The 56616-nt window shown below is 35.9% G+C and overlaps 2 protein-coding genes across 4 annotated transcripts; both read left to right on the top strand.

Moving 5' to 3' along the window:
- Positions 1-3641: 3641 nt before the first annotated feature.
- Positions 3642-14561, top strand: LOC125683621 (Ig-like V-type domain-containing protein FAM187A). The gene is made up of 2 exons (XM_048925011.2): positions 3642-4642; positions 14114-14561. The coding sequence occupies exons 1-2, from the start codon at positions 3642-3644 to the stop codon at positions 14526-14528; spliced, it is 1416 nt and encodes a 471-aa protein (XP_048780968.1). The 3' UTR covers positions 14529-14561.
- Positions 14562-24031: 9470 nt separating this feature from the next.
- LOC125649682 (protein rhomboid-like) lies at positions 24032-45778 on the top strand. 3 transcript variants are annotated; one of them, XM_048877393.2, is made up of 7 exons: positions 24032-24374; positions 36200-36424; positions 39361-39503; positions 40945-41057; positions 41539-41639; positions 41857-41911; positions 45447-45778. In XM_048877393.2, the coding sequence occupies exons 1-7, from the start codon at positions 24300-24302 to the stop codon at positions 45677-45679; spliced, it is 945 nt and encodes a 314-aa protein (XP_048733350.1). In that variant the 5' UTR covers positions 24032-24299; the 3' UTR covers positions 45680-45778. The 3 variants fall into 3 exon arrangements, with proteins under 3 accessions (XP_048733350.1, XP_056017282.1, XP_048733353.1); XM_056161307.1 differs by lacking the exon at positions 24032-24374 and adding an exon at positions 30525-30628; XM_048877396.1 differs by lacking the exon at positions 24032-24374 and adding an exon at positions 30542-30632.
- The last annotated feature ends 10838 nt before the right edge of the window (positions 45779-56616 follow it).

The raw sequence follows: 56616 nt of genomic DNA, 5'->3' as shown, positions 1-56616 counted from the left end.
CACATGTTTGGATTATCGATAAATATGTACACATGTATTATGTGAAAGTACTCAGATTGAAGGTAAAATGAATTGAAAAGCTGATCTTTTTCTCGGAAACGGGAAAAAAAAACCCAAACAAATCATGAATATTCCAACGCCTGCTACATCCTCACTGAAGTCCTTCTACGGTGGAGCCTTCATCAGAACACGCACCCTCAACTGGTTTCTAGATCGGAATGAAATATACATGTAGTTTCGTTCAATCCCCATATATAATAAAAATGTATACAATATTATTTTTCAAAGGACAAAACATTTGAATGAGTATATTTGACATGTATATTTCATTCTGATATAGAAAACAGTTCGGAGTTTGTGTGTGCTTTGATCATTAAAGTTTGTTTTTATCATTATGGAATTGGATTTAACAGATTCGTGCGTGTTATTTTTGCTCGAAATGTTAATAAGAAGACGAAAGCTGACAGTGACAGGACCGTCGGGGAGACGCAGCTGAAATTATTATTCGTTTATTCTAGATTAATTTTCTTATAATAAGAAAATAAAATAAAAATTTTTAAATATAAACCTGTTCAAAAATATTAAAGATTGAAAATACATGGGGGCTTGAATTGCGACACTATACGCCACCTCACTCCGTGAGGCGTGTTAGCTTGGCGTGAAGGCGTTGCTGTTCATATCCTCATGTATTTTCAAAAATGAAATTTATCTTTTATATCTACATTTTAGTCGGAATTCCCAACCGTTAAAAGAGTCGTACTATATTCATCAAGATTCAAACGCACATTGTTCACATTCATGAGGAAATGGCTATCATTTTAATTGGTAAAGAAATCTAAGGCAAAAACATGAAATGTAAATATTCTAGAATATTACCATTAATCCACGTGCTCGCTTTTAAACATCCATGAAATCTTTATTTCAGTTTTTCTTTCAAATAATTCCCATGGCCCTAAGGTAGCCTACCTAGAAATATTGGTGTAAAGCTACATTCTATTAAATTTCACGTAAATTGTAAATCGAATAATAGCATTATATATGTATATGGGGTTACCCATATCCCATTCTTATTCAAAGTGAAAATTAATCCATTCCGCCATATTTACCCTGGTAGACAATGTTTTAGCTGTCATAATCAATATAAAGTCTAGAATTACAGAATACAGTTGATTGTTAGAAGTATGGATGATGCTTTGATAAAATGTCCTTTTCATGAAAATGTTTGCAAATGATAGTCATGCGGATTATTGAACATTTTAAATTTATCGGTATAGCAATACAAATTTTTCGTGTCAGAATCTTGTGTTCAAATTATCTACAGTGGTGATTGAAACCCAAATCTTATCTATCATTTCTAGAACAAACCTATACCTTGTACGATTAATGTCATTTTTGTAAGTAGTCGATTGTTGTACAGAGTATCATACAAGTACCTTGATAGACTGCTTATACTTTATATTGGGGAGTGGACACAGGTGAAAGAGAGAAAGAAGTATCGAGGGATGAAAGGGGGAACGGGCGGGACAAAGCAAAAGGGCGGGGCTGGATCTACCCCCCTCCCCCCCCCCCCCCCCCCCATTATTCTCACATGAAGTGTTCGTTGTAACCATTATTATCAGCAACAAAAATAAAAGGAGAAAATGAAATGACGGATTTGCTCAACGGGACGAATCTATGAAATCTGACCGGTTTTGAAAGCAATCTTCTCACATTATATTATGCACACAATCTGATTAAAACCAGATCTTCAATCCGCTCCTCTATTGGCCATGGCGCGTCATAGCGACATGACCAATAGAGAAGCGGATTGAAGATCTGGTTTTAATCAGATCAGATTGATTATTCACAGTGCGGATATTGTCGCAAACTGTTGGTCATTTGATATGGGGAAGCGGACAGGGTAAAAAGGGGGGAGGTAGAGGGAAAGAAAGATCCAAGGATGAAAAAAAAGAAGGGAGAAAGAAGAGGAACGAAGAGAGAAAGAGAGAGATGGGGTATATTTTTACTCTGTTTGCTCTCTCATACAAAGTTTTAGCAATCTATCACACGACTTGAATATTGTGGACGACCGTCAACTTTTTAAATGTTAATGATCTTAATCATATAAAATGTGTATTCGCTCTAGAAATAGAGATATGAAGTTTTATTGGATAGAAAGAGAGAGAGAGGTTTTGACATACGAAATAATATATATGAAATATCTTATTTTAGTTACCTGTATATCAATATCGCAGGTATGATGGTCGCCTTTGAATTCATATCAATAAATTTATTTCTTCTAGGTTTTTAAACACTGGCCGAAAAAAAGACTGACAAGATCGGTAATTACTAATTACTTATTTTGTTTAAAATAAATGAAATTCGATAAATATTGTCAGTATTAAATGGTAGATAAATTAATATTCATACATAAAATAAAATTATAAGATCTTTACTTTCAATAAAAAGAATTTACCTGTATATCTAAAAGAAACTGGCATGATAAAGGTATAAAATACCTAAAAATAGTGTTGATGAAAATTGTTTTAAACAAATAACACAAAGGTGCATATGCTTCGTCAATACTTTATTTGAAGGTATTCCAGAATCATTTTAATTTCGATGGAGATATTTTATGAAAATATGTATAAATCATAAAGGACAGAAAATTCAGATCGACTCAACTATTAGTTTCAGAAGAGAAAATATAGGGCAAACCATAGTATACTAAAAAGTTGTTCAAGGATTTTAACATCAAAGAGAAACTGATTTGAAATATGTACTGGTATCACATTATCTCGGCAAATGGAAATCTTTTCTCAAGAAAAAGTCCGAACTATAAAACATTTGATGAATCGCATCAATATTGTATTGTTCCAAAAAAAGTATAATGTACATAAAATTAATATAGATGAAATTGTAAAATTTGACATGTCACGAGAAACATATTGTTCAATAATATGCTATACCATGTAGCATAATGGAAAATGACGTTGTTGTGTGAACGCAACATGTTGTAGTCGTGTTAAATTGTGTATAATTGTGTTATAAAAATCCTAGAATCCTCAAAGATAGTAAATCCGACATAAAAGTGTTTTGAAAGTCTGCTGAAAATTGTAAATTGGAATAAATGATATAGATACCGTTATATTGATTGCTAAAAGAGAAGCCTTTTCACCACTTGAATAGTTGAATTAGTTAACCCCAGTGTAACGTGTCATACCAACGTTGATTGGGCATATAATATATCACGGATTTGTCATTATTGATAACTAATTTTTGAAAAAAAAAATAGCAAACTATAAATTCGTTTTACTGATATAAATTTTAAAGTTGTATAGTACAAGTAAAATGGTGTAGAGGTCATGCGAATTAGACTTTTTAAAGTAATGTTGATTATTTTTTCGAGTCAAAAATTCATATGGGGAATGTTTTGTGACATTATTGGGGGAGAGGGGGGGGGGGAGAGGGGGGGGGGGGGCACGTAGAAATATGTGTACACAGTGTATGTACATCACTGAAAACTGTAATAAATGATGTGATGTGTTTCTAAATACGTACTTATATTGTATTCGAGTGAATATTACCAAACCGAACGAGCTCAAGCTTGATGACGTAACAAATGATATGACGTCATTTTTATGAGCAGATGATGGGCAGTGATGAAGCTCTATGACTACGAGTACACACATTTCTTGATAATTCTGTGTTTATTTACAAACACACATTCCCTTGTACAGAGCGATTTTTCAGAATCAGGTTTGGAAGAGCTTCTGAGAAAAATAAATGGAGTGAACAATGTTCCAGGACATTCTAGAGTGAAGAGAAAATCATTTCTTAACTTTAACCGGAAATCACACAAGCAAGCTGTTGATGAGGAATTCAAAGAGTATGAGAAATGTTTAAAGAAGCGCGAGGAAGAGAGAAAAGCTGGTAAGAATATCATTCGTGGATTGCTAGCGTTAGAGGGACAAACAGTCAGACTTAGCTGCAACCTTTGTCCGCGACCTGATCAAGACTTCGCCAAGTTAGAGATAATTGACTGGCAACAGCTTCGACGCCAAGACTCTGAATTTGTATTTGTTAATCATAACAGAGGGCGCGTGAAAATAGACAGTGGTACACGCGATCTTATCTTTGACCCAGTAGATGTACTTGATGCAGGTCAATACTTTTGTATAAATACTTACTACAGGGAATATGAGGAAATATATCAATTGGATGTGTTATTCAGGGAAAGACTCAAGACGACAAAATATGAGGATATTGAGCAGCAAAAAGACAAGTTTTTAGGAGATTATTTGCTAAGGGAATTCAACATTATGACCTTCACAGCTTGGTCTGATTGGACAGATTGTCAGGACTGTAACCAAAAAAGTGTCAAACGAAGGGTGGGCTTATGCATGGTCAACAAAATAGATAAAGAACTTCCGGTTCTACCATTTGACCTACCAACCATTAACCTTTACCCTGATGGCGTCCCATGTCGTTCAACCGTATTGTCTAAAGAACTGGCATCAATTAATCGTATCAAAATGAGGCGGAGCGAAGTGTGTTTGGCGGAATGTTATAAAGATTGTCCTACAACACCAGGGTTTGTTCTCATTACAGACAAATCCGGAAAAGTCGTGGAGACAGTAGAGGCTGGATTTTACTCTCTAAAGTAATTATCTATTGAAACATGCTCACCCTGGAAAATGTCAATTTATTTGAAAGTACCCGGATAGAAAGTAATGCTGTCCAGTATTCATAAGATACTCGATGGATACTTTTTCTGATTTCTAGCGCAACAATCATTTAGCAGTCATCATCACGAATTTCCAAAGAGCAATGTCTCATTTCATGAATCGAAAATATTCTCAAAGTCATAAGCAAGTCTCAAACGTAGATTTAATAGGGGACTCTTGCCCCCTCTCCCTAAATTGACCTAAGTGTAGGTATTTGAAATAATTGTACTGAATTAGAATGTAAAACGATTTGAATTAGGTAAAATCATAGTATATATATATAGAAAACATCAAATGTGGCATTTGGGTTTTCTCGTGTTCTGTGCACAGTAAATCCAATAGATTTAGAAAATTTCAAAAGTCACTGGTGAAGAATTCAACTCTGATTTTATTGCACAGAATATGAACGATTAGCAATCGCAACTTCTCGCGTCTTTCCGGCTTACTCGGGTAAAAACACACCCAGTGTATCAAATTTGTACAAAATGGATGCTTACAACCACTGTGTACGTCACTAATTAGTAATTATCAACATATTTCAAACTTTCAGTGGGAACATCTTATCGTTTCTGGTAAGTATTTACTGCAAAAAGACAATATCTGAAGTTGCATTGGGAAGTTTCTAGTATATTGGTCCCCAATAGCACGCGACTGTGCATGAGCAGTTATTCCCCTTAATTGCCGTTGCTAAGTGGATTGTAAATACGCCGCCACTTGCCTTTTGCCTCGGATGCTGAGACGTGAAACTCGCCAATATTTCGGGTAATAAGATTGATTAGAAAGCCCAGCGGCGTTTGAGCGTATTAATACGCAAGATCGTAAATACCGAGTTAGCGGAACTCTCTTGTAAAGAAGTCCGGAAAAGCATGTCGATCTTGGGCATTTTTTGTTTATTCAAAACATGGTATCGGAAGACGATTTAACCTCCATGTGCTTTCCACAATTAAAAGCATTTTTAAATGAAAGGTGTGCAAAAACGTCTGGATACAGGAAAAATGAACTTCTGAATTGAGCTCGCGAAGCTATATATTTTGACGCAAGCTCTTCTCAGCTTTGGGAATTTCCTGGCTGACAGCAGTGGGGAAAAATCCACCACATTTCCATTAAAATCTATCATTTGTGGATATTTCTGCGTATTATGTTTCTTTCTTGAATCATTACTGGTCTAATGCAATGCAATATGATAGTACACCATTGTTTAAATCGGGTGAATCGATCACGACAAAAGTTGCACAACTGGTATTATTTACCAACATGCCCAAATTCTCGCATACTCTGGGTCTCGCGAGACTTTAAAAGGGGAAAGTAAAATTTAAAACCAAGACGGAAAAAGTAGTCGCGATCTTGCGTATTACGTATTAATTTGAATGGGGCTTGGGGGCTGCAGTCCCCAATAAGTGAGTCTATCATATAGATTAAAAAAAAATTAAGCAAGGATGTTGGGGCTGCCCTAGCTGCAGAACTGTAGCTCTCTGAAAAAATATTTTGACGGAACAGAGAGCTACAGTTCCACCCCTAATAAAAACCTTCGATTTACGGCGCACAAAAAGCTGCGCACGGTTGAGACCCGATATCGTTGTATTCTTGTGTTGCTGTTTCATAAATTTAATATAAAAAAATTCTAAACATATTTTCCTACTATAGTTGTGTCCAAACATACCTTCAAATATTCATTAAAGCCCCATACGACCCGAAAACTCCCAGCTTCAAATAATTTCGTTTGTTGACTTAGCCATGTTAGGTAGCCGGTCAATTCGAACCCTGTTGTTGGTATATATTCATAAAATTCGTTATAAGTTATATGTTCGCTCTTCATTTATTATCAACACGAATAATTTATTAAGGAATGACTTTAATTCTGGGGCAAGTTATACGAGTATAACCTGGTTTGGGTCAGTTTACGCTTTATAATCCGCAAAGCGGAATATAAAAAAGCGTAAACTGACCCAAACCAGGTTATACTCGTATAACTTGCCCCAGAATTAAAGTCATTCCTTATAATTTAATGCAAGAGACAAAGATGCTAACCTTCGTTTATCAAAATGTACATAAACTCGGAAAAATACAAGTCAACCAAGCCGCGCAATGATTTACTTAGCAACAGCGACTCGAAGCGTCTAGCTGCGAAACCAAAGGTCGCCATCTTTAATCTTAGTTCTACGGAGCCTAGCCATTTATCAAAATATTGTATCGAAAGTGAAGTTAATCATGATGGAAAATATGTGTAGACTATCCATGTAATGCGTATTTCGCTGCCCTTTAGAGATAGAGATCGACTTTGAAGTCGCTCATCTCCGACAGATTGAGAAAATACGGGAAATTGCATTGTGTAGGCCTACCCAAAATAAATCTTCGAATATCAGAAAATGCAATGATTTACGGCTTTCAACTCTGTGAAAACTTCTACTAAACGAAAACTTACCCTTGTATGCAATGTTGTCGCTAATAGTAAATCCGACACAAGAAAATATGTAAGCAAGTAACAAATAGCGATCCACATGTCAATGTGTCTGACGTCATGTGATAAAATGTGACGTATGAATTTTTGTTTGCTTTGTTGAAAGACGGATCAAGGAATGAACCAACGCACCCCCGCCCTCCTTTTCTCCAGTGAGAAATGTATTTCAAAATGAACAGGATAATGCTTACTTGGCAAATCATTAATTCGAATATAATATCTTTGTTTTAATCTATTAATAGTATTATTCAACCATACATACAGAGAAAGATGCTTTACAAAAGTGATTTGCGTACAAGTATAGGCCTAGATGCTAATATTGACAACGAGAAAACAACATGTGCATCAAACCGAAGTATCTTATTGTGCACGTTGACTTTCTATTCCCTAGAAGGCTGAAAACAGTGCTGCGATGCAAATATTTAGAGAGAGAGAAAAAAAATAGTTCCGACATCTGGTTGTCAAGGGGGTGTGTCCCCATACCAAACCAGGTTATACAAAATCAAATCAAAGATAAGAATACAACAAGAATTAAATTATTAGAAATTAAAAAATAAAATTTTTCTAAAGGTAAAATAAGCTCTTGATTAATGATAATGCTACAAAAGTCCTTAACACTCGTGTGAAAGGGATGGAGACCGGACCAGAGTAATGAAAACCGCATTGCCGTGAGTTTAGCTATTTGAATAATTATTATTTAAAGGAACTGGAATGATATATATTATTTAAAATATTTAGCTAAAATATTTGTGGGGATATTAGATCACATCTAGACGTTATTGTGCAAGTATGGAAATGAACCGGGGTTCGAATTGACCCGGTTACCTAACATGGTTACGTCAACACACGAATTCATTTGAAGCTGGGAGTTTTCGGGTCGTATGGGGCTTTAATGAATATTTGAAGGTATGTTTGGACACAACTATCGTAGGAAAATATGTTAAGAATTTTTTGATATTAAATTTATGAGACAGCAACACAAGAATACAACGATATCAGGTCTCAACCGTGCGCAGCTTTTTGTGCGCCGTAAATCGAAGGTTTTTATTAGGGGTGGAATTGTAACTCTCTGTTCCGTCAAAATATTTTTTCAGAGAGCTACAGTTCTGCAGTTAGGGCTGCTCAGGCTCCTTTTCGAAAATGTCTTTGGGCTAAAATGTCGATGATAACGTTATTTAAAGTCCCCCCCCCCCCCCCCCCCCCCCCCCCAATGTCGTACTTACTAAAATATTTTTCGTAAAATAGGAAAAATCGATATCATATCCTTTCTCAATACCAGATGAAATTCAGTTTGCTTACATCAACATCAGTGACGAGAATATTTAGGAGAATTACGTAAGACTACGCATATACGTAACGATTTCCTAAACAACGGATTCTATTTTGGAACATAAACTAGACGTCTTTTTGTATTCAATTTTGATTTTGAATTTTAAAAACTGTGTTTAAGAACCCGTTAATTCTCAAAGTTTAACATGTATTGACTTTCAAACTCAAATGTTCATAGTAGAAGTTCATGTCGTATACCACATCATGCAGACAGAGAGCAAAAATACGCGGGAAATTGTTATATCATTCCCTTTGATTAATTTCTCGGTAACGAATGTTACATCATGAATGTTACATCTTGACACGTTTGTCAAATTTCAGACCAACCAATGACTTCTGCAAAAGAAATGTTTATATTTTCATTCTCTGTACACTACGAGATTTTCATAAAAGGGGTAACATTTGCTCTGCAAATACGTGTTCATAAAAAGTTTATTGTATCATATGTTACATTTCTAAAATCGAAATGCAAAATTTTGAGAATAATGATAACTTCTTCTCAATGCCACATGTAAATATCGCTTGATGAATATTTTCCCAAAGTTTTTGAATATTTTAGCGCCAAAATAGATCAAAAACATAAAATAATACGAAATCTTTGTCCATACATTGGGTGTTTAATTGACCCTATGATCACACAATATAATCTGGCGACATGGAGTAATATATACACCACTGCTTAAAATCATACGCAAAAGGTGTTAAACTTTTATTGAATGAAAATTTAGGAAATACAAATGATATTATTATACTTTCATGTAAAATACTCGAACCTGATTGGTCGAGAAGCATTTGAAAAAACATATTATTATACTTTCATGTAAAATACTCGAACCTGATTGGTCGAGAAGCATTTGAAAAAACATATTGTTACCCTCTGAAAACAGAAAACACGCGACCCAGGGTGATAGTATCTAGCAACGGGTAACAGTACTTGACAACGGGTGATATTATAAAAAATTATCACATGCGTCAAATTTATGCGCGTACGGTTCGCCGTAGATTGCTAGACGACGTCGTTTGAGCGTTTGTAATAAACGCGAGTACCCGCATCGAAATACGAAATATCGCACGACAGTGATTGATCAAATGTCAACAGACGTAAGTTTTTCTGCTTTCCAGTTTACATAACATTCAGTATAATAAAACAAATATTGCATGTATTTGAGGGTAACATTGAAATTTTCACCCCTCGAGAAACCATTGTCAACCTCGGCTACGCCTCGGTTGACAATGGTTTTCTCGGGGTGAAAATTTTCAATGTTACCCTCAAATACATGCAGTATTTATATATTAACGCAAAGAAAATTAAAAAACACGCTCTCAGATTTTTATATTTGCTTGTTCAATTTTAAAAATTGAGTCGACGACAGGTACGTATGTTACAAAATTAGGGTATCTACGCTTCCTACCAAGTTTATAAGTAAAGGGGAAATAAAAAGTATACCATGCCTAGGAAGGCTATGGGTCCATGAATGTATAGCACACAAAATATATGATTTGATATATTTTATTTTCTAATAAAGTGCAGGCGACATCGATTGCACGCTTTTATTGACTTTGAGTGTAAGTTGTTGAAACAGTACAATGCCATTGTGACAGCTTTTAAAATCATTTATCTTTTTTTATTATTATTTACGACACCCGGAGAAATAAAAAGAAAAAGCTAGTTGTTATGCTATATACCCCCTCCTGTTTTATTACTCTCAGACTCCAAACAAAGCAGCAAATATTTTAAGAAATTAATGATAATTTCTTAAATTAATTAAATGACAATACGAATTTTAGGTTATTCATTTAAGTCATGTAACATTCTTAAAATCATTGATACATGACTCCCGACGAATGTAAGGAGAAGGGGGAAGGGTAATCAGACGGTTTTAAAACTTGCATCATACCTAGTTTCTTCAACCATGTTAACCATTTCATCATGTTAATTGATGGTACGCCAAGACTTTTCACATTTCTTTCATTCATGTCGTTCATCATATTCAAAACATTTTATGTATTTTTTGTTGTTGTAAAAATAAGCGATATATAACATTACAGTCTTTAACGATGAACAGCACCCATAAACAGCTATTTATGGATGCATGTGCCATATCATAAAATAGAACTATCAAAAGGCCTTTTATTACAATCGATGAACTTTCGAATCAGTGGTATTTCCTCCAATCTGGCAATTCCTCGGTCAAGTAAAATTGTTACACAAGCCATTATTGAATTGTTTTTGAAACACGTCAACAATTAATCGCTCTGCAAATTTATTTTACTGGAAGTCTTCACTTTCTACACATTCCAGTGGGGACGCTGCTAAAATAGGAACATATTTTCCCGCCACAGAAAGTCGGCAGTTCCTCTCATTTACATCTGTAGTATAATCATAGTATAGGATACTGTCCAAATCATGTAGGCGTTTTTGTCATTGAATGGCGTTATGGGCATGTAGGAGTTACCTTCCCTGAAAAGCAATGAAAACTAATTAACATTACTTCCTAGTCCTGTTCTCTGAAATTCACAGGTTTCTGACAATAGGAAATGGATATCCTTATAATATTTTTTCAACATCTTTTCAGATTTTGTGGTCTAGACAAAAATATAATCAATAATACGTGAGACTTAATCAAACTTACCTCAATCCTTAACGACGGCGACATTTGACTTTGTGCCATCGAACTAATATAACTGCCTTTTATCATACACTTTTTAAAAACGATACCCTATCTATGAATCCCAAAGAGCTATGCAGATCAACTTCATTCTGAATATTTCATCAAATTTGATGAGACCGCAAAAACCGAGGTGTGGCACGAAAAAGATCCCTCCCTGCTCAAAGGCCGTAAGCGCCGAGCATAGGCGCCTAGACATACATGTAGTTTGCAGCCCTTCACCGGCAATGGTGACGTCTCCATTTGAGTCAAGGATTCTCGAGAAGGATGTTAAACAATATTCAATCAATCAATCGAAGGATTTGCAACAAAACGTTATGTTTATGATGTCATAATTTCAGTTTTACGTAGAATAACAATTCAGTTGCATCGAGATTCTTTCATAAAATGCACTAAATTTTGAAACAATTGTACGGATGTCGATTTCGATTCAGAACAAATAGAACCCTTATCATATATAATCCTTTTTAAGCGAAGATTATTTGAAGAAATCTTTTGTCAAGTGATACTGCAAGCTACGTTGAATTATTGCAGATGCTGCACTATTTGATTAATTCCAATATTAAGAAGAGAGGAAGAATCGATTCATTTGTTAATTTTTTTCAGTTAAAAAGAAGGCAAAGAGTCGAGGATATTAATTCAATCACGAAGTAGATCTATAACTGTTTTTTAAAGAGCATATTCGTAAACATACAATTATCATACCTTTCTCATATTGTAATTCTTTAATTTACTGGATGGGTATAAATGTAATTCTTTAATTTACTGGATGGGTATAAATGCAAAAATTACTGTAGGACAACCCATCCTGTCAATATGACACTTTCTTGAATTTCTTATACATGTACTATGCGCGGATCTAGAGGAAGGGGTTCAGCAAGTTTACACCCCCCCCCCCCTTTCTGATGGATTTATTTTACCTTAAGAGTAACAATTTCCCTTTGTTTTTAAATATTCTAAGATATCGCACAGGGACACCATTCATTAATGAAATTCTGTAAAATATTCACGTTGGTCATGTTTTATGGATATGAAAATACTTGACATTTCAAAACACATTTTCAAATGAAATCACACATAAATCGTAAGAATTGTTCTAAAAATACACCATTTCGGATCCATTTTTCTTTCCTTTTTAAAAAATTATCCCTCACTTATCTATTTTGCCGCTTCGCGCCTTACTGAAGCCACCACTAAGCTGCAATCCGCCCATGAGTCTGAAAACGTGAACAAACTTGTAATCATCGAAGGCGATTTTTTTCCATACCGTCTGCCTACAGAATTTAATGGGTATACTTCTTTTACCATATATGTCTATCTGTATGCAAATATGGCTATCATGCTGGAAGTCAATTTCCTTTGAAATTAATTATAACCACCAAAAACAAGAGGCCCATGGGCCACATCGCTCACCTGAGTCACCTTGGCCCATATCTGAAGACTTTCCATATATATTTGCATGTAAAACCTTGGTCCCTATTATGGCCCAAACTACCCTTTGCAAACTTGAATCTACACTATGTCAGAAAGCTTTCATGTAAATGTCAACTTCTTTGGCCCAATGGTTCTTTTAAAGCTTTTTTCTGTATTTGTATGTAAATCTTTGACCCCCTCCCCCCACTTGTGGCCCCATCCTACCCCCCGGGGACCATGATTTGAACAAACTTGAATCTGCACTATGTCAGAAAGTTTTCTTGTAAATATCAGCTTTTCTGACTCAGTGGTTATTGAGAAAAAGATTTTAACTATATATTTGTATGTAAAACTTTGATCCCCCTTGTGGCCCCATCCTACCCCCAGAGCCCATGATTTGAAGAAACTTGAATCTGCACTATGTCAGAAAGTTTTCATGTAAAAATCAGCTTTTCTGGCTCAGTGGTTCTTGAGAAGAAGATTTTTCCTATATATTTGTATGTAAAACTTTGATCCCCTATTGTGGCCCCATCCAACCCCGGAGCCCATGATTTGAACAAACTTGAATCTGCATTATGTCAGGAAGCTTTCATGTAAATCTCAGCTTTTCTGGCTTAGTGGTTCTTGAGAAGAAGATTTTTAAAGTTTTTCCCTATATATTTGTGTGTAAAACTTTGATCCACCCCTTGGGGCCCCATCTTATCCCCGGGGGCCATGATTTGAACAAACTTGAATCTGCACTATGTCAGAAAGTTTTCATGTAAAAATCAGCTTTTCTGGCTTAGTGGTTCTTGAGAAGAAGATTTTTAAAGATTTTTCCTATATATTTGTATGTAAAACTTTGATCCCCTATTGTGGCCCCATCCAACCCCAGGGGCCCATGATTTGAACAAACTTGAATCTGCATTATGTCAGGAAGCTTTCATGTAAATCTCAGCTTTTCTGGCTTAGTGGTTCTTGAGAAGAAGATTTTTAAAGTTTTTCCCTATATATTTGTATGTAAAACTTTTATCCCCCCTTGTGGCCCCATCCTACCACCGGGGGCCATGATTTGAACAAACTTGAATCTGCAATATGTCAGGAAGCTTTCAGGTAAATTTCAGCTCTTCTGGCCCAGTGGTTCTTGAGAAGAAGATTTTTAAATGACCCCACCCTATTTTTGCATTTTTGTGATTATCTCCCCTTTGAAAGGGACATGGCCCTTCATTTGAACAAACTTGAAAGCCCTTCACCCAAGGATGCTTTTGGCCAAGTTAGGTTGAAATTGGCCCAGTGGTTCTGGAGAAGAAGTCGAAAATGTGAAAAGTTTACGGACAGACAGACGGACGCCGGACAAAATGTGATCAGAATAGCTCACTTGAACCTTCGGTTCAGGTGAGCTAAAAAAAAACAACTATTGTATTCCTCTATATTTTGAGGAAATTTGATTTTTTAAAAATTAAGAATTATAGTTTGGTGCAAAACTTGATAACGAGTATTTTTCTGTGGAGATGAGAGTTTTTCCATTAGGATAGTAATGAGCTTTCTTTTTATTTCAGAGACAAGCCCAAACTTCCACCTATGGTTGTTCGTCGGGTACTCTTTGAACCTATCAACAAACATCTTATCATGAAATGTCCGAACAGCAAGAAATCCAAGGCTTTGATCCGATGGCAGAATGGTACTGTCGTTATAAATCCTCGGACTATTAAACGACAGACTAGAGGACGTGTGTTTATCGATACCATTAACAGACTCCACATCCGGCGCCTGCGCATGACCGACACTGCGCCTTACAATTGCTGGAGCTCTACTGTTCACTTGGCAACTATCAAAGTAATCGTCACGGAGGCCAATAACGACAAAAAGCTGAAAGAGTACATCACTCTTGGCGGACTCTTTCTGACAATTATTTCTATCTTTTTTATACTTATATGCACTTTGTGCAAAAAGAAACAGAAAAGTGCTAAGTAACATTTATTGTCATACTTTTAAAAAACTAAGGCAATATAAACAAATAAGTAATAACAAGTGTTACCATCAATTAGACAAGCAAATATTTCAAGAAACATCTATCTGTAAAAATACAGTCATTTTGCACACAGATGCCCATGGAGCTCTTGTTTTAGTGACGACATGTACAGCTATAAGGCACTCATTGTTCAGAATGAAATTGATTGAATACCACTTGCGCATGCATTTGATAGAATACCACTTACATTTGGATGACTTCGATTTTCAGACAATAATTTCTAGAAACTATCAAATTACCCTACAACTCCTGTGAAATTTTCATTACACTTTTCTCACTTCCTTTCACAAAATGTCAGCAGTCTTGTTATGCGCTGGTATTGATATTTGTCTTCGAGAAAAAAATGTTACTACAAATTGACTGCAACCTTGAAGGACGATATCATATTGACTTAGTTATGGTGGATAGGGTGCCTGTTTGGCGTCTGTTTGCTTGAAGGAAATTTACGGGATGCTTAGACAAAGACATTAATCATATGAATCACAATTGGCTCCTAGGAATAAGTTAATTTTGCAAAGATTCAAAATATTTATGACGAATAACTTGCAGAAGTCTACTTTTTTCCTATTTATGTCCATTATAAACCATTGTAAAAGAGAAAAATAAAAAGCGATCTGAAACGGGGGGAAAATAATAGCGATAATATTGTAATGCGCACCATAACACTTAAAAATACATGAGGGTAGTATAGACCTGAGATTGCGGAAATCCTTGATTTGATGATAACTTACCAAATGGCATACCTCTAAAAATAAAATTTATACATGTATAAAAAGTATGTATTAGGCTCTGAACCGAGTTCTGAAACAGCCAAAAAAAAAATAAAAATAAATAAATAAAAACTCAACACTTTAAATCGCTTGTCAAAAGATAGAAACAAATTTTGCATATTCATATTTTATACTTTTGTTTTCCCATGAAATGTATATTTAAAACGCACCGTATGTTTACAAAATTTTACATTTTGAAAGTTTCTCTGGATTTATGCTTGGGGCATGGATTATGATCATTCTACCCCCCCCCCCCCCACCCTCCCCCCCCACCCCCAACCTTATCAACTTACTTTTTTTCTTATCTAGAATAGACTTATTTTTCTACTTATGTTTTGTAAATATGCATTACAGATCATCCAAAAACTGTTATTTTTCGTCTCTGTCGCGTATTAGTGAAAGTCACGTAGTAATCACTGATAATGTGATTTTTACTAATACGTGACAGAGACGAAAAATAATGCATACCGTATAACAGTGTTGCCAGAAAATCAGTCTTGGTTGTGTCATTGGTTTGTTATTTTAAAACTTAAATTATTTCATAGTACCATCATTTAATTTTATTCCAGATTTACCCATTATATATATATATATTTCCTTTTCTCATTTTCACCATATCGATATGTTTTTCGGATTTTTTTCCGTTAAATTCATCGGGTTCGGTTTCTTTCAGTCATTTTCAATTTCCGATCGAGAGCGATATTTCGATCATTGCGAATACCGCAACTTTCAATACTTATCGAGTGCGTTCGAGCTCGCCGTTCTTCGCACCTAGAACGGGTTCGAGGTACAAGAACTCGCACCACCTCTGTAGGTAGTGTGGTCGAAGAACAAAGAACACGTTCGTGCGCACATGTTCTCGTCGTTCGCGACTCTAAGAACAGAGCATGAGAACAACGGGAACGGCGACCTCAAACGCATTCTTAGAGTGCGTTCGAGATCGCCGTTCTTCGTACTAGTACAAATTCCTGTCGATCCCGAACGCCGAGTACGCAACCCGAGAACGGGTTCGAGGTGCAAGTCTGTAGGTAGTGTGGTCGAAAAACAAAGAACACGTTCGTGCGCGCATGTTCTTGTCGTTCGCTACTCTAAGAACGAAGCACGAGAACAGCGGGAACGGCGACCTCGAACGCACTCCTAATTTCCATTAGTGGAACTCTTCAAATTAAAGGCGCGTAAAGTCGTGCTACTGGGACAACATAATGTAAACACATTACTTAGGCATATGTAATATAAATTATGGTATCGAATACATTTTATAACCGACTGCAAACCACAACACTGATTAAAATTCTAAAGTCAAATTTAGGAATTGATTATTCTTACAAGAAAACAGACGAACTTATTAAACTATTGAGGGAGAGAAGGTACTAAATTTGCCAAATCTGACCGATATAAAGCATCAATCGCAAGAAGAACTGTGAAGAGAAAAACCTACATGCACATCCAACACAAGAACTTTTCTTGTAATTAATGGGATTAATATATTTTTAATAGTTATTCCGTCAGACTATGAAGACAGTTTTTTTTATTATACAATTAGGACAGGTTCATATGGCATGGACTTTGTAATCGTACACGTACACCCTCCCTTCAATTTCCATATTTTAGAACAAGTTATATATATATATATATATATATATATATATATATATATATATATATATCCCAAACTGCATTTTTTTAGACGATTATAACACTAATTAACACAACTAATGCGTTTCCAAACTGCATCTAAGCTATTTTGAGAATTACAAAATATTGATGGACTTAGAACGGAGAACATCGTTGTTTGGAATTTTTAAAATAGGTGGGATGGAGTTTAAAAAACATGTAACATCTTTAATAAAATAGTGTTGGAATATTTGAAAAATGCAGTTTGCCCAATGGTTATTCTATTTAAAAATACACCATGTATTTTAATTCTTAAAAAAAGGGGGGGGGGTGCTATGAACGTTTCATTTATGTCCCAGTAATCTCGTACTTGCTCGCGAGACTTGTGCATTTTCTTACCAATGACGCACAAGAGTCATCAAAGCACGATAACTCTAACGAGCTGGTAATGAAACGAAACACTGATAGTCTAGTGGTTGTGTGTTCGTTTTAGTATGTGGAAGGTACCGGGTTCAAATCAAATCTCACGAAACGAAACGAAAGCGGGTTTGTTAAAATTTTCTAACTTCAAATTTACTTATCCGCTTCATTTAGTCATTGTCATTGTTTCTTTATTTCTTCCTTTACAACGTAATTAGTGAGTTTATTTACTGATCTCAATCTAGCTTACATATATCGCGGATTTACAGGTAAATTCTGGAATAAAATTATTAAAACAGGTAAGCAGCTGACATATCGAGTTAATTTATCGAAGTTGTTTGTCTTAATTTTATAGACGTAAAACATTTGATTACAGTGAGAGAGATAATCACTATCTTGCAGGGTTTTCGCATTCAATCACATATTTCGAATAAAAATATTTGTATTTTACTGACTTAAATTGTAAGTTTATTTGATATTTATTGCATATTGTATTTGAAACTTGCAGATTATATTGCTAAACCGAAAGTGCACATTTACTTTCACTTTGACTTTAGGTATTCAAGTTATGTAAGACGTTTATACACTGAAAATTAAATGTCTATTTTAGATTTATTACCCTTTTTCCTATATTTCTTTGGTTCATAAGAACTACCCTCCGAAGACGTTTACCTAATGTATTGCCCTGTGTTTAAGATAGTCCAATCAATGACTACATGTACCATCCTTTAGTCCTTGTTCATATTATTTTGTGTGGGTTTTTTTTTATTACTTTGTTGTTTACAAAACCATATTCTAACCATGTCTCCAGATAAGAAACCAAAAAGCCTCAGCAAACTCTACATCCAAAGAAGAAATTGAGCAACTAATAAAAACTCTGTCAGTTATGAAAGTGAAACCCAAGGCAGATACACCTGAGGATCTAATACAATGGATGTCATCCTTGGTAGGTGCAGAGGTACCAGTAGCCGAATCCAATGCAGCTAAGACAGAGCATTCAGTTCATACACATAAGGATATATGAGAGTACCATTTACCTTATTAGCAGCCTATACGCATGTCAACATCAATTACTGGTGGTGGGAAGGGTGTTGCATCTTATGAACTGTGGTGGTATGAAACCACATGTCTAACGAAGGAAGAACACTCTAAGGAAGCTATCATGATGTCAATCAGAGGGTCGTTAAAGGGAGAGCCTGCCAATGTATTGATGCAGTTAGGATATGTGGAGAGGATAGAAGAAATAAGTTTGACACTATTAATGGTAGACTAGAAAAAGAAGATATCCTAGCAGAATTCTATAGTGCACGACAAAACGATAACGAGAATTGTGCTACATGGATTGTCAGGCTGGAAGACCTGATGAATAAAACTTTTAAGAAGGGAAAAGTGTCTCCAGTTGCTGGCAATGAGATATTGAGAACCATGTTCTACAAAGGACTACGTCAGGATCTAAGAGACATATCAGGTCATCTCTTCCATACCACACATGATTTTGAATGACTTAGGGTGATGATAAGGAAAGTTGAGATCGAGCATCAGCCAGCAGTGAAACCAAAGCACGCAACTGTTACGACTGCAACTAGTGATGATCGTTTTAATCAGTTGCAGACACAGCTTGATCAGCTATCTGCCCACGTCTTGCAGTTGGGACAACCATATTTCCAGAATCCATATCATGGATCTCAGCTGAGACAACCTTTTCAGAAGGGGAAAGGAAAGAAAAGAGGATATGGGAAGTAACAGTCTAATAAAAGGTGAAGATTACGAACATTGATCAATCTCATAACTCCTATAAGCAATACAAAATAGAGAGTTGGGCAAACATGGACCCCTGGATATACCAGAGTGGCATCATGTGCCTAGGAGGAGTAAGCATCACCTGTCGACCGGTCACTCCCACCGTGAGCCCTATATTTTGATCAGCTAAACGGAGTTATCCGTAGTCAAAATCAGTGTGCTAAGAACAGTCTAACAGTCGGCATGAAACAGCATTTGACCCAATGATAGTTTGTATTGACGAACTAGATCGTTATAACGACCATATATTTTGCGAAATGCTGACTTTAAACGAGACTGTTGAAACCCTGCACCATCAACTTGTTTGTCAGTAGCTTGCTTCGATTTTAAAAACTGACCAAACGCAGAACAAGCTCTTGCGTATCGAATCAGTTGAGAGACACCATATGCTGGTGATAGTGGAATATTGCTACATAAATATGGGGAGTTGATGATGGAGAATTTGAAATCATCCCGTTTGTCATAAAGCTGAGTTGTTAGTTTGCCAATAATATTAATAACATGATGCCTAATCCAGAGCTAGTGTCAACAGCTGAGATAGCATCTTTACCTGCAGTTCAACTGGATGAGGTTATATGCTACAAGTGCCACCAGAAAGGACTCATCGCTATTGGATCATCAGAGAGCAGATTTAAACTCCAACGGACCATTTCCTGGGGCCAAGCGCCTGGTCGTGCCAAAGTGAGGCCCAACAACACAACGCAGTTGGTTAGTTGGTGTTCCAAATGAAGTAAAGCTTTCTATCAATAAGGTTGGATGCACAGCTTTGATAGACACTGGTGCTACTGTCTCCACTATAAGTGAGGATTTTTATATCAAACACGTTTAGGAAGTTCTACATGTGGAATGTACTGACGGCAAACAGATGCCTTACCTTGGATATATCTGTACCAGTATAGAAACATATGGAATGCAACTTAGTACATTACATGATTGCCTGTTTCTTATCGTTCCAAGTAGCAACTACAATTCCCGTGTGCCAGTTCTCATAAGAACCAATATCATCAATCGCCTTTTGGAAATAAAAGGAGAGGAATTTGGCTCGAGGTATCTTCAAGATTCAAATACTTGGTACTTTGCATTTAGGTGTATTAACATGAGAGAAAGAGAATTGTAGAGGAACGAGAACATGCTGGACACACTGAAGTAAGTAGAAACACATTGTGTTACTGTGAAATCAACATTGTTCGTGGGAGGATGGATGTTCGTGGGTCACTCTTACCCACGAATTTACGTGTCCTCGAACAGTTTTTTTTTAAACCAAGCAGTGTTATCTCTCCTAGTGACATCGTATTGCTTATCCACGAAATTACCTCTCCACGAACTAGCAAAATTTTGCTTACCCACGAACATTGGCCCCCACGAAATAAAATGATTTCACAGCATTACACCACCTAACGGATGTGTAGTGATCAATGGATACACAGATAGGAAGCTGCCATACCATCACGATCTTGCCATGTTACAAGCAACGAAGCTGTCCACTACCCAGTATTAGACATATCATCATCCTCACACCTTTACAATTACGATTGCACCGGTAGAAATTAGCAACATAACTACCAGAACTGTGTTAATTTCACCGAAAGCTCTTCTTTGCGAGTTGTAACCTGTCACCGTGCTGGATACGGTGCTGCCAGAGTCTGCAACTATTTCCCCGGACGTACAACATATGCTGGACAAAGTCAATATTTCGAATGATGTTACATCAGTGGAACAGAAAGGCTGCAAAGATCTGATAATTGAATTTCCAGACGTCTTTTCCAAGTGTTCCACTGATATAGGTACCACGGACAAGGTCAAACATCAAATAGACTTGCATGACGAAACATCATTCAAGCAGAAATACAGAAGTATTCCTCCTGCAATGATTGAGGAAGTGATAGTCACATACAGGAGTTGATAGCTAGTGGTGTTATACGTCCTTGGCATTCTCCATTTTCATCAAACATGGTTTTTGCATAGAAGCAAGACGGCTCACTTAAGACTTTGTTTAGACTACCGTCAACTGAATTCTAGAACAATTAAGAACAATTATGCCCTGCCACTATCTCCGTGGTCTTTGGTGACCAAGTCTTCCAACAATCTGTTGGAATTCCCATGGGCACGAATTGTGCTCCTTTGCTAGCTGACCAGTTTCTATATTCATATGAAGCAGAATTTATTTAAAACTTTATACGTGAGAACAAGAAATATCTTGCTGTGGCCTTCAACTCGACATTTAGATATATCGACGACGTTTTGTCTATTAACAATGATAACTTTCATTCACATGTCGATTCGATATATCCCTGTGAGCTCGAAATAAAAGACACCACAGAGTCGTCCACTTCTGCTTCATACTTAGATAATTTATTGAAAGTAGACATTAACGGCAAACTGACAACTCAACTGTATGACAAACGGGATGATTTCAGCTTCTCCATCGTCAACTTCCCATATTTATGTAGCAATATTCCATTATCACCTGCATATGGTGTTTATATCTCACAACTGATTCGATACGCAAGAGCTTGTTCTGCGTATAGTCAGGTTTTAAATCGAGGCAAGCTATTGACAAACAAGTTGGTGGTACAGGTGTTTCAACAGTCTCGATTGAAGTCAGCATTTCGCAAATTCTATGGTCGTTGTAACGATCCAGTTCGTCAATACAACCTATCATTGGGTCAAATGCTGTCTGACATGTTTCATACCGATTGTTAGGCCGTTCGTGGCACACTGATTTTGACTACGGATAACTCCATTTACCTGATCAGGATATAGAGCTCACGACGGATGTGACCGGTCGACAGGGGATGGTTACTCCTCCTAGACACCTTAGGGTTGCCTTCCCTTTTAAAACTAAACAAAATCAATCAACAAATTCAAAGTGTTAAATAGATTAAGCGTAAATATATTGTATATTTTCATTTAAAGAAACTCATGAACTCATTCATTCATTTAGTCGTTTTACTGTTTTTCTTTTTGATGATTTGCTAAAAACTGTAGCTATAATAATTATACCATTCATTTTTAACAAACTGAGTGTTTAAATTACAAATTGCACGTCAGTCTTGTATTTTTGGCATTCGAAATTAAAACACGAATAACTATAGAAGCAACTTATGAACAAAACAAAATGGCAGCGCCCATATGGATCACAAAATTTTCAGTGTACGTATGTAGAGATTATCTCTATTCATTTGCTGATTTTCTCCTTTTCTTCTACTTTTACATACGTGTTACCTTTAGAGTCTTGCTTTGCGGACGGGCCAAAGCTTTGTGTGGTATAATAATCGACCGCTATGCAGCGATATAATAAAATATCACATCTCCAGACAGAAAGCAAATGGGGGGAGGGGTGCTCACTCAGCCCCTCTTTTTGACAATGTATTTATCCCGTTAATTATTAGATGTGTTATTCTATACAAACATTTAGATCGATTTATTAGCTGGTCGCTTTTTACATTAGTAGTGAATGGTGGTAGAAATGTAAGGTTGAAACGATGAATTGAACTCGTGTACTGAAGGTTAAACGCTCCCCACCCACCCCACCCCACGAGTTAAGATTTTCAGGTTTGGGCAGACCTGTGAAGAATTTTCAGACAAATATGAAATAATTTTTTCTTTGTCTGCCACCTCATCCTTTTAAAAAACGATGCTATATGTACCTGATTTCACTATATAGTTACGTATGCCTCTTTACTGAGCTGTCCAACGAGATCAATGCAGTAAACATGATATTAAGTATTAAAACCGCGGCGGAATCGTAAGACGAAATAATGGTTCCAATATTCCGTTTTGTCAAGACATCATTGTCATTGACCGCACTGAATAGATTGATCATCTCGAATCCTGGATCATTCCCACGTTTGTGTATGTACCCCCGGGGTGTACATAAACGTCGAGATGACCCTTTTTGCACTTGTAGGATAATCCAGGCTATCAGAAAAGAAGCAAAGTTGAAGGTATATCAATGATTTCAGGTTTTCCCGATATTTATCCAGGGACCTAAATACTAATTATTAAACTGTTAATATATAAAATGCCCTGTAATCAAATAAAGATAAACACTTTTTAAAGAATGTTTTATAATTTTATTGCAAGCATTCATAATTATTTAACTTGGAAAATCCACATGGAAAGGGGAGGGGGTGTCTCAAGTTTAGTACAGCAGTCCGAAATGTGTTCAACCAAGATTAAGAAACACACTTGCCAACACTTTCACTGAAATGTACTAAATTATGTACTTAGTTTAAAATAACTGAAATTCTGGTATCAACATTTAAAAACAGGAAGTCAATAAAATGTGTATGCCCTGTTAACCCCCCCCCCCCTTTATTTATAAACCAGCAAACAAACGTTTGAGTTGCACTATGTATGAGAATTTTTTTATTCAATTTACAACTGAAATGGAATTCTTCATGCTGATCTTAATATCATCCGTGCTTATCCAGTAAGTCAGTTGATACGTCACTGGTATATCACGATTACATCGAGAATCACTGAAACGTCAGAGTGTATTACGGCAAATCTTTGGTAAATTCAAATGCATAGAAATGACAGGGAAACAGCTGAGAGGTGTAGCCCCGGAGTTAGAATGAAGAGGATAGTGTAGCCCCGGAGTTAGAGTGAAGAGGATATTTGGATAGTGGATAATAGTACAAAATTCAAGGAAGCACAAGAACTCATGAATCTGCAGTAATTGAAGAAAATAACATCATCAATTATTATCTATGTTCCTAATATTTCCCCCCCATCACTAATACTGTCGTGGCAGTCCCGAACATTTATTGGCTTCGTTATTTGTTGCTTAATGCAATTATGCGTTAAATAAATCCTCGATAGCAGTGAACATTGATGCCTGCCGCTGATGATGTTGAACAATGCGGTCTATTGTTTAAACTTCGACATTTGGCTGTGAATTGGAAGAGCATCAATAATTGTTAACCATTAATGGTTTTAAAGCGAAGTTTACAGAAAAAGGAATCCTATATAAAAGGGAATTGCTGTGAGATGTGTACCAAAGTCTTTAATATCTTTCATTTTCATGGCAACGCAAACGTTCTCATCTGATGGACCTGTCAGTTATTTCTTTTGCTAGCTGTTCGTTGTCTTTGGAATTTAAGAATGGCCGGAACTCTTCAGATGCAATGTGAAGATTCGGACAGTCACAACGAATCATTTCAAAGACTTGTGGCAACGGTAAGTGACTCGTGTCTTTGGCTTTGTTTACTTTCTTAATACACCACTTCATCATAAGAAATGAAGTTTGTTGCTTACTTTAAATCCAGACTAATTAAAGCAAAGCTGTTCACGAAACATGCACGAATGTTTGTCTTCAAATCTGACGAAGGACATGAAATACAGCATATTCTAGCAAACATTAGCGCTTAACAGTACTTTAACCCAACATTCATATGTACATGTACGGTCTAGGTAATTAACCATACCTGAAGTATATCACGTACTAATCAAGATAATCTGGCTTATGTACTATAGGGAAAAGAGTAATTAAACATGAATGAAATTTACACCTGAATGGCCTAATTCCAGTATCAGGTGATTAATCAGGAAATGTCATTGATCCGAGGAAACTGAAATATTAGTGAATCGTGCATCCTGCATGTTGATGCACATACCAATCAACATTTTCTTAAACTGTAATAGTACACAGGGGGTATCTTTATAAATCTAAAGACTGTATATATAATATTTACCCAGTTTCATTATTATATTTTCTTTCAGTTTGGTATAAAATGCTGCCTTAGCCCTGAAAAACTCAAGTACTCTTCTATGTTAGAAAAATGGCTTCGTGTGTCCTTCTTCGATGTTAAATGTTTTCTTTCATTTCGTCAGTATTTACTATACTGCTGGGTTTCTTGAGCAGATGCCTAGCTAGGGAGGATGGTGTGGACTCCCTAAATAGGCAATGGGTTTGGCGACCTCCATTGAACTCAAAGCGAAGCCCTAATGAGGGGCGGGGGGGGATTTGCGAATTCTTGGCATCTTAAGTTTAGCACCTCCTGGAGGACATGGAATTCATATTTTGCTCAGATAATCTGCATGCATTTTATTTTTAAGAACACTGACAAAGGACTTTTTGGAAATGGATGTGAACAATTGGGAATACTCGTGAGCGTACGCCTAAATACGCCCTAAATGCCTAACCCATCTTCCATTTCATTATGTAGTCATATATACAATAGTAGATATAGACCTGTTCCGGTGCTATAGTGTTACACAAATAAGCGTTCTTTAGGTCCAGACCTGTTGTTTTAAACCAGTAAGTGTTCTCTATGTTTCGACACTGTAGTTTGATTGCGTCCCATTAAAGATTTTTAGGTCACATGAGTTAACTCAGGTAACCTATTGCAAATGGTTGTCGTTCGTCGTTGTGCGTTAACAATTAAACATTTTTTAAACTTCTTCTTGATAACTACTATTCCAATCCTTTTTAAATTTAGTATGGGGGGAGGGGGGCATAAATTGTAAATTTCAGGACTCCAGCATCCCGGGTACCCTAGGGGCGGGGCAAAATCTGAAACTAAATGGATATTTAGAAAGAGCAGGTAGTCCTTTACCAAACTTGTAAATTTGATGATCCCAGGGGTACGGGTTTTGGTATCAGGGTGGGGCTAAAATGATCAGTTATTAAATGTGTTAACAATAGAAATTTTTAACTTTTTGATAACTACCATTCCAATGATTCTTTTCAAATTTGGTATGAAGCATCTTTGGGACAAAGGGGACATAAATTGTAAATTTCAAGACTCCTGCACCCCTGTGGCCTTAGGGGTGGGGCAAAAACTGCCAAAAATTGACCAATTTTCAAAAATCTTCACTACAACCGAACATGTGTAAGAAACACTAAATGCAGAGTGATGTAGAACAGGAAGGCCTCTACTAAAACTGTAAAATTCGTGATCCCCGGGGTCGGAGTACTGAGCCCAGGGCTGGGCCATACTTGGTATATAGTGTTTATGTGTAAAACACTTCTTTAGTGCTATTGATACTAAATTGAAAGTAAATGGATATTTAGACCTTTACCAAAATTGTGAATTTGATAACCCCAGGGGTAAGGGTTTTGGTATCAGGGTGGGGCCAAAATGGTCAATTATTAAATGAGTGAATAAGAGAAATTTTTAACTTCTTGATATCTACCATTCCAATTCTTTTCAAATTTGGAATGAAGCATCTTTGGGACAAGGGAGACATAAATTGTAAATTTTAGGACTCCTACACCCCCGGGGCTTCGGGTGGGGGAGGACAAAAATTGGCTAATTTTTAAAAATCGTCTTCTCTACACCTGTACATCTTAAAGAAAAACTAAATACAAAGTAAAATAGAGCAAGAGGGCCTCTGCCAAAATTGTAACTTTCAGGATCCTCAGGGTAGAGGTTTTGACTCCAGGGTGGAACCAAACTTGGTATATATAGTGTTTATGTGCAAAACATATACTGTAAATGCTATCTACTTTACTGTCATTGATACTAAATTGAAATTAAATGGATATTTAGAAGGATTAGGTAGATCTAGTCCTTTACCAAAATTGTAAATTTCATGATCCTAGGAGGTAAGGGTCCAGCGCAATATTTTGGGTGACTTCGGCCCGAATCCAGTAATATATCTTGAATAGATAGTATACTCTGATTGAATATATTCAAAATACTTATAGAATAATAATCGGGGTTTTTTATATTCCGATACCGTACTTTGAGACCAATAAGAGTTCTATATGTTCCGTTGCTATAAGCTTACTGCATGTTCCAATTCTACACTTTGAAACCAATAACGTTCTATGTGTTCCGATAATATAGTTTTAAACCAATAACGTTCTACTGTCACGACGCTGCTGTGTTTTGATACATCATCCAAAGAATTCTTGACTCTAATTATGATGCCAAGGGCTTGAAACACTTATCTGTATTTAAAAAGATCCCGTGTCTGACAGGCATTGGGCTTTAACCTTTAGCCGACGACATACAATTACTCTATCATGAAGCGTCGAAAGAGATACGGTCTTTGTCATTATATTGTACCATGATTATGAGTTTGTAACATTGTAAACGTGTGACATGAAATATATTCGTTGTCCTTGAGATCGGATGAAATGAACGAATAGACCATTGTCTCTAATACTTTCCTCGTAAGAAAGTGCAGATAGATACTTAAAGTTCATCCGCGATGCAATACACTAATCACATATTGAAACGTCACTGGTGCACGACTAGGGATTTACAGGTTTCCTTCGGATGCCTTCCAGACGCACAAGTTGCATTTTCTCGTCGTGACTTTTATATGCATTTTATTGAATTTCTTTTAGGACGGTCGCAGTTTTCTCACAAACAATGCCTGATGACCTTAAAATTGATATATTGATCAATTTATTCAAGACAGTCAATAACTATAGTATGTCGACCATTATACCCGGATCGGTCTTCATGTGATGAATTTTCAGTCCAAATGTGAATTCTTTTTATCATTTCAAGGACCATACTATGTCATGACAAACCACTGTCTATGTGCTGGACAGTATTTGAAAATAATCAAAGCAGGATAAAAAAAAAAAAAAAAAACCCAGGACAAATGGCCTTTATTTGTGAATGATATTGTTCTACAACTTTGAGAATTGTTTTCTTTGTAGAGAATACCATACCACGTTATTCAGTTATAACAATGATTTTAACCTGCAGCAAAAGCACACTATACAGTACGACTATTACTACACAGTATATACTCATAATGTGTAACAAGTACAGCCTTCTTCTCGTCACGACATTTGCGATATATCTACTGATGACTTTCGAAATGATGACCTCTAAAATCTATTTACTGACGACTTTTACATTATATATACTGTCGACTTTCGTAATACTAGTATATCTACAGATAACATTAGTAATATACCGGTATATTCAGTGACAACCTTTGTAATCTATTTGAATCTATTTACTGACTTCTCTCCCTCTGTCTCTGTCTGTCTGTCTGTCTGTCTCTCTCTCTCTCTCTCCTGAATACTTCGTAATACTAGTATATCTACAGACAACCTTTGTAATCTATTGAAATCTATTTAGATCTACTGACGGTCTCTATAATATATCTGATGACATATAAGATATATACCTCATCTTGTCTGTCCTTTACCGTAGGCAGTTTAATCAATTTGATAATGCAAAAACTCCATAATATTCTTTGGAGAACAGAAGAAATGTACGTACTGACATCATGAATAATGATGCTTCTCTAATTAGATTAAATTCCACGACTTTGTCACCGACATGCGGCACCATCAGATGATTTCCATTTTTTAGATGGAGCAAAGTTTCATTTCTTATGCATTATTGATTTGTTGACAGGCATTTCGTTTCCCTTAATATAAAAAGGTGATTGGACATAAGGTTTCATTCAGAGACGAAATAAACAAATGAACTTTCACAACCATCAGTTTTTAGCTCAACTGAGCTTTCTGTGTCTCTTTGTTTGTCGTCGTCATAAACTTTTCACAATTTTTCATCTTCTTCACCAGCAGGCATGTTCACGAAACTTTCCTAGGATATGCCATAAGATATAATTAGGGAAAAGGTTTAATAGGAACATATATATATATATTTTTAATTATTTTATTTTTTACAATGAATGCAATGCGAAACCACTGAGCCTCACAATACCTTTGTAGAATAGTTTTAAAAATCGAACCAATACCCCTATGCAATACGTCATTTTCGATATAAGAACTCTTTTGTGTAGGAGATGCATTTAGTTGTACTTTGAATGCCGAAGTTGAACAGAGTGGACCTACAGTCCATTAGGAAGACGATAACATGTATTAAGTTTAGATATGTTAATGTAGGAGATACAAAATACTACCGAAAGATATGTTTTACTAAAGTGAAAACATAAAAACAATATCATATTTGCAAGTAATATCTCGGATATAATATTAACAAATATAATATCCTAGATATCTACGTACGAGCAACGAAACAACGTGATATAAGAATTTCAGGTATTTGAGTAACTCCCTGAATACTTGTCACTTAGTTTGTGTATCAGTCAATACGGGTGATGAAACAGCGTATGAGAAATTTTAGTGAGCACAGGCTAAAATAATTTTATGAACACCCATGTTGGCGTTGGTTTACTTCGCAAGATAGACGAACATTCGTAAATGGTTTAATTCAACCAAACATTTGGTTGAGAACAAGTATTCCTTCAGCAAATACATATATTATTATTATTATTATTATTATATATATATATATATATATATATATATATATATATATATATATATATATCCGTGCAATACGTTTTAAAGCGTTAATCCAAATTTTTAGCAGTTTATCTCTTTAATATCCTGTCTCATTTGATGGAAAACTAGGTTGAACAATTATTCTAAGAGTTTCTCGTGCATGTTCCTCATATTTGTAAACTTTGCGCATTTTCCAGCTTAAATTGGATTCACTGGACCATACAAACTTACCTTAACATGGTGGAATCGTTTACACAGTCTTTATGAAAAAAGCAATTAGCATACGAATAAAAACTTACTTTTATTTCCTTTTAAATGATAAATTTAATATACTCAATCATTAGTTTGGTTGAATCATTTCACTAGTACTTGAGTGACATGTCGGGCATGACTTTATGACTTTAAAATCATTGTCGATCTTTGCATCGGGCCTCCTAGCATTAAATCAAGTTCTGTTACATTGATGATAGACGTATCTCCTTCAAAAGATCTATATTTTTAGTAAATTCGACCAGAGATAATGACATTCCGGGTGGTTTTCATCGAAACAAAATCGCTTTACAACTGTTTACATGTTGCATTATGAATATTTAAAAAGTTGAAACAAGCAACGGCAAACATTTACATATTGACCGTCCCCAGCTGTTGCTCACGTTGCTGGAAGCGAACAGTCGGCACGCGACGCTCGCTTCGCTTCAGTGAGCGTCTTGTTAATAGGCATAATAAAATTGACGGGCTGCGAGAGAGACAGATAGAAATCTATATCAAATTTAAAGTTTGGACTCATTTTCTAAACATTGCTTTTGTTTACATTTCAGATCAGTTTCCCAATAGAATTTTAATGTAACTAGTTAATTCTATGGTGATTGATTTATAAAGTTCCAAGGATTTGTTTCCAGCGCATTTTAATTTTCTGTTTCAAAGAATCCTGGACTTGGTAGATTATTGTTTCTGAATAATTAATATTTAAAGATGACGACCGATTGTAAATATCCCGCTCATCATTGAGCATATATGAACTTATCAAATATTTATAGAATTTCACCCAATATGACTGCGACCACTACAATGACTTTCTATGTCATCAATTTTTCAGAACTAATTCTAAAACAAATTCGATGCAGCAAGCAATTTCAGATCTTTAGAATATTATGAAAATGAAATCCTTTGGAATATCAATGAAAATACGAAACAGGAGATCCATGTAAGTAAGTTTTCTTGATTCTAACGTAAATTATGTCCGTTGAGATATTTTTTTTTTAATTTCAGAATCTCTAAAACGTTCTGTACTTGTACGTCATATTTAATTTGTTCTTTTTACGAAAAACTGAAACATATTGTAATTATGTGACCATAAAGATAGCGAATAACAATAACCGCATATCAAGAATGCAGTCATTACTGTTCCATTAGTGTTAGTACTCACTCAGCCATGTTTGTTTTGAGCACAACTCTGAGCAAGCTTCGAAACATACTCGGAAAATCTTGAGAATGTACTCTATTTGAGTATGAGAATGATTTTATAAAAGTTTTATAACCTTCACTTTTGAGTATGAGCGATTTAGAGCACATAGTTTGAGTTTGAGTATGAAAACGTGCTCAAAAAAGTTTGATAACCTCCAGGCCTCGGGTCACAACGTCCTCCCATGTTACCGTGTCTATACAGAGACAAAGACTCGTAAGTTAACTAAAACAACGTCCTCCCATGTTACCCTGTCTATACAGAGACAAAGACTCGTAAGTTAACTAAAACCAACTTCGTTCTGGTGTTGTATAGTAACCCTCACTCCACTAGCCATTTCCACCACCACCACCCCCCCCCCACCCCCACCCCGAAAACTGGGTATATAACACACACACACACACACACACCGGAACCCGGCTATATAGCGGGATTACCCCTACGGAAATATAGCTATATAATGTGGTTAGACATTTTACCCCCACGGAAAATCTGCTGTTATATACATGTACATGTAGTAGAATTTACCCTTTATGGGCCTATTCTTACAATTGTGAAATCACATTACTGGTTATTCTGTTCAATTGTATATATTGAAAGGTGTGTAATTTCCCGTATATGATTCGAATTTTGTTACTGTTTTGTATTTACATAATTCAATGTAAGATTCTTTAATGGTTCTGTTTTTGTTAAACTTATATATATCAACCAAATAATTAAGTCGGAAAAGTTAAAGACAGGCACGTACCATTGTTATTCGGAGGGGGGGGGGGGGCAGCCGGAGAAGTTGAAAAATTCTTCACAAGCCAAAAATCATTTAGTAAAATCAAAGAAATATAAAAGATTTTCCGTGTTATTCAAATTCCTAAATTGTGGGGGTAAGAAAATTTTTGGGTCTACATCAGCTAATCAAGGGGGGGGGGGGGGCTCGCCCTTCACCACTAATGAGGTTTAATTAATAACTTTCCAGCTTAAATTCTTCTCATTCACTACTGCTTTCAAAAATATTGTTGGGGGGGGGGGGAGGGGAGTCGCCAATATATCTTTGATTGTATATCCCCTCCTCGATTCTACCTGCCCGGAAGGTTAGATAGTCGTGTCTTGTTAATCACAAATAAGTGATGCACCCTGACTGAAGCTGAATTTCAGGGCATTTATGATTTTATCTTACGATTAACTACATAAATACGTAACTAAAATATTTTCTCGGCAAAATGATAAAACAATCAAAGAATTTATCCCCCTCCCCACTTAACCTCAGGAGAAGAAGGTGGGAAAGACCTATTTGTGACATTAGATCCTTAAATCTCGAATTGTCTTATTTAATATAGAGAGTCATTACAAAACCACAAATAAGACTATAAAGTATTTCATATAATGCATGAATTGGTGACCTCGACGTTCAATCTTTTCAACCCAAGATCAATAGTGGTACTACCTATTATATTGATTAGATATATTAGATATTCTACAGAGACAGGCTATTAAACCTCATTGCATAAACTCCTAGAGAAATAAACATTTCATTAGTAATTTTCTACAATTTAATATTTTTTACCTTGGCCAGATCAAAAATTTGAGTCGTAAGGATTCATGATTCATCATCTATAATTTCATAAGAAGGCTTAAGGACTTTCAGAGATATCATCCGGAACTAAGGGACGGGATCAAAAGTTCAATGTCTGACCAAAAACTAAATTCACATAGTTTTCACCAAGATCCCCACCCTCTTTAAAACTAAATATGATGAATGTTGAAACTAATCTATTAAAAAGTAAAAACATTCGAATATAAATAACACTCTGTACATCTTTTCTACTGATTATTCACCATGAAAGTGTACATTAAAACTATCAAATGTTCATCAAAATGTAATATTATGTGGTACCTAACAGTCGCTTGTCTGTTTTTATTTTTCCACTAAAGTGTAATCGACATTGAATGACAAAAACTTACGGGAGATTTTAACCCACCCACCCCCATCCCCCTAACTATTTGAATTTGGATTTTTATCAGACATCGATCTTTTGATCTTGCCTCTACCGGTAAGTCTTTTAGACAGACAGGTGTACAGACAGCAAGCAGACAAACAGACCCAAATAAATATACTCCGCTTTATGGAGGACAAAATTAAAACATTGCTAAGAAAATTATTTTTCTTAATCAAATATACAAATATATTTGAATTACATTAGAAGTTAATTAATACCCGATGGGCTTTCCGTAAAACATTTTTTTAAACCAGAATTGGGAGGGAGAAAACTCTGTCATGGGGGATTTAGCTATATAGTAGCCTTCTCCCCAGGGGAGAAAGTTTACTATGCTCAATTCTCCGAGGAGTAAAACTACTATGGGGGGAAAAGCTACTATACAACGCTGGTCCTTGGATTACGGAACCTATGCATACGCATATTGAATTTGATAAATTGATTACTTGAGTTTGCAGAAAGGAAGATCTTCAAATATGTTCTGCTAAAAAGTCCTATGTAAAAGTAATCCACACAATAGATGTAGTGGAATGAAGAAAATTGAATCTACATCGTATAAGATGATCGCATGAAGGCCAATTCCTCATGAACGCGTTGCAGGTTGTAAACAATGCGCGTATGAATACAAGTGAATCTAATACGTCTATTTTAACGGCTGGGAATTCCAACACAAATCAAAGTAGAATGATATAAATAGAAGAAATAATACACGAGATGAGGGTATGAACTGCAACACTTCACGACGGAATACTTTTCATGAAGCGCTAATTTAAATATAGATCATCTAAGTATTATTACTACTCTCTCTTGCACACAGGAAATTAAGTAATTGTAACTTTCCTCCAGAGTGTCAGAATGTCACTTAGAAAAATATCAGTAGTACATATTTTGTAGAAGCCGCAATAGATATAAAATTCATGTAGAGTTACTTTATTGAGCGTCACTGTGTTAGGCTAAAATTGAGAAAGAGGCTGCAGTCAACCGAGTAACATGTTACAACCCTTTAATGGGCAGCTCAATCACATAATATATTAAATATATTTAGATATTAAAAAAAAGATTTTTCCTTAGCTTTTCGGATTCAGGTTTTTCTTCTTCTTCAATATTCAAGAATAAAAGAGCAATTTTAAACACTCAAGTATTTGCATTGTATTATTGCAGTTCTCTGAAGCCCCAGTAACTAAATGTAGTTCAGAGGTCACGGATTCCACAATTCTGGTAAAAGTCTTCACGGCTTTTTTAACCTTACATATATGTAGTATTTTTATATAACAATGAACCGAAATGAAAAGGGATGGTTTTAAAAGAAAAAGTATTATTACTTTTTTTTTTTTTTTAAACCTATACATCTCTGCCCTAAAGCATGAATAGCTGCTGCAGAAGTAAGGGATTTTACAATGACTACATGCATGCTCTTGATAGCTATGCATAAAGCATTTATTTATAATTTCATAAACGTAAAAACGACTTTTTTAAAGACTACATTTTCACTATAAAATTTTCTGAGCCCCGCCCTAAAGTCTAAACCCCTAGTCGAAAGTGGGGAATTCCATATTTTTTGTAGACTGCTACATTTTTTTTTATAACCACACATACAGTATTTCTTCACAATGTACAGACAAGCTTTTTAAATTCAAGGGGCCATGAATTTGGGTAGGTCATATAGCTTGTCTAGAAACTGTACATGGATAAAGTTTGAAGTACTATTCAATCTTACCACAATGTTGAACTAGGCGACATTAAAATTTGTGTACTCTCACTACTAAAACTGTCTTTTATCATCACACACACTTAAACGGTGCCTGAAATGCTGATTAGTTTGAAATGTTACCATTGGTAGAATTTGTTTTCCTAACATTTGATTCGAACTATATATGAAACTCGTGTATTGAAGCAGTTAAAGACATCACAATAGTTAACACAGTATCCATTTGTTGAACATACATCTGATTAAAAAAGAATTCACCAGCAACCTAAAATCGATATCGGGCAAACGGAGCATATCATTTGGATACTGTGAAACAGGTAACAAGATTTTTATGGTTTATATACGATAAAACTTCTATAGGATATTTTTCAAATTAGGTATGTATAGTAAAATATTGTTCATTTTACACATAAGTACATATCTTGTTTGTTAAACATGATACCTTGAATTCTTCCTTTCATGATAAAGAAAATCACGTCCTATACCACAAGCATAGATAAACTGATGTTCGTTAGCACGAATATCTTTCCTAGTTTCTGCTCCATGTTAGTAAATAATTGACGGTGTATAAAAGCCCAATAATTATAAGTATGGGTCTTAAATTAGATAATAGTCTGTAACTACTAGAAACGCCAGAGAAAATTTTCCGAAATAATACAGGAAAAGGGTTTGAATGTCGAATGCGGACGGAGGGGGTGGGGGATACCCTGACATTGGTGGTCGCGTTTCTCCTTGTGTGAAATATATATATATATATATGTACCTTAAAGCTCCATGAAAAGTGCATTTAATATTTCAAGTGCACCAATTCCTACAACCGTCAAAATATATGAGTAGTGTATCGATCAGGGCCGTAAATTAACCTTCAATTTGGAGGAGGCAGGAAATTAGGCGGGGGTCTGGGGGCCGCCCAGGCCCCCAGACGCTGAGCACATTTTGTGCACACTGAACACGTTTCGTGCAAAATCCTTGATTCTAGGGCCTTCTAAGATGTTACTTGACTAACTCATTCTAAAAGAAAGATTTGGAATGCTTTTTAAGGGAGGTATCATGTTCTTAGTTATTGGAAACAACATAAATTCTAATGAACTTTAAATTTAAATTTTTTTTGGCTCAAAAGTTGGAGGAGGCAGCTGCCTCCTCCGCCTCCATGTAATTTACGGCCCTGTCGATGAATCGTTACATTCAGGAAATAAGTTTCATAAGGGTATGAACCGCTACGCTTCACGCCGGCATGCTTCATAAAGCATGAAAAGTATGCCGGTGTGATGAGTTGCTGTTCATACCCTCAAGTATTTTCAAAACTGAAATTAATTTTTTATAATTACAGTCTACTTGCATCTCTTTTGGAATTCCAAGCCGTTAACGTAGACGAACTAGTTATCCGCGCGTTCATGAGGAAATGCTTACCATTGCAATTTGTAGGGGTGTCAAAAGAAAACACATTAGGAATGTAAATATTTATTCATATCATTCAGAGCAGTACTGCATTTATATTCTGAATAGTGAACACGTTATAAACACTTAATTAGCAAACCTCTCCACAATTTGATTGATCACACACTTTCAGTGTCCTCTAATTGATTGATTTAATGATTAACATATTCTACGCTCTAGATGACAGCAGGTTCCCCGTGCTCTTCTCAGGAGACTGACCAGGGCAGCACCTCTTTCTTAAGACCCCGCCTCCTTCGTCGGCGCCGAAAATCCCCATGCTTCCAGAAGATGGTCCGCTACATCGCCAAGAATTACCTGACCAGAGACGGTGATCGACAGTACTACGCCGACAGATATACCTGCTGCCCCCCTCCTTGGTTCATACCTGCAATTACATTGGCAGAGGCAAGTACACAAATATACTGGTCTCCAAGATTTATAAGAGTCTGTATCATGCACAGATACTAAACCTATAGCAATATATTTTAATGCTAAATATCAAATATTGAATAAGTTGACCGATGCAATAGCCTCAACATAATATTTTGATGACACGATGGTAATTAGTTTGGAACACTGTAACTTTTTTGTGTGGTAGCTCTTTCCATTATGAACATAGTGATATTCAACCATTACCCTTTTCTTACTTTGTACGTATTTATTTATACATGTATACACATGGAAAAAAATTGCAACGCCAGCTTTTTCAGTTAACCTAAGTACATACTAGGGGTGTGTATTGCTCAAGATTTTCCGATACGATACGATACAATATTTTCTGATGCGATATCCGATATATTGGATATACAATGTAGTTAAGCATTTTCTGAAGTAAAATATCTAAATTAAAAAAAATGAAGTGGTTTTTAATATCTTTTATTTCATAACAAAACAAACAATGACAATTAAAGTCTGAGGAAACTCCAATGTCACAATGTAAAAGCGGGGATTAAAGTCCGAGAAATCTCCGATGTGTCACAATGTTAAAGCGGGTATTAAAGTCTGAGGAATCTCTGATGTCACAATGTAAAAGCGGGTATTAAAGTTTGAGGAATCACTGATGTCACAATGTAAAAGCGGGTATTAAAGTCTGAGGAATCGTGTTCCTGTTAGAAGCCATTTTTAAATTATGAACTTCGATCCCGACTATTAAAAGGGCTATTTTTAAACCCGACATTATATCGTATCGTATAAACACCGTATCGTATATCGCTGGACAGGCGTATACCGGTACATTTCGATATATCGATATATTGATTCACCCCTAGTACATACGTGATGATTAATTTCACACTATTAGTTGAATAACAGTTTTCATGCTTCACTTTTTTAAAGCATCACTTGATTTCTAAAAACGTATAAACACCATCAGTAAACGTATTCATTGTCATTCTTTTTCAAATATAAGAAGATGTTATATTTTGAGGAAAATTCAGTAAATGAATATGCCTTTATATATTGATTCAAATGTCTATTGTGTGAATTAAAGTTAGATAAGGTTAATATTAGCACTAACATGTTGTTAACTAAACAAGTTACCCTTAGTATATAGTGCAACTTTCGTTCACACGAATGACGTGCTTTAGGCGTCTTCTTGAGCTGTGGTAGAGCTTGCCACTCTGATGCCGTGCCTGTGTCAGTTCATCTATGTTTGAATTGGCGCGGCGGTGTCCTTCGTCGAACATGGCGACTGGTGATGTCCCAAATGTGTTCGATAAGGTTCAAATCTGGACTTCGAGCGGGCCATGGTAGTGTTGCGACTGACTCTCTCCACAAATAATCCCTGCACAGCACGACCATGGTATGGTCTGACATTGTCATTCATGCCCACTGGCCTTATTCGAAGTGGGTTATTGTCAAAATGAGGCACAACATTTGCTGCAAGAGTGTCACTTTGGTAATTTTGTGTATTAAGTTTGCCCCTAACTGTGATAAGATCCAGCTTATATTCGTAGGAAACACAGTCCCACACCATAACTGCTCCACCACCAAACGGAATCGTCTCCACCATATTCATTCGCTAAGCATTTGCTGTTATAGGTTGCCGCCATGCACATATTCGTCCACCAGTGATACATGTACAATGTATGTAGCAAAAAGCGACTTTCGTCCGACCAATGGACTTTCCTTAAACGTTGTCAAGCTTGATACCATTGCATACGTGCTGTTTTGTGGTAGTCTCTTTGTGGGTATTTTTCACGACAGCCACATGACTTCAGCCGATTCCGCACTGTTCTCGTTGAAAGCAAACATTTTTGACAATTGGTAAAAACGTTTTGTCTAACCATCTTTCTGAGTGCATTGTCCTCCCGAACAGATGTTTTACGAGGATCTCCAGATCTTGCACATTTGTTCACTGGTACTTTCTGAGAATTTTACAGATGGTTGAATAGAATGACCAATTTGTCTCAATGACATACGGTCTGCTTCTTTCAATCCACTAATCTGCCATCTGCACTTTAGACTTGCAGAGGACCCACAATTTCGATGCGCAGGAAAAGTATACCTAATTTGTCAAACTGTATAGGTTAAGGAGGTATGCTACATCGTCATAATGGCTGGCTTCCTTTTAAAACATGGATGAAAATATAAATATCAACAATATTTCTCTATTCATTTCAAATACTATTGCCTAGCTGAGTATCTCAGTAAGTTAGTACGTCAACTGCTGAACCGTAGATTACGGGTTCGAGTCCAGCAGGGGTTTAGCATTTTTTTTTTTTAGATTGCTTTCTACTAAAACTGCATTTTTTGACTAATCAAAGTAAATTTGAAAGTTTTCGATTTCAAAATATTGTACATATCCTCCACATTTCATTCATATCATTCTCTAGTGTAGCACCCTCCTTAATAAAGCTAACGCACGGTGTACAAATCTTGCCATTCTGCTGGTAGTGAGTACAATAGTCGCAGGGCGATTATCGGGCGGCAGAGTGGACAATAACAGCTATATTGTAAACAACTGATTTGTGTTACAGAATGCAGAATTGTTGCTATGTTTTAAAATATATATATATGTAAAGGGGTACCTTTGGTGTTGTAATACTTTTTCCATGTGTATTATAAATCAATTCTTCGAAGTGTTATAGGTATTTATATGTATACATATGACACTATGTGTTACAAAACACGCACTTGCTGATGTTTAGATCAAAGGAACTAAGTTAAAAGTCAATAAAATGTTATATTGCATTTTTAATCTAAGAGAGAAAAAACCAGAAACTTGAAGCGATTATTGTAAAATTTATAAAATAGTAAACAGATACCCTTTTGCACGAGTTTATGTAAATATCAATTGACAATATGTTTAATTAAAATTCATGTATTTTGTGTTCGTATAGATCGGTCTATTTACGTATCACTGTGTGGACGCTGGTGCTATTTCTGCGAACGGACCAATCCCTGTAGAAAGTGTGTTGATCTACCGACCAGACAAGAGAATTCAGTTGTGGCGCTTCATTCTGTATACGCTCATCCACGCAGGGTAAGAACGATAACCCATTTAGGTGGAGTGTTCCCTGAACTGTATAACACCAGCAATAATGATTTTTTAAAATCATTTTTAAATAAAGATATAATAATTTTTTTTTTTTTTTAAAAAGGGAAAGAAAAACATGCCCTGACGTCAAATGATAAAGTGTATCTTAAACATGAAAAACATAAAAGCAGGATTCAATTTTAGCTTGAAATTCTGACGAGAATTAAATTGATGGAGAGTAAACAACCTGTACTAAGCTCGATATGATCAATATTGAATCGATTTACATTAACCACAACACGATAGATACACATGGGACGAACAGCTGATGTTATAATTATCATCCTCATAAAAAGACGTGTGTACCTCAAATACTTATGGTACAGTATAATGTATGAAGACTTGACATGAATAAAACATTTCCAAATCAACACAAGCTAAATTGGATGACGGTTTTTATTCATATAACATACGGGTATTAATTCGATTTTAATACGTCCGTAAATTATGCATCCACATGGATTTTCTTTTCTTCTCTTTTTTTTTTTTTTTTTTCTTTTAATTTTTGGTTTGTTTGTTGTTGGTTTTTCTTTGTTTTGTTTTTTTTATATTCGAAAATCGATGTTTAGTAAACACATCAGATCATAAATAGATATGACTAGTGTTTTAATGTAGGTACATGTACATCACACACACACACACTATATGATATATAAATATATGAATGCATAAAGATATTCTCTCTCTCTCTCTCTCTCCCTCCCCCCCTCTCTCTCTCTATATATATATCCAATAATAAAAGTCAAGAAACACAAAACTCGAATAACATTTCACTGTTAGCGCTTTCGGCTTTAAAGCCTCTTCAGACAGTTATAAAAAAGTATTTACTGTATCAAATACTGAATTCTTTTTTACAAACTATATATATATATATATATATATATATATATATATATATATCAGTGTACTTGTGTTAACTTTTCTCACTGATCTTTCTTCGATCTAGCTTATATATCAACGAAAGTGCAGATGATCTATAACAAATCCGTAGGAAAATGGGACACTTCATATTTTCTACCTATAGATTTATATGGATTTTTAAAAAAAATCTCTCTAAGAGTATATCGTGAATTGTTTCCTGTAGATCTGAATACACGTACTACTTACAACATAACTGGTGTAATGTACGTGTTGATTTAAAAGTATACACTTTTTCTTTAAAAAATTGATTTATTTATCTTGTCGTACACATTAGTACCACTGATTACGTCCATGCATAGATTGAAACTTTATCAACCGTAAAATTGGAGGGAAAGCTGTATTAACGCGCGCTTTGATGCATAACATTTTCCATGATCTAGAATTTCAACATAATTTTACTGAAATAATTTTGATTTGCTGTTTTTATACTAACCTTAAAGCATTTTTCTCTTCTTTGCATTTCAAGATGGGTTCACTTATTTTTCAACATGCTGGTTCAGTTCCTTGTGGGCCTGCCCCTGGAGATGGTCCACGGGTCAGGGCGGGTAATGTTGGTGTATGGATCTGGAGTGCTAGCTGGTACGATCAATTCTTTGGTCAAAATTAAATTGATACTTTTTTTTTTAGATGTTGCAATTTGTTATTGCGAAGGTGATGAAATATGTGACATTGATCTGATGAAGTAGACGTTTCATCTAAATTGTATCGATGCAGAATTTCAAACAAGAGGTTTTTTTATGAATTCGACAAGAAAATAACGACGCTATAACAAAAATAGACGCTTGCGTGTTCACACATGATTCGACAAACTAGCTCTTAATTACAAAACCAAACCTTAAATTTTATATCCAAGAAGATATTGCTTTATGGGAAGATCCACAGAAACAATAAATAATGATTTTTCAAAGCACATCTTTATACATCTTTATACATGTATGCAACGAATGGATCGTGCAGGCCAAATCTGGACGTGACGGAATACAATTTTAGATTTTCTTGAATGCAATGGTAGATTCTGTACCTGATAACCTTGTTTATGTAGTTCTGTATTATGTTGCAGGGTCCCTGGGAACTTCGGTGTTTGATATGAAGGCGTACCTCGTGGGGGCCTCAGGGGGAGTTTACTCCCTCCTGGCAGCCCATCTGGCTAACATCATGCTGGTCTGTAGTCTCTTCAACAAATTCACTAGTCCTATATATACTCATCGGCCTGTAGTTATTTTCTGAATTGAATTATAACCAAAAATTGTAATTCTTACTCAATTTCAACACGAAGAGAGGAACATCAGAATGCAATATTTTTGTTCTTCATTCGAAAAATGTGTACAGATGTTATTTATTGATTATTATGATATGTATGCATTTTCATGTTTTGTAGAACTATTCTGAAATGGAATTTGGTGTTATAAAATTGGGTGCTGTTTTAACGATAGGTAAAGAATTTCTCTATTTTGCTTATTAATATTCCTCTGTTTTCCTTATCAATGTATACTTCATTGATAAAAAAACCCCGCACACACCCATAAATGATATTTTTCAAGTCCATTTTCCCCAAAAGTAAATTTTCGACTACACAGCCAATCTGAAGAGAAGATCGATACAGAACAATTATCCCACTTAAATGCAAATGAAGAGTAAGAGATACATGTATCATAACCTACATTACTCGAATTTCAAACTTATTATTGAATATTTATCACATACACTGTATATGTACTATAGCTATATGGCATCAAATGGCGGATCCAGGGAATTTGGGTGTGTGTGTGTTTATAGTTGGTGTATAGGGACTGTCTTTGAGGATCCCTACCCCCTCCCTGTATCCTTAAGATTAAACTTGAAGTGAGAACGTCATTGTAGTGGTCCTATAATTTGGTCATTAACAGGGATGTAATTGAAGGAGTGATATAATTAGCATTACGTACTGTACACAGAGCGCAGTGGAATTCTAGCGGGCCGGGGGGGGGGGGGGAGGGGGGATATAAAGGGGCAAAGTCCACAGGAGCTCTCGGAACTGGACAGCAAATAACATTGTTATGCTAGATCTATCATAAGGCAATTGCATGTTGCTTAAGCATTAAATTGCTCTTCAAATATAATTTTCTGCATTCTGAAGCCGTGATTGCATTACCTATCACCTCTGGAAAAAATTCTCATTACGACATGTAACGCCATTCGTAGGATAACCTAGGGGTACATTGTAAATTAAAATACATGTACTGTCATTCCACGTAAAAATAATCAATAGTTAGAGTTATTGAATACAAAAAAAAGGTTGGTGATATGTTTATATGCTAAACCTTCAAAGTGATACCATGACGTAGGTACGGTATGGGTATTATACATGAAATAACATATACTCAAAATTGGTTATGCAAAAGGGTTGAATTGTGACATGTTTTACAGCAGAAGTTTTAAAATGTCCTCTGCATTAAAATGATTGTTCGGGTTAGATCGTACAGTATCTATGAATATAAATCAAAATTTATCTGGATACTAGTAAATGTGCTGAAAGTGACACTGCATGATATCATTCCATCTTCGTGACTGGGTTGTAGAGACTGCTTGCCTCGATCAAACCACTTTAGGATTAACCGCATAGCGTTTAATTGACATTAATAGAGTGGAATATGAAAATAAAATTCACCATTACAGGAGTGATGGTGATTAACGATCATCATTTTAACGCCTCCAAAATTTCCATTATTGAACTTCAACGCATCTGAAATATTTCTACGATATATACTGTCCAATTTGATGGGCCCTTGGCACCCTAGGTGCGGAGTATGAGAGCTAGGATACATTGCCCTAGTTTGCTTGAACTTAAGAGCAGTTATGTCTTCAAAACTCTACACGGAAACACTTATTTTGTGTTGATTTTCAGTTTTCATCCTTTTTTTTTTTACGAAGGCGTCAGAAGCAATATTAAAGTAAGGAGGGATTTGGAAAATAAGGGGGGGGGGGGTGATATAGGGATCCTGGTCCTCAGTATCTCGGGTTTTCAACTGTGTTTGGTTTGCCGTAATAACGAACCACAGCGCATGCACAGACAAGAGAGAGAGAGATTTACACACTTGTTTCAAATCTATTTAAAATATGTCAGTTTTTATAAAGATGAGTGGTTGATCTCAACAGATACCAAAAGTGTACATGATTGAGAATGGCGTGGTACGCACCAACTTGATTCTGTGCTTCCTTTCGTTCTTTTCCCACTTTGAGTCAGAATTTCTGTGTCATAAAATAACGTCGAAGTATTGGGATTTCTACTTAACAAATGCAACAATATCAAAGCATAACTATAAGTTGAAAAAAAAAAGCTTTTTAACTAAAACAACACATCTTATCTTAAAGAATAGAAATGTTCGTACATACTAAAGATTTAAAATTTGTGGGAACATGTATCAACTCTTCAGGCGATAGACATTGAATATTAGGACGTCATAAAACACTTTGTTTAAATAGATTTTTTTAAATATTATTAATCACAATTTTAATATCAGCAAATGCAATCAAAATGTACAGAAATAAATGGAAAGATTGGAAAATATTAAGCACCTTGTAATGATATCGATAAATTAATGATTCATTATGAACAGATATTTTACATGCATGAATTTTTAAACATAAAATAAAGTGTGAATTTAAAAAATTGCAATCACTTGAACAGAGAATAATCAGTCTCACAATATGATCAATTCATTAGGCTGCAAGAAAACAAAATGTGTTAAGTCCAAATACGTTAATTTTGTTCGTGAAAATATGGTATATTTACATGAAACTACTAACCCTCAACAGGACAGATTATACTGGAGAAAATGAAAGTACTGAAAACACGAAATGAATGGCGACTGCGATCATGCTGAGTAGATGTATAAACTAAATCGATAACGTAGATAGTGTACTTGTCTTATGGGAAAGCGAATCGAAATAATCGCCTCATTTTGAAACGAAAGGATAGAATTATTCTTTTGGATAATCTGTCTAGATAACATTTTTAAAACTTTTTGATTATCATAAATGGTTATCCATCAATAAATACCAAATAATCTCAAAGAAGATATAGTATATGCATGTATTATATGTTTATAAGGAGAAATTAACGAGAGAACTTTCTGGATATAATGAGATAACCAAGTCGTTAAACGTGATAGTTTTAAACTATTCTTTCATTTACCAGGCTTCCATATTACATTGAAAAGCTGGTAACGCACAGAAGACTACCGTGTAGAACGACTGCAGTTACTCGTGTTTCTGAAAATGTATACACGTATAAGCTAGTTTGGACAAAACCCATTTTAATGTTAAACATTTTTAAAGGAAAAAAATTAAAAGACAGCTTCTTTTCATACAAAACAGACATAATAGATCGGCAGGTATTTAATTAATTAATGTATTGAAGGCAATTCATTCGTCGATACATGGATAGTATAGTTATAATCATTGTCACATCGCTTCCATGTGTTCTTTGGATATCTGCATTGGAATTTTGCATTTCGAATTGTGATAATTCTAGTGTCTAATAATACACTGCATATTTTTGTTTACAAATTTCAGATATTAGTAGTTATCTTCCGAGAATTTTTCCCATTTCAAATACATATTGCGATTAAAGATTCAACGATTGATAAGCATACATGTAATGTATTTTGCGACACGGCTGCTCCTTCAGGCGCATACACAGTTCTTATTTTAGAACTAAATTCAAATTTACTTAATTTGATTTCTGAGGAGCTGGGGAGATGAGTTTGTAACCCACGTCGGTCAAAAGTTCAACACTATTTTGCTTTCCATCATATTTTACAGTGAATATTGTTAATGTAAATTGTGTTGTATGTATTTAGTTTTTCTTTTTTAAGTGTATTTGCTTGACTCAAATGGGTGTAATATTAATTAAATGAATATAATTCAGTACCTAAATCCTTTTACGACTTGTAAATTACATGTATATATGTTTTTGAAATTTTGCAGCCAGTGCCGACGTGGGCTTTGCTGTATGGGACAGACTTCTGGAGAAGGACCTACTTCCCCAAATCAGCTACACTGCCCACCTAATGGGGTCGCTGGCGGGGCTCACCATGGGGCTTCTGGTGCTGAAGAACTTTGATAAGAAACTATACGAGCAGTATCTCTGGTGGATTGCTTTTGCTGTGTATGTGGGAAGTATAGTTTTCGCCGTGTGCTGGAATGTCTTTTACTATTAATTCCGTTCTAGCAATTGTTTCGAATGTTCCATGACCTTGCTTGATATTTTGTTACTTGTTTACTATTTTTACCGTTTATTAAATATTTTAAAAAAAGAATTTAATTCTTGTTATTGTCATTATAACATTAACCCGTTCATACAACACTTCGACCTTACGAAGATCATGCCGATCGCCCAAATCAGGCGACTATCAGGACCAGATCAGCATAGAAACCAAGCAATTTGGCAAATTAAGATCTTCCTTATAACCATACTACAGTGATGCTATGTCGAACGCGCTACTGACACGTCGAACGCGCTCCTGACACACTTTCCCTACGACTAATAAACGCTGACCAATGGCGACTAGCGGTCGATTGTACTGCGTTTATACTGCGTTGCCGCTATGACATACAATATCATATTGCACAGATCTAGAAGACTGTAGGACGATGTCGGTACGCTGTTGCCCATCACGTCACGCTTCTTGTACGCCATGAACATAGGGGAGTCGAAGTTGGAACGTGGTATTCTAAGTGTAACTAAAATGGTTCGAATAAGTTCCCAATTGCGCTTTTATTACGACCAGAAAGCTTCCTTCGCTGCTTGTACAATGATAGGGTTTCTACCTCCTCTTTTTAATATTTTCCCGCTTCTTGTTTGCCACACTACGCTTGTTTTGAACATGTTCAAAATAAGCATGGCAAGAATGAAGAACTCGCCAATCATGAAGATCCCACCTCGATCATACTGCGTTTATGAAGACTTCACCATGTTTCTCTCGCGATTTGCCACGTTTTGATCGTAGGAGAGGCGGCCTCTATGCGTGAACTGGGGGTTATATAAGGAAAATATGTACTATATATATGTATATATACAATGTATTTTGTATGGTGTCCTGATAGGGCCATTTGCAAAAGCGTGACAGAGCGTTAGTCACAACACGCCGTCCAACCAACAAGCAACACGTTATTACTCTAAAACAACTTTACAAAACTCGCCTTTGCGCCGACAAGCAACGCGCTGTCACGCTACGCAGTTTTAATGCTAAATTGTTTTAATCTTAAAAATACATCAAACGATTTAGAGAAATGATGCAAAATATTTACCAAACAAGAGACCCATGATCCACAACGCTCGAGTGACGTCACGTAGAGATAACATGAGGATGCTTGAGCACCAATTTTTCAAATCGCACTCTAGTAGTTCTTAAGCGAATTTTTGTCGACTTCCCCAATACAGTCTTTTATTAAAACTTTCAATCCCAATAGTAGCCACACCCTTACCGGGTCTACCGGTACCGAAAAATTTAATGAACATGTACACACGTAAATAAAATACAGCTATACACCAAAACGACAACCTAGATTCACAATTTAAGGAAAATAGCATGATTAAACAAGAGCTCCATGGGCCACATCGCTCACATGTGTCCCCTTGCCCCTGCTATTGTTAAAATATTGTGATTTTAAAAGATTTTTTGCAATCTTTATCCCCATGAGAAATTTTGACCCCATGTTGTGTCCCCAACCTAGCCACATTGAGTCACAATATAACCATGATACAGTCTCACCTGATAAAAAATCATGGTTCGAAATTTTCAAAGACGTTTCCTTATATATTCCAATATCAAACTTTGATCCCCTATTGTGGCCCCATCCTACCCGTGATGTTCGTAATTTGAACATATTTCAATCTGCACTACCTGGGGATGCTTGCATATTAATATGAATATTCATGGCCCTGTTGTTATTAAAACGAAGATTTTTCCTATATATCCCCAAGTCAAACTTTGATCCCCTACTGTGGTTCACCGTTTCCCCAGGGACCACAGTTTGAACAATTTTAAATCTACTACCTGGGAAATCTTGCATATTGATATAAGTAATCATCACGCTGTTGTTCTTGAGAAGAATTTTTAAAAAGATTTATCCTGTATATCTACTTTTAAAACTTTGATCCCCTATTGTGGCCCCATCCTAACCCCCGGAGATATGATTTGAATAAATATCAAACGGCACTACCTGGGGATGCTTGCATATTAATATGAGTATTCGTGGCCCTGCTGTAAGATTTTTAGAAATATTTCCTATATATTCCTATGTAAAACTTTGATCCCCTATTGCGGCCTCTCCGTACCCCCAGGGACCACAATTTGAATCTGCACAACCTGGTAATGCTTGTATATTGATATGTTTAACAATGGCTTATTGTTCTTGAGAAGAAGATTTATCCTATATATCACCTATTTATGTTCTTATCCGTTCTACTCAAACGAACATAAATAATTTATAAAATAAACACAAACACGTAGTTTAGGATATGAAGCGCTCTGAACGTGCAGTTTACTTATTTCAAAAACACTGATATACATAAACAATTCTTCACACAGTATTGTCTTCCTTTCTACAGAATAAAACAATTTTCAATGATAAATCAAAGTACTTGAGTTAGGCAACGGCGGGTGGGTGGGGCATAAGTTATCTGCACTAAAAAGAGCCTTCGAATGTTTTCAAAATTCTACTCACTGACGGTGGTCAGTTAAAATCCGTGTAATGAACATTTAGATGTCACCTGACAAGGTGACAATTAGACTACCCAATAGATGACAGGTATAAATAAACACGAACACATGTTATTAGAACCTTTAATAAATACATATATCACCATGGAAAACTTTGATCCCCTATTGAGGTCTCACCCAACCCCTGGAGGCCATGATTCGAACAAACTTGAATCTACACTATGTAAGAAAGCATGTATATAGATTTCAACTTATCTGGTGTAGTTTTGTCTTTTCTTGATTACCTCCCCTTTGGAAGAACCATGACCCTTCAAGTTCTGTACAAACTTGAATCCCCTTTACCCAAGGATGATTTCTGAAATTCGCCCAGTGGTTCTTGAGAAGATTTTTTAAACGATACCACAAAATTTTTACTAGTTCTAGAGTATCGCCTTTTCAAAAAGGGCGTGGCAGTTAATCTGAACAAAATTGAATCCTCTTTACCGGAGCATCCTTTGTGGCAAGTTTAGATGAAATTAGCCCTGTGGTTCTGGAGAAGAAGTAAAAAATGTTAAAAGTTTACGGACGGACTGACGCCGGACAAAACGTGATCAGAATAGCTCACTGGGCGGTCAGCTCATGTGAGCTAAAAGATTGGACAGTGCCAATTTAGGGGAAGTTATGATATACAGACCTTGAGCAAATATAGCCTCTAGTAATTTGAAATGATTTTTTCTTCTTCATATATTTCGTAGTGTCAGATAATAGTTTGAACAAATACCAGTCTCCTAATTTAGTAACATAGAATAAAACATATAGTATCATATTCACACGTTAAGGACAGTCATAATAGCTCAGTGGCAAAGCGCTCGCTTCGTAACCGGGAAGTCGTGAGAGAGTGAGCCCCGCTCGTGACATGGCTGAGACAAACCTAAGACGTTAACATAGGTAGTGAGTGATCCTTCGCCAAAAGCTCGGCATTTAGAAGTTAGAATCACGCATGTCACGGGTCTTTCGGATATGACCTTAAAAACGGAGGTTTCATGTCGCGGCAGGCGTTGGCACGTTAAAGAACTCTCACTGCTACGGCCCTGAGCGCTAAGCATAGGTTTAGATATTTGTGGTACTTCACCTACAGCTGGTGACATCTCAATATAAGTGAAAAATTCTCGACAGGACGTAAAACAAATAATCAATCAGTGGCAGAGCGCGTGCTTCGTAAGAAGAGATCGTGGGTTCGAGCACTGATCTCAACAGCCCCTGACTGAATCGTAACAAAAGGTAACTAACACAGCCTACACACCGCCAAACTCTCCCGTCGAGGCATCATCTTATAGAGATCCCTCCCAGAGGACACATCACAAAGAGATTTGTATGACTGACACGTGCGAATAACACTAAAAATGTACATGTAGTACGGACTTAAAAGTTTGAACATTTTCACATTAGAACATTTATATTCGTGTGAATATTGTTTTGAAATATAAAACAAATTAAAATGTCAGAAAATAGAGAAACTCTGCTCAGATCAATGCAATTAAAAAAAACTTTCACTTCATTGGAATAGGCATGGGTGAGCTACACGTACTCGAGAGGGCGAAAATCTAATTAGGAATTAAATTTGATGTGAAAAAAAAAATCACCATGATGTCATAGAAGTGTTTTTGGAAAGAGGAGACATTTTATGCCTTTTTCATACTGGTTTTGGGAAAAGTATTATTTTTCACTTGATGCCCGATCAAACAAAAATGACTTTCATGGGGATTTTTTTTTTGCGCACTGTATTATGCCAAAATTTAGTTGGATTGATATTATATACCTAATTATCTATTTATTACATTTTTTTGTCTTCTAAACCCCAATCAGTAGAATTATTACTGAGTATACAAAGTGTATTTTGAAACCTAATGTGATTACTTTTTTTCATCGTTTCTGACTAATGAAGAGTTTTACTAATTTGATTCTTTTGATTCAGTCTAAATCAGTGACGAGGACAGGGACACGACGCCTACATGACCCATTTCCTACATATTGTAACATTGCTCTGTCTGACCAAAGAAAGGTTCCACAATACAAGATAATTGTTTTGAGCTCCACAAAGCAGGACATCCCAAATTCAAATTACAGTATATTCCCTAATTTGAACTATGGTAGAATTCAATTTCTTTTGCATGAATGCTTCGGTGCAAGTGAATTAGTTTGGATACCAAATACACCTTCCATGGCCTTGACATTTTATATTCAACCCTGAAACCCAAAGAACCTCAGATTATATGAAATGACATAGCAAGGACTCTCAAAATCTTGTACACAAGAGACTTGATGTTTAACCTTCCATGCCTTTCAACTTTTATATTTAACCATTGATTGATTGATTGTATATTGTTTAACGTCCCTCTCGAGAATTTCTCACTCACCATTGCCGGTGATGGGCTGCGATATTTAGGCCTATGCTCGGCGCTTACGACCTTTAAGTAGGGCGGGATCTTTAGAGTGCTACACCTGCTGTGACATGGACCTCGGTTTTTCCGGTCTCATCCAAAGGACCATCCCATTTAGTCACCTCTTACGACAAGCAAGGGGTATCGAGGACCAATTCTAACCCGGATCCCCACGGGACCGAAAGCAAAAGTAATTCTACATGTAAATCGAGATCGTTGTGTAAGATACCGAGTAGAATTTAGGTTAAAAGCGAAAATATACATTTTTTTTTTCATTTTTTAAATATTATTTTATTTATCTTCTTTTCTTTTTTTAAATACATTTTTCAGTCAATCTGATCCGGTAGCTACCTGAGAAGTACAAAATTCACTGAGCTGGGAGGGCGAGGTGAAGATAACGAACAGTGATCGATCTCATAACTCCTATCAAGGATACAAAATACACGGACCCCTGCACATGCCAGAGTGTGACCAAGTGCTCAAGAGGAGCAAACATCCACTGTCGACCAGTCACACCCGCCGTGAGTCGTATATCTAGATCGGTTAAACGGGATAATCCGTAGTCAAAATCAGTGTGCAAAACGGCCTCAGTTAGTAAGAAACATGTCAGACAGCATTTACCCAATGACAGGTTGTATTGGTATAACGACCATAAAATTTGTGAAATGCTGACATTAAACAAGACTGTTGAAACCCCCGTCACATCAACTTATTTGTCAGTAGCTTGCCTCGATTTAAAAACTGACTATACGCAGAACAAGCTCTTGCGTATCGAAACAGTTGAGAGACATAAACACCACATATAGGTGATAGTGGAATATTGCTACATGTATATCGACGAGGAGCTGAAGTAATCCCGTTTGTCATAAAGTTGAGTTGCTAGTTTGCCGTTGACATCTATATGTTCAATAAAATATATAAGTATGAAACAGATGTGGAAGACTTTGTGATGTCCTGTATTTTGAGTTCACTGGGGTATATCTATACGACATATGAATGGAAATAATTATCATAAATGTATAAAACGTCGTCGATATATCTAAATGTCAAGTCGAAGATCACAGCAAGATACCCCGGTATTTCTTTCTTCTCATGTAGAAGTTTTTGAATGAATTCTGTCTCGTAATATAAAAACAGGCCAGCTAATAAATGGGCATAATTCGTGCCTAAGGGAATTCCAACAGACTACTTCTTTATTTATCAACTGAGAAAAAGTCAATAAAAGTTTTATTATATGATTGGATAATTCTAAACATCAAAATCGTAACCGTCTACAATAGTTTATCTTAGTTTACAGCTAGAGTGCGAGACCTAGTTGAAACTGATTAGAAAGGCGGGCTTTCATTGGGCTGCCGAAATATAATAACCAATCGTATCAATTTGGGAATTAACAATTTACTTTTGGATCGATGTTTGAAAATTTAAATGTATGTTCATCACAAAGGCATGTGGATGTAAGTTAACGTTCTATTTATGTACACTACAGAACGAACAAGCAAGTCATTACATGTTCAAACAGGTCGCGGTAGCACAATGGTAAAGCGTTCGCTTTGTAAGTGGGAGGTCGTGAGTTCGAGCCCTGTGTAAGACGTAAACATAAGTAGTGAGTGCTCCTTCGTCAAACGCTCGGCATCAAAAAGTGAGAATGACGGGTCTTTCGGATATGACCTTAAAAACAGAGGTCCCGTGTCGCGGCAGGTGTTGGCATGTTAAAGAATCCTCACTGCTACGGCCATGAGCGCTAAGCATAGGTCTAAATTTGAGGTACTTCACCTACAGCTGGTGACGTCTCAATATGAGTGAAAAATTCTCGAAGACGTAAAAGAAAAAAAACCACTTCATGTACATCTCTGTTGTTAAGTGATAATATTGAGCAGTTGGTCTTTGTAAATAAAAACATTATTGTTCCATACGGGAAATTTCACAATTCTTAGGGCGTCGTTGTGGTAGACCGTGCCTTACAGTGCAGCACGCTTTTCCGTTAAATGCTAATAAAGCTCCCGATTAGTAGTATGTCACTAAGATAAAAAGATGTTTTATTTGAACGCTGTAATTGTTTTTATTCGCTAATGACACTTTCAATGCGCGGTATGCAGCTCGATGTATGTCATCACGCAATCCACCGGAAATAGCCATTTTCTTTGATACGATACAACAACAACATGGATCAATCGCTGAATTAGACTCTATCGAAAGTAATCCAGGCTCTTTCTAACTGTTGATTGGTTCCATTAAATTCAGTTTTATTTTATCTGATGAATAGAAGAAGACAACACTTAATATTTCTGAAGCCCACATGCATAAAATCGAAGAAATAGACGTCAATTTTACACACCCAATTACAATTTTATTGTAAATTGTACTGCGTATCTAACAAATGTGTTTTATTTTCAATCCGTCCAAAATAAGACCATAAAACGTAAAATAGTAACACATTCTTTGTCCAACCATCCAAAGTTAATTGTATGTATACTGGGCAAGAATTGTGCGTAGGATAGTATGCCGCATCACCGTTTCCTCTGCACTAGTGATTTGATAGCCATTGGAGAATGCACCCAGGAAAAGTAAGAAGTCGTTTGGATACTGGACATCATCATATTATAAAAATTTCTATAGATATTATAATTCTTAAAATAAAAAAGAACGATAATGAATATTTTTTTTACATCAGTCATATCGCATTTTTTCTCACAGGACGAAAGTCGAGAACTACAATCCCTTCTGCTGACGTAGCAATCGAACAAAGTGATGGAACCAAATTATACTAGAAACCGTATTTATATCAAATAGCAACTTCTCAAGAACGATTATGAACTTATTTCAAAATTCTGATTATCGGGTGACGATCGTGGCCCACTACTTAGTAATCCTATTATACATCTGTTAAAAAAAGAAAGAAAACCAGAAACGAATTTTAAGCGAAAATCGTTCACAAGGAGCAACGCAGTAAATTTCAAAGCATATTAATCATACGGACAGAACTCGAAATTTCGAATGGGTTAATCTGAACCATCTTGGATTGGCAATCCGTTCCCTCGAACTGGAATTCCAGTAATAAATCCATCAAATTTATCGAAGTGGTCATCTCTTACAATGCACATGGATTTTAAGTACCTTTTCAGATTTCGTTAAATCTATAAACATAAAATGGGAAAATACTTTGACAATTGTAGTAGGTATGTCAAGCTTTGTTGTGGTGATTTTATTGAATTGATCATAACATTTCATTTAAAATATAAGTAGTCGTTATCTAGGTATATCATCATGTCGAAAACATTTTAAACAAAAAATGAAATTTTTTCTAAAGAGCTTTAATTCCATGTAACGGATTACCAACCAATGAACAACTCGAGAGAACAATTTGACAGTTTGTAGTGATGTATTAGAACTTGTCAGATTGTTCAATGCAGAGTCTCAGGATGTTGATGATGATGAGGAGGAGGATAGTTAGTTAATTCTGGGATGTCCCTCTGAGGTACGGTCTCTGTGACTTTAGCTTGGAACAGATATACAAATACATGTATCACTAGCATCTTCCCTAACGCAGAATTATCAGCACGAAAGCACAAACTCTACAGTGCACAAAACGCGTGATCTATAGACCAATCAAAAAACGCGTGATCTATAGACCAATCAGAAATCGTCTTTCTCCCTATCTCTATCATTATGGATATACATGTATGGTACTGCAACAGGGAATAATTTTTTTTATATAAATACATGCAGTATTTTATTGCTACAAACATTAATACGTTTGATTTACTGACAAAAGCCCTATCAAAGTATATAATAGAGATATTTAATTCTAGATTTAACAATTTATGTACAAAATAGCATGATGACAATGTAGACATTCGGTGATGGCTCGTAGAATTAATTCGTAGTTGCATGCAAGCTTGATGCATGGCTTCTTTTAAGTCTTAAGAATTCCTTAGAACCAAAGCTTTTGGTGTGCGGATGTCAAACTAAGCGTCGGCGTTTTTATCAAGACTTCCCCCAGAGCTACCTAATGACAATTTCCTGTCTTCCATGAATGTACTTTCTCTTTGTATTGCATCCTTGCCGTGAGATTAGACCACTACGAAAAGCAACGTTACAAAACCACCATTAGGTCGCTAAAATTCATGTCTAATCAAGCTCTGTAAAATCTTTCATCCTGGCTGTTCAAAACGAGTAAATATTTTAGAATATAAAAGAGTATGAACTGCAACGCTTCATGTCGGTATGCTTCTCATGAAGTGCTAACGTGCTTGAAATTTATTTCTTAATGGCAAGCCGTTTTACTATTTATTGGAAAAAGAGTTTTCTCTTTAACTTTGAGAGATATCTCTTTAACTTTGAGAGATATCTCTCTAAGATAAAAAGTTAAGAGATATCTCTTTCACTTTTAAAAGAGATACCTCTTTCACTTAGAGAGATATCTTTTTAAGATAAAGAGTCAAGAGATATCTCTTTCACTTTAAAAGATATCTTTATAGGATTTTAAATGAAATATATTATCGTCCACTTCTGCTTCATACTTAAATATTTTATTGAATGCTTTCAGCTTCTCCATCATGAACTTCCCATATCTATGAAGAAATATTATATCGTCAGCTGCATATGGTGTTTATATCTCTTAACTGATTCGATACGCAAGAGCTTGTTCTGCATATGATCAGTTTTTATACGCCCGTCTTTAGACGGGACGTATTATGGTACAGCAATGTTTGTACGTCCGTCCGTCCGTCTGTCCATCCGTCCGTCCGTTCGGGGTTTTCTCTTTATAATTTCATTTCCCTTTCACATATCATGCTGAAACTTGCTGTGTAGCTTCTTTGTGGGTCACTCTAGATCATACTGCAATTTTGATCCATTTCGACTTTTTTCCAGGAGTTTTGCCCCTTTATTTGGAAATAATTATTATATGGAGGATACATAATTTGTCCGCCCTACTCCTCCCACAGTTTTCAAGTGAGAGCCTTCTTATTTTGTGGAGTGTTTGTATGGGTATTGAAGATGTACATGTGGGCTGGATTTTGATTTTCTACAATTTTTTAGAAAATTACAAGTTGTTGAACTTGGTCTATTTGGAAATTAATATTATATGGAGGGTACATAATTTGTCCGCTCAACTCCTCCCGCAGTTTTCAAGTGAGGACCATCTTATTTTGTGGAGTGTTTGTATAGGTGCTGAAGATGTGCATGTGAGATGGATTTTGATTTTCTACAATTTTTGAGAAAATTACAGGTTGTTGAACTTAGTCTGTTTGGCAATTAATATTCTATGGAGGGTACATAATTTGTCCGCTCAACTCCTCCCACAGTTTTCAAGTGAGGACCATCTTGTTTTGTAAAGTGTTTGTATAGGTGCTGAAGATGTGCATGTGGGATGGATTGTGATTTTCTACAATTTTTGAGAAAATTACAGGTTGTTGAACTTAGTCTATTTGGAAATTAATATTCTATAGAGGGTACATAATTTGTCCGCCCAACTCCTCCCACAGTTTTCAAGTGAGGACCATCTTATTTTGTGGAGTGTTTGTATGGGTATTGAAGATGTGCATCTGGGGAAGGAGTTTGATTTTCTTCCATTTTGAAAAAATTACAGGTTGTTGAACTTGGTCCATTTTGAGGAAATCTCGATTTTTAAGCTAAGACCCTTTGTTCATATGAAAGTTTGTCACAGCCTCATGATGGCTGATACTACCTGAAGCAAAGTTATACAAATTATAGCACAAGAAAAACACCCTATGTAAGCATTTCACGGGCGTATTATGTACCGTTTGCGGTACTCTTGTTAAATCAAGGCAGGCTAGTGACAATCAAGTTCATTGTGCAGGGGTTTCAACAGTATTGTTTAAAGTCAGCATTTCACAAATTCTATGGTCGTTATAACGATGTAGTTTGCCAATACAACCTATCAATGGGTCAAATACTGTCTGACTTGTTTCATATCGATTGTTAAGCCGTTCTTGGCGCACTGATTTTGACTAGGGATAACTCCATTTACCTGATCAAGATATAGGGCTC

Source organism: Ostrea edulis, chromosome 4 (assembly GCF_947568905.1).
Source record: "Ostrea edulis chromosome 4, xbOstEdul1.1, whole genome shotgun sequence".
Taxonomy (NCBI): domain Eukaryota; kingdom Metazoa; phylum Mollusca; class Bivalvia; order Ostreida; family Ostreidae; genus Ostrea; species Ostrea edulis.
Note: the sequence above shows the minus strand (reverse complement) of the source record. Positions and strands in the feature narration are given on the sequence as shown.

What these genes read in the sequence shown, in the direction of transcription:
- LOC125649682 (XM_048877393.2), top strand. Translation starts at nt 24,300, where the DNA reads ATGGCCGGAACTCTTCAGATGCAATGTGAAGATTCGGACAGTCACAAC. An exon ending in TGGATCTGGAGTGCTAGCTG is followed by an intron (nt 41,058 to 41,538) that starts GTACGATCAATT and finishes ATTATGTTGCAG; the next exon opens with GGTCCCTGGGAACTTCGGTG. An exon ending in GGGTGCTGTTTTAACGATAG is followed by an intron (nt 41,912 to 45,446) that starts GTAAAGAATTTC and finishes GAAATTTTGCAG; the next exon opens with CCAGTGCCGACGTGGGCTTT.
- LOC125683621 (XM_048925011.2), top strand. Translation starts at nt 3,642, where the DNA reads ATGAAGCTCTATGACTACGAGTACACACATTTCTTGATAATTCTGTGT. An exon ending in GCTGGATTTTACTCTCTAAA is followed by an intron (nt 4,643 to 14,113) that starts GTAATTATCTAT and finishes TTTTTATTTCAG; the next exon opens with AGACAAGCCCAAACTTCCAC.